At 40.2% G+C, this 72,089-nt stretch overlaps 1 long non-coding RNA gene and 1 pseudogene across 1 annotated transcript in view; one reads left to right on the top strand and one right to left on the bottom strand.

The window, feature by feature from the left end:
* Positions 1–12,084: 12,084 nt before the first annotated feature.
* On the bottom strand, positions 12,085–67,687 carry LOC101421098 (histo-blood group ABO system transferase pseudogene; annotated as a pseudogene).
* A 3,188-nt stretch (positions 67,688–70,875) lies between these two features.
* LOC131274158 (uncharacterized) overlaps positions 70,876–72,089 on the top strand; it is a 15,706-nt gene continuing 14,492 nt past the window's right edge. The window contains exon 1 of the long non-coding RNA XR_011646426.1: positions 70,876–70,995. This is a non-coding gene — a long non-coding RNA (uncharacterized lncRNA). The remainder of the gene's footprint in view (positions 70,996–72,089) is intronic.

Genomic DNA, 72,089 nt, shown 5'->3' with positions numbered 1-72,089 from the left:
TGGAATAAGGCCTGTGGCTGCCATTTTGACTCTGCCCACAGCCTGAGGGGAAGTCAGGCTGACCAAATATCACAGTGACAGTAGGAACTGGTTTCTTTCACCCAGATCAGCCTGCAACCCTAGCCTAGGCTTCAGTCTAACCTCTGGCAGCACCAGTCTATCCAGGTAACTGAGAGTACCTTTGGTTGGCACAAACTGAATAATTAAAAGTCTACTGGGGCAACTGTGGTCATCTTGGACCTGCACTGCATAGATTGCTGCCCAGACCTGCAGCTCCATCCATGCCCCAGGCAGGGGAGAAAGGGGCATGAAGCTTCTTCAGTGTCTCTGGGCAACTACAGTCTAGGCCCGCATGACTTGGATTATTCCATACAACTGTGACTCTGTCCCTACCTCTGGGAAAGGAGAAAGTTGGGAGAAGCTTCATCCATCCCTGGGGCAATGAGGGTAGCTTGAGTGTTCACAGTTTATAGCACCAATTACATGCTTGGCTCCTACTGCACAACCAGCAAGGGAGAAATGGCAGGAAGCCCTAAACTAAAGAGAAAAACTGCACCCAGAATAAATACTCTAGTAATCCAGATGCCAAGACACCAACCAAAAATTACAATCCAACCAAGAAACAGGAAGCTATGGCCCATTAAAGGAACAAGATAAGCCTCTACATGACATAAAGGAGTTGCAACAACTAATCATAGATGTTCAAACATATCTCCTTAATAAATTCAATGAGATGGCTAAAGAGATTAGGATATTAAGAAGGCACTGGATGAGCACAAAGAAGAATTTGAAAGCATGCATAGAAAAATAGCAGATCTTATGGGTATGAAAAGTGCAATAAATGAAACTAAAAGAACATTATAATCATATAATAGCAGATTTGAGGAGGCAGAAGAAAGGATTGGTGAGCTTGAAAAAATGTCTTCTGAAAGTGAGCATACAAAAGAACAGATGAAGAAAATGGAAGAAATTGAACAAGGTCTCATGGAACTAAACGACAGCCAGAGGTGTACAAACATACATGTCATGGGTGTCCCAGAAGGAAAAGAGAAGGGAAAGGGGGCAGGAGGAATATTTAAAGAAAAAAGGTTAGAAAATTTCCCAACCCTATTGAAGGACATAGGTATCCATGTCCAAGAAGCATAATGTACTCCCATTTGAAAAAATCCAAATAGACCAACTCTGAGACACACACTCATCAGAATGTCAAATGCCAAAGACAAAGAGAATTCTGAGAACAGCAAGAGAAAAGCAATGTATAACATATAAGGGATACCCAATAAGATTAAGTGTTGATTTCTCACCAGAAACCATGGAGGCAAAGAAGACAGTGGTCTGATATATTTAAGATACTATGAGAGAAAAACTTCTACCCAAGAATTTTATATACAGCAAGACTGTCTTTCAAAAATGAGATGAAATTAGAATATTCACAAGTAAACAGAAACAGAGAATTTCTAAGCAAGAGACCAGATTTTCAGGAAATTCTAAAGGGTGTGTTAGAGCCTGAAAAGAAAAGACAGGAGAGAGAGGCCTGAAAGAGAGTCTAGAAATGAAGATTAGATCAGTAAAAGTAACTAAAATTGTTAAAAGGGTGGTGAAAATAAAATATGTAGATAAAACCCAAGTAGTCAGTAATAAACATTTTTAAATATTTATTTATTTATTTCTCTCCCCTTCCCCCCCACCCCAGTTGTCTGTTCTCTGTGTCTATTTGCTGCATCTTCTTTGTCTGCTTCTGTTGTTGTCAGAGGCACAGGAATCTGTATTTCGTTTTGTTGTGTCATATTGTTGTGTCAGCTCTCTGCGTGTGTGGCACCATTCCTGGGCAGGCTGCACTTTCTTTCTCACTGGGTGGCTCTCCTTATGGGGTGCACTCCTTGCGCATGGGGCTCCCCTATGTGGGGGACCCCCCTGCATGGCACGGCACTCCTTGCGCGTATCAGCACTGAGCATGGACCAGCTACATATGCATCAAGGAGGCCTGGGGTTTGAACCGTGGACCTCCCATGTGGTAGACAGATACCCTAGCCACTGGGCCGAGTCCGCCGCCTCAGTAATAAACTTAAACAATGATGTAAAGCACTTGTATTCAGACAACAGCAACCCAATGCTAAAAGAAATCAACTTTCTTCCTTCCTAAACTGGAAGAACATTCCATGCTCATGGATTGCAAGACTAAATATCATTAAGAAGTCAACTCTACTCAAATTGATATACAGATTCAATGCAACCCTGATAAAAATTCCACCAGCATTTTTTAAAAAATTTGAAAACACAATTAGCATATTTATTTGGTAGGGCAAATGGTCCTGAATAGCCAGAAACAACATAAAAGGAAAAGCAAACCCTCATCTCCAGGCTTTAAATCACACTACCAAGCTATAGTGGTAAAAACAATGTGGTACAGGCATAAAGTCAGATACATAGACCAATGGAACCAAATTGATGGCTCAGAAACAGACCCTCATATGTCTGGTCAAGTGATTATTGACTAGCCTCTCAAATCCACACAGCTCATGCAGAACAGTTCATTCAGCAAAATATTGCTGAAAGAATTGGATATCTATAGCCAAAAGAAGGAAAGAGGACCTCTATCTCACACCTTATCTAAAAATTAACTCAAAATGGATAAAAACCCTAAAAATAAGAGCAAGAACAATAAAACTTCTGGAAGAAATTGTAGGAAAATATCTTCAAGACCTGGTGGTGGGTGGTGGATTCTTAATGGAGACTAGTGAAGGACTGAGATGGACTACTGATGTTTAATGTATGTAGAAGTTTTAATTAGCTTTACTGTAAAAGTGTGGAAATGATAGAATGGATGATAAAAATAGTAATAGCTGGTTTAGAAATGGGGATGTGGCTGAAAATGGTAGTCTAGGGATGTAAATGCCAATTGACAGAATGCTAGAGAATAATCTAGGAACTGAATAGCACAGCAAACCAAGAGGTGGATGAGAATTGTGGTTGATGGTACAGATGCAAGAGTGTCCTTTGTGAGCTAGAGCAAATATATATCACTACTGCAGGGTGTTGGGAACACATGGAAAAAATACAACTGGAATGACCTATGGACTATAGTTAGCAGTAATAATATAATATTCCTGTATCTGTGCCAAAGATAGACTGTGTTGATTTTGGGGCAGTATAGAAAATGTGAGCCAAATGTATATTATGAACATGGTAACAATCAGATGATATTATCTTATCTGTAACAAATGTTCCACCGCAGTGTGGTGTGTTGATGGAGGGGTGTTGCTTGGGAATTCTGCACATGTGCATGATTGTTTTATAAGTTTACAACTTCTGTCATAAAAAAATATATTTAAAAAATAATAATAAGGTGTGTTGGGGGAAAAACACACCAAATATAAGATAAGAACTATAATTAGCAGTAAGATTTTGAAAATATTCTTTTGTAATTTGTAATAAACATCTATGATAATGCAAGGTGTTGGTTGAGGGTTGATATATGGGACCCCTATATGATATTATGCATGTTTGCTTTGTAAGTTCACCACTTTACTATACACTTAATTGTTTATGTATGTTCATATATAAATGGCATAAAGATAATAATAATAGGGAGGCTTTGGGGAAAATGCTTTGGTTAGCTGTAATATTTTGACAATGCTCTTTAATTATTAGTTAAAAGGTTTAACAAGAATGTAAGATGTTGATGGTGATGGTAGGGTGAGTTACGAGAGTCCTGTATGATGTTATATACATTTGTTTTGTAAGTTCACAACTATTACTATACACTTACTGTTTATGTATGTTTGTGTGTGGGTAATATATTTCAATAAATTAATTTTTTAAAAATGAAAAATATCATAAAATGTTTTTGACATTTTGCCTTTCATCCCTTTAATAGGTGTTTCCCTGTATGTACAGTGGCAAGGCAATTTTTTCATTCCTTCCTCAGTGTCTACCTCCTTTTTATTTTTATTTTTAATTTTGTCTTCAAAAAAGTTTTAGATCACAGTAAAGTCACCTATATAATATAGGGGACTCCCATATATTCAACACCAAACCCTTTTCCCCCTTCCACAGCAGTTGATCTTCGCCCCCTACTTGTGGCTTTTTGCGAGCTGTCTGCTCTCTGTGTCCGTTCCCTGTGCTTCTTCTGTGTCTATATTTATTTATTTTTATCCCCACCCCCTTTGTGGCTTGTTTGCTGTCTGCTCTCTGTGTCCATTCGTTGCATGCTCTTCTGTATTTTTTGCTTGTCTTTTTTTTTTTTTTCCCACCTTGCTGAGTCAGCTCTCCGTGGTGCTTGCAGGCTGGGTGGCACTCTGTGGCACCTGTGGGCCAGGCACCACTCTGTGTCACTTGTGGGCTGGGGAGCTCTCTGCAGTATGTGGGCTAGCCTGCCTTCACAAGGAGGCCCTGGGACCAAACCCAGGGCCTCGCATATGGTAGATGGGAGCCCAGCTGATGGAGCCACAGCCGCTTCCCAGCAATGATCTTTTCATGTGTTCATGTTATATTTGCTGCAGGTGATGTACACATATTGAAACATAGCTACCAAACATGGTTCCATTTTGGTTTACATTATGGTTTATATTTTAGACTGTACAATTTTCTAAATTTCAGTTACATTATGGTTTACATTATGGTTACATTTTAGCCTATAGTCTTTTTTATATTTTTGGTGAAATTTAATATGTCCTATATCCATTATTGCATGATCTTGTGGAACACTTCCATTGCCCCCCAGTTACCCTGCTTCCATTTATTCTATTCCTCTCTCCCCCAACCCTCAGGGCCCACAGTGACAACCAAGCTTCACTGATTGACGGACCAAATTCACAGATACTTGCAACAAAGCTGAGGGCTTGTTGGACAAGAGAGTTCTCTCCGGTTCTCTCGAGAGACATGATTCCCTATGTTTGAGAACATCAGGCCTCCCCAGGACAGTTACACACCTTCCCACTCATTGCATGGGTCTCCACTGAATGATATAAGACACTATGACAAGATGAGCACCCACACACTCCCGAGAAGCCTGTCCCTGTGCCAGATACCCTCCTTTAAGCACCTTAGATAGGTAACCCTCCCTTATTATATTTTCTAAAGAGTTTTCTCAACATTATAGTTTCAACCACATACCCAACAATCTCCCATGTTCATCTGTTCCCCCCAATACTTTCAGGGATCATTTCTATAGTTGGTAACATTTGATTCTAACAAGATTCTCTTAGGTAAATTAACCTGGTAATTAATTGTAAATAGAAAACATTCAATTTCTGCATAAGAATGAAGGATTAATTTTTTTCTGCCACTGTCTTGCCTACTGACTCCCCCCCCATAATATATAAGGAGCTCATGCTAATTTAAAAATTTAACAAATTACAGAAAAGTGAAAAAGAAAAATTATCCATGATCCCACTACCAGGAATAACCCCATAGTCGTTTTTCATCTATTTTCTTTACCTCTCAATACATATGTATTCCTATTGTTTTAAATTTACAATAATAGGAAAAGTTTCATAACCTCTTTTTAATTCTATATTTCTTTTTACATGAACATGTTTAACACCTTGTTATGCTCTTCAGACATTATTTTCAAATACCACAATTATTTTCTACCATTCAATTTGTTTCATTTTGTGAGTTTTTCCTGTTTATTTTCATAGTATTATTTATGAAATAATTTTTGAAATTATATATTTATGAAAGAACAACATGAAGTAAAACATTTCTTAAAGTTTTGGATATATATTTTATCTTTCAGAGAGATTTTCCCAATTTTCATCCACATAAAAGTATAAGAAAGTTTCTGGCTGTCTATAATCTTGTTTGTGAAATTCTGTACCCATCATATATTTTTTATTCTTGATTTTCCAATTTGACAGGTGAAAATTCTATCACTTTTTTCTTTAATATTTATTACAGTTCTTAGCAGGTGCTAAATATGTTTTTATTGTCCACTTTTGCCTTTCTCACATTTCTAACTACCTCTCCTTCTCAGCCATACAAACTTGCATTTCATCCCAATGTCAATTGCAAATGCTAAATTTTATTGGTTATTTCAAGCATTTATTCTTTTTGGATGAACTTTGGCTTGATCATATTTGAAATGCAGATTAATTTAGATTGAGCTGGGAATAGCTGACATCTACATTGCTCAGCTGACACATATAAGAGCATAATTCACCCCTTCACCTGTTTACATTTTATTTTGTGCTTTTCAATGAAATTTTATATGTCAATATGATCTGCACACTTAAGAGTCACCTATGCCTAGCACATGGTACATGAAATGTTGAGGTTTTAGAATGAGCAAGTAACATAAAATATGTTTACCCAGCAGGTGAGAGGAGAGCCAGGACTCCAGCCCCAGACTCTTAGACCCATGTCCCACATTCAGCTCTCTTGTTTGGGGCCTTCTTGTGCCAGGTTGACCCAGAAAAGTAGATGTTTCCCTGGGTTTCCCACATATATGGTGGGCCACTCTTAATGGAGCCCTGTATTGCTCTTGTCTCTAAGAAAGTGAAGGTAAACCTAGTCTTTCCCTGAGTGTTAGCTTCAGAACCAGCCCCCTGGTAGCTACAGTGACCCCATGGCTCTTTTGGAAACAGGCTCAGATGGGTCATGTCACATGTCTCAGGTGGCACATCTTGCCCTTACAATTTCAGGCCTGAGCTTTACCATGACCCCAACATTCCCTCAGGGTGAGCATCTGCCATCCACTCTATTTCTCCCTTCATCCTAGAGCAAGACTGAGTCAGGGTCCTGGTTCTAGAGTAGAGAGTGAGGACACCCTGAGCTGTCTCCTCAGATCCATGTAGAAAGGGCCTCCTGGGGAAGAGGACAGCAAGGGACAATCATCAGGGAGAGACTGTGAAGGCCTGTGATGAGCTCACCCAGCTCACCTGCAGAGCTGTCCATCAATCACTGCAGTGGCCTCCAGAGCTAGAGGCCTGTGACCACCACAAAGACCAGAGCCAGAGAGAGGCTGTTGTGGCCACTGGCACAGTTTTTAATCTGCTGGGCTGGTGATGCCTGGGGTTATATATATGTTAATAATTTAATCCTCAAACAACTCCCATTTCACACAGGAGCAAACACCCTTAGACAGGTAAAATTGCTTGCCCATGATCCTGTGCAAGGCTGGCTCCCTCCCAGTTCTGCCTGACACCAGTTCCTGTGCTCTTGATGACCACACACACTCCTTCTTCCCGTCTCTCCAGAGCTCCTGCCAGGCCTCATGTGCTCTCTGAACAGTACAAAGAACCAGGGACACAGAGCTGAGTCAGAGTTCTTTTATTAGCATTAGCCTGAAAAGACTGAATCTAAGGGTTCAGTGCCTCCTGTCGAGACTGGAGAACAGAGTAGAAATATAGAGCTCAGGAAAGCAGAAAGTACATGAGTAGCAAAGCTTCTTCTCCCCAGCTTCAAAGGGCTTTCTTAACATGCAGCTTCGGCATGCACATTGTTGCCAGATTTCCTCTAGGTTCTTGGCTATGTTACATAAAAGAATTTAAGAACATGCTGTTTTACTTAGGCCCATAGTTTATTAAGGAAATGTGAGAAGAGAATAGAAAAGGGAGAAAATAACATATTATGGGTTTCCAGGTATACTTGCAGGCTGCTCCAAGCAGAGAAGGAGAAATAGGGTGGTTTTGCCTCTGTGCTTGCTTTTTTTGTTTTATTTTTACTTTTTATTAAAGTTAATAGATCACAAAGAATGTTATATTAAGAAAACATGAGGTTCCCATATAACTCACTCCCCACCCCACCACCCCATCATTTTTGTAAATTGTATTTTTTGAAGATATATACAAATCAAAAAATGTTACATTAAAAAACATAAGAGGTTTCCATATACCCCCCACCTCCCCACACCAGTCCTCCCATACCAACAACCTCCCCCATAGTTGTGGCACACTCATCACACTTGGTGAACACATTTTGGAGTGTTGCTGCACCTCATGGAAAATAGTTTATCCTGTAGTTCACACTCTCCCCCAGGACATTCAGTGAGTTACAGCAGAATATATAAAATCCACCATCTGACCCTGCAATATTATTTAGGACAACTCAAAGTCCCAAAAATGCCCCCATATCACATCTCTTCTTCCCTCTCCCTGCCCTCAGCAACTACTATGGCCACTTTCTCCTCCTCAATGCTACAATTTCTTCTATTACTAGTCACAATAGTTTTATAGTAGAATATCATTAAGTCCACTCTAATCCATATTTTATTCCTCCATTCTGTGGTGATGTCCACTCCACCTCTAGATCAAGAGGGGACTTAGATTCCACATGGATGATGGATACAATTCTTCTGTTTGCAATTGTAGGCATTCTTGATTCCCTGGTGTGGTGGTTGGCCATCTTCACCTCCCTGTTAGCTGACCTGGGTAAGTCCAACGAACTAGAGAGTAGGAGTTGCAATTCTGCTGAGGCTCAGGGCCCAGCCCAGAGATTCAAGTCCCCGAAGTATACATCATCCCTACTGCCAACCACAGGTTCAGTAAAAGTGACAGAAGAGGCATGTGTAGAAAGATCACATCTGAGTCCAACTTCATACTCAGGAGCACAAATTTCAAAGTAGGGCCCTCTGGCATGGTAGAGAACTCCAAATCCATCTGCCATGACCATATACTCTGTGGGTCTCTGTAGGCTTCAGGAGAACCAGTACCTAGGGTTGTATCTACTTTGCCTTTTTCTGGGGTCCTGCTGAGGCATGCATAAGCGTGACCCTTCTGATGACCTCTTGACTTTTTTGAAGACTCTTAGCCATATAAACTCTGTTGTCTTTGTCATTTCTCCCCTTTATTCAAGGTCAAAACTCAGTTTTTAACATGCTCCTACATGTAGGCTGAGATATTCTGCTGGTCTGAGTTGACCCTTTTATTCAAAGTCTCTTTCTAGCTACCTCACCAGCTAGTGATTGTTAGTAATCCCTCAGCACTGGGGAGGCTCATCCTCAGAAGTCATGTCCCATGCTGGGGGGAAGGTAATAGATTTACATGCTGAGTTTGACTTAGAGAGTAGCCACATTTGAGCAACATGGAGGCTCTCATGAGGTAACTCTAAGGCACCCTGCAGCTCTAGGCCTAGTGTGTATTTCAGGCACACAGGCTCATAAACATAGTCATCAATACCAAGGGAGGGGGCAGCGGACTTAGCCCAGTGGTTAGGGCGTCTGTCTACCTCATGGGAGGTCTGCGGTTCAAACCCCCAGGCCTCCTTGACCCATGTGGAGCTGGCCCATGCGCAGTGCTGATATGCGCCAAGGAGTGCCATGCCATGCAGGGGTGTCCCTCACGTAGGAGAACCCCACATGCAAGGAGTGCGCCCCATAAGGAGAGCCGCCCAGTGAGAAAGAAAGTGCAGTCTGCCCAGGAATGGTGCCACACACGCGGAGAGCTGACACAACAAGATGACGCAACAAAAAGAAACACAGATTCCTGTGCCGCTGACAACAACAGAAGCGGACAAAGAAGACGCAGCAAATAGACACAGAGAACAGACAACTGGGGTGGGGGGAGAGAAGGGAGAGAAATAATAATTTTTTAAAAAGGGAGGTTCAACTGTGGCAGGGGAGGAACACTGGTGTGGGGTGTTATTGATGGGGGGGCACATGGGTGGGAGGGAGTTCTCCAGGGCATGTATATAGGGGACATAAAAGTGTTCTGATATGTGTTGGGTATTTTCATAGTAGTTACAATTACAAACATCAGCTGAAGGAGTGCTGAGTTCCTACCCAGGGGAGCTCTGTCACATTCCTCAATGGAACAGCGATAATCCCCCAAGTCCAACAGCAAAGACCAATAAGGAGGGATGGTCCAATAATGAGCCCTTGATACTGATGACTATGTGCTTGCTTTTTAAACCATTAATTATTCCTCCTACTTACTAATGTTTGTGGGAGTGGTACCTGCTGTTTGCTGTTTGGATTGATTACACCACCTGTCAGTTTCCCAGGGGGGGTGGGCGTTGATAAGGCCCATTGAGAACATCCAGGACTTTTCCTTGAGCCTAGATGAAATCCCATTCTAAATGGAGGATTCTTGCAGGGTTCTTCCAGCAGCCTTCTTGTGGGGTTCTTCCCCTCAGTGGGGTTCCAAGTAGGGTTCCAGGGTGAATTCCATGGTCATGTGTTTCACGGCCATGTTTTTCTGCCAGGTCCCAGTTTTGTCTTCTTAATCCCTAAACTAGCCTGCTTCGTCATGGCTTGGAGGATGCATTTCTTGCTGTTGGAGATGGTGTCTTGGGAGCAGGTGAGGTAGGGGCTGGAGGACCCTCAGGGGCAGGTTCTGCACCCACAGCAGGATTTCCAAATCTCCCCAGAAGAGAAACCAAATCTCCCTAATCTCCTGTTCCTTGAGATTTTTTTTTTTTTTGAATAAGGAAAGTTTAATATAAAGAATTATGAACAATAATGAGGAATAATTGGCATGCCTCCCCAAAGCCTCACTATAATGGCAGTACATGTGCAGTGTCTTTCAAATTTTTTTTTTTTATTTTTTATTTTTTTAATTTTTTTATTTTTTATTGACTTTGTAATAATATTACATTAAAAATATATATGTGAGGTCCCATTCAACCCCACCCCCCCACCCCCGTTCCTTGAGATTTTAACATGACTTTAGTATCATAGAACAATGTCAAATGTAAACAGAATATTTGATCTATATTCTTCAAAAATCAAAACAGCCCCATTAGAAGAACACTGAAGCAGACTTCTGGCAGAGCCAAAAGTTTAAACACATTAGACAGCTCATACGGACTCTCAAAGGGACATATATCTGAACTGAGCTAAGTGTATGACACTCCAAATTCCACCCCAGAAATGTTGTGTATATAAACCAATTTGGAAAACCAAGAACAATGCAGATAGCACTCATGTTACTTGGCACCTGAGTTGAGGGGTCAGAAAAGACTGTGAAGCCTCTGGCAAGACTGAAAAGTTATAAATATCTCTTAACTCTGAAGCAATGGCCATGGAGAAAAGCATGGGATGGGAGGGGAAGACCTGGACTCCAGGGCCTGTTGTGCTGCCATAGCTGGCAGTTGGCCTCTCTGAGTCCCATCAGCATAATTTTATTTTGAATTAGGAGAAAACATTTTTCTTGAATTGTTCTTCTACAAAAACTTTTGCTCAGTATTGACAGAAAAAAATATACAATTTAAAATAGGAATCTTTTATAGCTGGAAAGATCCCTAAAATTATGAAAATTTACCAACCACAGAAGGGAAAAAAAAAAGTTTGCTAAGTATCCCTCCCTCTCTGTTTTTCATATGGGGGTGGAGAAGCAGGGTAAATAAATTGCAGGATATCAAGCCACCTAAAAAGGGCTTTGCTGAAGGATTAATCATTGTTAAGTAAAAGACACATGCTTTTCATGACAATTAAGAACTTCCTGTTATCATGTATAATTTTTTTTTCAGTCTAGAGGGACTAGGGACTCACAAAAAAATTGAAAATGGACTGGAAGCAACCATAGTGAGGAAGGGAACTTTGCTCTCAGGGGCTGCTGGGAATGCTTTGTGTTGGTCAAGAAGCCAATTGCCAGGCAAGAAGGTCCTGAATTGGCATCTGGTTATTCTCCTGCCTGCATGCTAAAGGGACCTATCAACCTGTACAAGGAATCTGAAAGGAAGAAATATTTTGGATTAAAGCTGATGATATGCAAGCATGTACTTGGCTAAGAGCTAAATTTATCACAGGAGGCTCTTCCTTCCATGTCCTGGAAAAGATTTAATCCCTGATCCCTTGTTTTTCAGGACAGGTTGAGACACCTGCCTCAACAATCTTGTGGACTCTTAGGAGCACAAAGAAATGAAAGGAGGTGACAACTGAAGAAACCTGTGAGTGAGCCAATGAAACAGCCCTCCCTAATGTAGGGGCAGAGGGATATGACAGGCCTGCTTTAATTTGGGGAGTGTGGAGGGGAACACTAGGCCTGCAGATTCTGGGGGATGGGAGGCAGTGCTATGACTCAGCAGTTTTTTCAAACAGACTGGAAAAGGAAATGAAGTTATGCCCTTTCAGTCAAAACTGGTTTTCATTTTTGATAGCAAACCAGGAGGAATACTGTGACCTGACTGACCTTCAACCCTTTCTCAACACATCCTGGAAGCCTTGTTGCAGCTAGATTGCCTGGTGATTCTTTTGCAGAGCCACATATTCATGTTTTGTGGAGCCTCCTCTTTGCCGGTGAAATAGATCAGCTGCTTATCCCAAAGGTACTTGGGGGAGGGGACCTTGGTGGGTTTGTGGTAAAAGAGGTACTTGTTCAAGTGGCACTCATCGTGCAAAATGGCCTCAATGTGATTAGCTTGGTCAACCATCATCCCCTGGTGACAAGCTTTGGTGAGCCTGTAAACCTCCTGAACTGTCCCACCAAAAAGATCCGGTATGTAATAAAAGTCCCCTCCATCCTTGGGAATATGGGCTTGTGACTGACTGGCGTTCATAGCTGAAGAAACTCTGATTGAGCCCAAAGAAGCCAGTATGGATTGTACCAAACAAGGACAAGAGGATTACCACACTCACATGATCTTTGAACTTCATGTCCCCATCTGCATACACAAGGTAATCCACCTCGTAGAGGAAGCGCTGCTCACAGAAATTACTGATTACCTCCATGTAGTGCATGGAGAAGTCATACAAGCGGGAGCAATTCTGGACCTGGAAGACCACAATCTGCCTGCCTCTTTGGAGGGTGAGGTGTGGAACAGAGTCTGGTTTGTCTGTGAATATGTAGTATTTCACCCTATGTCCCACCATGAAGTTCTTCTCTGCTGTCTCCAGGAAAAGTCTTAGGAAAGCCACGTATTATTTTTATGGCAAACACAGTTAATCCAATGGTGACATTATGGGACAGGAAGTGTTCATTCAGGATGCCAATGTCAAAGGTTCCTTCCCAAATGACGGGAGCCAGCCAAGGGGTCAGAGCAATGACATCACTCCTACATGGGAAGAACAGGTTTGGCTGTAAAGATTCCACTGTTAGGTTTATAACTTCCTGGTTGTCTAGTTCTCTAACGACCATGCTTGTCCCTGACACCATGGTTTCTGGCTTCTGGCTTTTCAGGTTCAGAAAACAATAACCAAAGAAGGCCAAGGCCAGAGTTAGTAGGAGAAGAAAGTATACACAAAGAAGCAAATAGTATTTTTCTTTCCTGGTAAGAGTTTGTAGCAGCTCAGCATGGCTCCACCTCCTATACCTTCTGCTTCAGGTCTCCACACTGCAAGGGCACATGTTCTTCCAGGACTGTCTGCCTCCAACTGCTTGGGGAGTATGAGAAGGCTGGGTGAGGCTTAACTCATGAGCCTCAAGGTGTCCCTTCTCCCATAAGGCCTACGCTTCCTTCAGCCTGGATTCCCTGTGACCTGGCCCTTGAGGAGCAGTCAGAGGGAGCAGGTGGCTGCTCCAGAGCAACCCTGTGGAGGAAGACTTAGGGTTCTGTCAGGTCCAATAGATTCAGTTTGGGTTTGAGGTGCTGTCAAAGTAACCAAGTGGCAGGAGTAGGTCAACAGGCAACTAGAAGTTCAGCCCACCTGTAGGAGAGAAGTCAGGGCTCGGGGAACACCCCAGGAGACTGGCTCCAGGGAGGCCACTGAACAGGTCAAGGACAGAGATTGTGATAAAACCAGGGCAGGTAGGAACCACCAGAGAGCCTGAGCTGGAGGTCAAAGGGTGTGTACTCTGGCCTTTCTGACTATACCTGGATGTGAGAATTTACCCAAGCGCTGAGTTTCCTGAAAAATCCATGAAGTTGAGGCCAGAGTGTCTTCAAAGACCATCCAGGTGTGATAAGCTGGCATGGATCTCTGTTCATGGGACCTGATCTGAGAGTCATGGGGAAGAGGACAGAAGGCTTATAGATGAATGTTCAATTTCTTTATACCCTCTAATAATAATTAAAATCCAATTAGTATTTGAAATGTGCAGTGTTCCTCTTTAGAATGATGGAGGTGTTTTGGTGGAGAATGTGGTGATGGTAGGACAGCACTGTGAATGGTATATATGACAGTGTGATTGAGGAGGGCAGTGCTAGGTTGTATATATGATAACAATTTTTTTTTTAAATCCATGGAACTGCACTACACAAACTGTGAAGCCTACATTGAACCCTAGATTATGGTTAATGGGACAATTATAAAGACGTGCTTTCATCAATTATAGAAAATGTTCCACACCAATCCAAGGTGTTAATAATGGGAGATTCTGTGCTTTATGTATGATTGTTCTGTAAACCCACTTTTTTAATGAAGAAAAAAGTTAAAGAAAATAACCACGCATTGACTTTATGGGCACTGGGCCTTACACTTTAGTGAGGATTAGTCTGCTAAGGTTTGATGTGGTTCCCTTGTTCAGTCTCACTATAAGCCTGGGAGATGGATACTACATTATCCTCCTTGTTCAATGAAGCACAGGCTCAGAGAGTGGACTAACTTGCCTGTGAGCCCTGCTCACTGGTAAGTACTGAAGCTGGCTCACTGGTTGTTCTTCAGAGTTTCCTTGTTCTGGTCCCTTTCCTGACCAGGGTATTTGATTCTCTCTATTAGTAGTCTAATGCATCAGAAAGGACCCACAAGTGGAAAGAGAGGCTGAACAGGTGAATTACATTTATCGAATCAAGGGGTTATCATATGGACAACACATAGACGTACAACCCCTGCAGTCCTAGACAGATCCAAGCATGTGCTTCATGGAAAACAAAGATGCAGACACAGGTCCCTCCTGCTCCACTGGGGACAAACAGCGGTATAAAAGTGCCTTCAGTGTGTAGAGAGCATCTGCTACCTGCACCATGAAGGTGCCTGGGGCTCTTGCACTGCTCTGGCCGAAATTTTCCTGACCTTCCTGAGAAGTGGGTACCTAGAGACCCTTCCAGGAGTTCTGAATCCTTTTCAAAGAAGTTCTAAGAATGATATTTGGGGAAGAGGTGAGTGGGTTCTGATGAGTGCCTCTTTTTTTTTTTTTTTATTGACTTTGTAATAATATTACATTAAAATATATATATATATATGAGGTCCCATTCAACCCCACCACCCCCACCCCACCTCTCCCCCCCCCCCCCCCCCAGCAACACTCATTCCCATCATCATGACACATCCATTGCATTTGGTTAGTACATCTTTGGGCACCTCTGCACCTCATGGTCAATGGTCCACATCATGGCCCATACTCTCCCCCATTCCATCCAGTGGGCCCTGTGAGGATTTACAATGTCCGGTGATTGCCCCTGAAGCACCATCCAGGGCAGCTCCATGTCCCAAAGATGCCTCCACCTCTCATCTCTTCCTGCCTTTCCCCATACCCATCAGCCACCATGTCCACTTTTCCCAATCCAATGCCACCTTTTCTATGTGGACATTGGATTGGTTGTGTCCATTGCACCTCTATGTCAAGAGGAGGCTCAGATTCCACATGGATGCTGGATGCAATCCTCCCACTTTCAGTTGTAGTCACTCTAGGCTCCATGGTGTGGTGGTTGTCCTTCTTCAATTCCATCTTAGCTGAGTGTGGTGAGTCCAATGAATCAGATTGTAGGTCCTGGAGTCTGTTGAGGCTCAGGACCTGGTTATCACATTGTCAGTCCAGAGATTCAAATCCCCTAAATATATCTTAAACCCCAACACTAACTGCACCTCCAGCACATTAGCATGAAAGTCTTATGAAGAGAGATCCCATCTGAGTCCAGATTCATCACACATAAACACCATTTCCAAAGAGGGGCCATCTGACCTGGTAGTTAACCCCATCGGCCATGACCATAACTCCCATGGGTCTCTTTAGCCCTGATGAGTGCCTCTTAAGAGACAGTCACCTTGCCTTTGACTTCCAGATTGTAGGGCCAGTCAAATGGTGACAAACTCCCTCAGCTTTTGCTCATTAGGTAATATATTAATCTCTCCCTCATTTTTGAAAGACTTTTTGCTGGATACTGATTTCTCAGGTGGCAATATTTTGCTTTCAGCACTTTATATAAACCATCCCAATTGCCTTCTTGCCTCCATAGTTTCTAATGAGAAATCAGCATTTAGTCCTATTGAGGTTTCTTTGTCTCTTATGTGTCAAATATCTCTTGTGGCTTTCAGAATCCTCTTTATCTTTGGCAGTCACTGTTTGTTTGTAATATGTTCCAGTGTGTGTCTCTTTAGTTTTATCCTGTTTGGAGTTCATTTACCATCTTGGATCTGTACATTCCTTTTTTGTTAAATTTGAAAAATTTACATCCATTATTTCTTTGAATAGTTTCTATCCCTTTCTCCTCCTTCTGGGACTCCCACAATTTGTATATTGGTATGCTTGTTGCTGTACCACAGGTTCCTTAGGTTCTGTTCACTTGTCTTCATTCTTTCTTCCTTATACTCTTCAGACTGAATGATTTCAATTGTCTTATCTTCAAGTTCACTGATCCTTTCTTCTGCTGGCTCCTATCTGCTCTTCAAGCCCTCTTTGGAATTTCAAATTTTTGTTAATATGTTCTTCATCTCTGTTAAGTTCCTTTTCATATTTTTCATCTCTCTATTGATATCCTTTTGTGGCCATCTATCATTTTCCTGATTTCTTTTTAGTTGTTACTCCATATTTTCCTTCAGCTCTTTGAGCATATTAAGGACCGTTTTTTTAAAAAGTATTTGTTATGTCCCATGTCTGGTCCTCCTTGATGCTGGTTTCTAATCTTATAATCTTCTCCTTTGCCTGGGCCATTGCTTCTTCTTTCTTTGTATGTATTGTAATCTTTTGTTGAAACCTGGATATTTTGATATTTTATTGTGTTATCACTGGAATTTAGACTCTGAGTCATTTGTTCCTTAAGTTTGTGTCCAGCTGGCATTTTGATGGTGTTTTCCTTGAATTCCAATAACTCACAACAACAACAAAAAAGAAGTTTTAAAAAATTTAACAGCTTTCCCATCTTTACAGATTGACCGTATGAGTACTTTCTTTCAGGACTTATCTATATGATGAATTTAGAGAATAGCTGCATGATAAAACCTAGGGGCCTCCCTGATCCTTTCTGTGTAAGCACCTCCTCTTCAGCATGCACATATGGCCCTAGCAATTCCCATATTTTCACAGATAGGAATGCCCCCTCTTCCCTAGGGAAACATTTCCTCATGGTGCTGGGCATTTTACAACGTATAGCCACAACCTTAACTGCTCTCCCACAGCTTTCTGAAGGAGAGTCTGTGAGCCCCTCCTACCTGCAGTGCAAATTCTTAGACACTAAGCTTAGGACAAAAGCTTGGTTCACTTCCTCAGGCCACCACTAGACAGATTGGGCTAGACTTAAATGCTCTTGGTATGTGAAATAGGTTACTTTGCTCTTTCTGGTACTGGGGCCAGGGATCCACACTTGGTATGCAATCCAGTGCCATACCAAGCTAGTGAGGGGATGAGGAGGGGTAAGTCATGGTGCTGTGTGATCTTACTGCCTTTAAGAAGATTTTGTCTTGATTCAGCACTTACTCAGTTGTTGCAATCCTTTAGCTGTTTTTCTGGAGCTTTTAGAAAGATGTTTCTGCAGTTCTTGCTGGATGTTCAAAACTTCTATGGAGAGATGCAACAAGAAATCACTTACTCTGCCACCTTGATCAGGGTTGAGCCCTCTTCATTGCTTTTAAAGTAGTTTATCAGGATCATATGTATACCCAAATTATTTATTGTTTAATTTTATCTATTTTTCACTCTTAAACAAAGAGAAGCCTACTCTACATGTTCACCTGCATCCTTATTCCTTTTCTTGAGTTATGTTTTACTATGCAACTAAATGAAGGTGTGAACTTACAATTCAGTCATTTTCAGTTCTGGATAGTTTTTTCATATTCAGTAGTTAGTTATTGCATTTTGTCCAAGTTTTTGATAATATGAGCATAGCTCCTAGCCAGATACACTCAGTTTATCTAGGGCACCTTCTTTTAGGAATTAAATTGCCAGGTTAAATGATAAGGACATATTAATTTATCAAGTAGTGCCACACAGCTTATTATCTAACTTTTAAATTTTTGACAATTTGATGGATACAAACTGGTAACTCATTGTGGTTTTAATTTATATGACTGTGATTAATAATTAGATTATGCATCTTTTATTGTTTATTGGCAATTTTAGTTTCCCTTTCTGAAAAATGCCTAGTAGTTTGTTTTCCCATATTTCTGTTCTCTTTATTATTGATATGCTAACGTTATTTACATTAATCTTTTCAGATATATTAGATGCAAATATCTTCTTCCACGTAGTGTATATCTTTTCTTTCTCTTGATGACACCTTTGATAAACAGAATCCTTAAATTTTATTATCTGTTTATTACTTTATGGTGTATTCTTTCTGGTTTGTGTTTTAAAATCCTTCCTTACCTAGAGTTCATAAAATAGCTTTCTTTCTTTTCTTCTAAAAGTTTTAAAGTTTAAAATTTCATAGTTAACTACTTCACCCATTTGCAATTGAATTTTGAGTATGACTTGAAATAGGGATTAATGTTCATTTTTTCTGTATGTGCAATAATTAGCCAAAGGGGTGCTGATGAAAAGTACCAGAAATCTGTTGGCTTTTATAAAGGATATTTATTTGGGATAAAAGCTTACAGCTTCACAGCCCTAAAGAGGCCAACTCAAGGTTACTTCCTTTTCAAACTCTGTTGCCACATATTGAGGCAAGATGGTAGGTGACATCTGCAGAGGTTCAGTTTTCCTCTCCCCTCTTAAGGCTTCATGGATCCAATTTCTTCCTATCTCAGCTGTAGTCTGGCATAGGGCTCATCTCTCTTCCCAGAACTTATTTCTTTCCAGGCTCAACTGCTCTGTTCACTTCACAAGGTCAGCTATCAACTTATCAGGTCAGAATGACTCATTTCTCTTCCTGGGGCCTCAGACATGTCTAAGGAACTGTCTCTTTTCCTCAGTGAATTTTCTCTGTGTACCTACTTCTGTGTTCTCCTTGAATGAATGTCCATTTATATAGCCCATGAAGGAGCAGTGACTCACTCAACCCTGCACACACTAATGATGTGGTCAAATCAAAGTCCTAATCTTGATTTAATTGAGTAAGAATAAAGCCTTTGAATTTAAATCAATCAAAGGATATCATGCATAGAGGAACAGACCAGAGATTTACAATATCTCTTTTTGGAATTCATAGATAATATCAAACTGCCACAATATGATAACCAATTGTTCAAGCTGACTTTGATTAGTCTAGCTTTTCTCAACTGATTTGCATCTCCCCCTGTGTCATATATCAGATTTCCTTATATGCATGTGTAATCATATCCCCTTCTTTCAATTAACTCCCTCTGGAGCTCTAAGATGCAGGTTGGACTTTGTCTATCCTACGTGTTTTTTAACCTTAATCTCTTAACTTCCAAATTCTAGCCTTGTTAAAACAATTTATTTTGTATTTTATCTAATAATTCAAGTATCTTTGGCCTTAACTGCTCATATGGACTGTGTGTGTGCTTGTGTTTTTTTGTTTTGTTTTGTTTTTGTTTTTGTTTGCTATATCTCAGTCATGATGGATCATTTCTTCATGCATTTTCTGATTTATTTTTATTCTGAGATCATTATCCCTGGAACTTTGTAAAATTTTTTGAGGTTTGAGTTTAAAGTAGTTTCTCCCATAATAATTGGTTTTGCATTTGCCAGGGATCTAGTCTAACCTCTTCCTAACATTTGTAATGACCAGGCAAGAGTACAAGTGAAGAGCCACATACCATAAGTCAAAAATTTTTAAAGTAACAAATTAAGCTAAACCACTGTTAAGTGCAATGTGCTCTATCCTTCAACCCTGGTGAATATACCTTTGTAATGCCAAAATTGATGTGTTTGCAAACCTAGAGCTCTTTAGGACTAAAATAATAAAAAAAATAAAACAGCGAATTTTATTATTTGTATGTATGTCTGCTGTTCCTTGAGGGATGCTGAGTTTTGGATTGCTTATGAAATACTCATTTTGTTAGTGTATAATTACTCTATAAAAGTTATATTGCTTGCCTTTTTTTAACAAAATTACTAAATAGAATGAGGATTTTTGCACATAATTTGCTCTACTGCCAGTAACAATCTAAAACAAAAGATGAAAACAAAGGTAATTATATTAAAAATAAAAATGTTTCTATATTTTTCATCAAGAATTTAAACTTAAATAAATGTAAACCTGAAAATTAAAATGACTTCTAAGTGTTTAAGAAGTTGCGTTTCTTTTAAAATATTCAAAATGCTACTACTTAAAGTTTGAAGGCAAAGTGCTAATTACACTGTGAATACAATGTTTTCTTTTTTAAAGATTTATTTTATTTATTTCTTTCCCCTTCCCGCCCCCCACATTGTCTGCTCTCTGTGTCCATTTGCTGTGTGTTCTGTGTCTTCTTGCCTTCTCGTAGCACCAGGAAATTGCATCTCTTTTTTGTTGCATCATCTTGCATTGTTGGAAATTTGGGCCCAAAGGGTATCAGGATTGAGACAAAGAGAAAGAGAGAATGAAACAAAGAGAGAAAGAGAGATGGGATCAGGGAGTCTGGGAGTAGAGACTCCTCAGACAACTTTATTATCTACAAGAGGCTCTATATATACTCAAGCTATTGTGATAACAAGCAATGTTGCTACACATTAACAATACTCATAAATTAAAGAACTTATCTCAGACTACAAAGAATTAGTATTCCTTTCAAATTGCAAAGTGAGTTTGCTCATATTTCTCCCTGCCCTGGACAATTTCATCCTGTTGACCTGAAAGGCTTAATTGCTGCATTCCTATGTTAAAAGCATAGCCATGGAAACAGCACATCTCTTCCTGCAAGACCACCATACCTTTGTTTCCAACACTGCATCAGCTCTCCTTGTTGCCGCACCACTCCTGGGTGGGCTGCGCTTTTTTTCATGCAGGGGCTGGTGACTCTCTTTGCAGTGCTCACTCCTTGCATGTAGGGTTCCCCTACGTGGGGGTGCCCATGCATGGCACAGCACTCCTTGTGCATGTCACCACTGGGTGTGGGCCAGCTTACCACATGGGTCAGGAGGTCCTAGGTATGGAACCCTGGACCCTCCATATGGTAGATGGGTGCTCTATCAGTTGAGCCATGTCTGCTTCCTGTAAATAAAATATTTTAAATACAAATTATTTTAACTTAGGAGGAGCAAGAAAATAGATACAGGGCACTGAGGAGAAGTAATAATTCCTTGTGCAAAAGCTATTTCATTTATGCTGAGAAAGGATTTGATAAAATAATTAGTGCTTACTCTTACCTAAAAACTACTGATTCTCAAATCCTCCCTGTACTCTAAATTAGAGTCCTTCCCTAACATGAGAAATGGCAAAATCCATGACCTTTCTGGAACTTGGATACAATTAGTTGCCTTTTGTTTCCAGACATAACATACAACAGAGATATGGATAAATATTTCCCTGTTTACCAAGTGTGGTTAAACAGGACCACAGGTGTTTAGGGATACAAGTTGCTCCTTGTTCACACAAAGCATCAGATCCTGAGTAACAGAGTACCCTTTAATAAAACTTTTCTATTTGCATATGTGATATGAGGGACACTACCAAACCAGGACCAGAACACTTTAAACAAAATGATTGACTTGTAGATTTTTGGTTAGCGTCATGTCCAGCTTTAAGGCTATAGAGGTAAGAGCTTTGGTTAAGAATTCTCAGGAGGGAAATTTCTTTCTTTTTCCTTTCTACCCAGAATCAAGTCTTCCACAGGCATGTATCTTTATCATTATGGCCTGGTTGGTTTTTTACCCTGATTTACTCAAAAGATGTGTCATCTTTTGGAAATCTTGGCTTTATGTGGGAATTTCCAAGCTTCAGCACACATGCCCTGTTAAAAATGAGGTACGGAGCCTGTAGGGAGAGACAAATATTCTTGGGCAAACTGCATATTCAGGTCTCAGTCCAGAAGATGTGTGCTTTCTTGACATTTCTATATTCTGAGAAATTCCTTTACCTTACTACCAGTTCAGTCATACATCAAAATGTTTTCTAGACATATATTAGCCAGCATTTTTAGGTATATTATAAATGGAGGAGTATCTGATCTACCATGTTAGCTGAAAATATGCCTAAAAAATTTCTTCACTTAGGCAGCTTTGTAATTTCTAATGCCTTCCCTGAGACCCAATGGAGCTGATTTTCTATTAATCTAATTTTAGAAGTTTACTCTTTGTGCTTGGTTCTCTGATGGATATTAACCAGAGCTTTTCAATTATGCTTACAGGGATAAGATAGTTTCTCAAAGAAAAACCAGAATGGTGTCAGGAGCACTTTATAACCTTCTCAAAGAACCAGCTTTTGGTTTTCTTGATTCTCTCTATTGTTTTGTTGCTGTTGTTCACAATTTCATTTATTTCTGTGCTAATCTTTGGTATTTCTTTCCTTCTGCTTGCTTTGAGATTGCTCTTCTTTTTTAGTTTCACCAGGTGTTCAGTTAGGTCTTTGATTTAGCTTTTTCTTCTTTTTCATACCGGCATTTAGGTCTACAAATGTCCTTCTCAGCACTGCCTTCACTGTGTTCCATAAGGTTTTTTTAAATTCAAATAAAGAATTCTGTTTACTAAAATATATCACAATGAAAGTGATATAATATTAAAAAACTGAGAAGAGATATTTGCAAAATCCAAAATACCAATAAGAAAATGCAAAATCCCCAAGAGAAAAAAAAGAACAAATTCCTGAAAAGGAGTGCCATAGGTGAGCAAATAAGAAAAATCATCACTTAAAAGAATCTATCTGAACTCTTAAGTAATCAGTGAAGTGCAGATGAAAACCATAGTGAGAAATCGAATGACTAGATTGACAAAGATTTTAAACTCTCAGATTCCAGAAATTACTGAATGGATAGAACAATATAGCCAGTAAGCATGAAAAGACTGCACAACAGTGGTTGTAGTGAAGTCAGCCTTAGTAATGGGAAGTCTGTGTTGCTGAGGCCATGTATAACCTCTATCCTTATCTCCATGACCATTTTGTTCATGAGCCAACAGGGCAATGACAGGAGTGGCTGGGGAAAGAGGCTAAGCATTAGCCACAGAGTGGGTCATCTTATCCACTTATTAAAATCTTCCTCTGTTGAAGTTACCCTTTGGTGAGCATTCACAGGGGACACAAAAATTTTTATGTTTTTTGCCCACTCAGAAAGGTCAGTCCACATACCTCTTCCCCATAGCTCTTTGTCATCAATTTTCCAGTCGTGTTCCTTCCAAGTCTCCAGCCATCCAGCGAAACTATTGGCAACAGCCCATAAATCAGTGTACAAATGCACCTCTGGTCAATACTTCTTCCAAGCAAAATGAACAACCAGATGCACTGCTCAAAGTTCTGATCACTGGGAGGATTTGCCCTCACCACTGTCCTTCAGGGATGTCCCAGAAAGGGGCTGCAGTGCTGCAACTGTCCACTTTCAGGTGGTACCTGCATATCATGCAGAACCATCTGTAAACCAGGTCCGAGTTTTCTCTTTCTCAGTCAACTGATTGTAAGGCACTACCCAAAGGCCAAAGCTGTGAGCTGGGAATGAGAAGATAACATGGCAGATGTGGTGACCATGGACATTTGGGCTACTTCCTCATGTAACTTACTTGTGCCTCCAGGACCTGCTTGAGCCCTATCTCATATGTACCACTTCCACTTTATTATGGAGTGCTGCTGTGCACACCCAACTTTATGGTTTGAGGGGTCAGACAATACCCAGCTCATGTTAGGCAATTCAAGTCTCATGGTAACTTGATGGCCCATGGTTAAGCATTCAGTCTCTACTAAGGCCCAGTAACAAGCCAAAAGCTGTTTCTCAAAAGGGGAGTAGTTATCTGCAGAGGATGGCAGGGTTTTGCTCCAAAATCCTAAAGGTCTGCGTTGTGATTCTCCTAATGGGGGCCTGCCAGAGGCTCCAGACAGCATCTCTATTTGCCACTGAAAGTTCCAGCAACATTGGATCTGCTGGATCATATGGCTCAAGTCGTAATGCAGCTTGCACAGCAGCCTGGACCTGATGCAGAGCCTCTTCTTGTTCCAGTCCCCAATCAAAACTAGCAGGTTTTCTGGTCACCCGGTAAATGGACCAGAGTAGTACATCCAAATAGCAATGGTTGCTCAAAATCCAAAGAAACCAACTAAATGTTGTGCCTCCTTTTTGGTCATAGGAAGAGCCAGATGCAACAGCTAATCCTTCACTTTAGAAGGAATATCACCACATGCCCCACACCACTGGACACCTAGAAATTTCACTGAGGTGGAAAGACCTTGTATTTTAGTTGGATTTAGCTCCCATCCTCTGTCACACAAATATATTACTAGTAAGTCTAGAGTCTTTGCTACTTCTTGCTCACTAGGTCCTATCAACATGATATTATCAATATAATGGACCAGTGTGATGGCTTGTGGGAAACAGAGACAATCAAGATCCCTGTGGTCAATATTATCACATAGGGCTAGAGAGTTGATATACCCCTGAGACAAGACACTGAATATATACTGTTGGCCTTGCCAACAGAAAGCAAACTGTTTCTGATGGTTCTTACCAATAGCAATTGAGAAAAAAGCATTTGCCAAATCAAAAGCTGCATACCAGGTACTAGGGGACATGTTGGTTTGCTCAAACAATGATAACACATCTGGGACGGCAGCTGCAATTGAAGTCACCACCTGGTTAAGTTTATGATAATCTACTGTCATCCTCCAAGATCCATCTGTTTTCTGTACAGGCCAGATAGGAGAGTTGAATGGGGATGTGCTGGCAATCACCACCCCTGCATCCTTCAAATCCTTGATGGTGGTCCTAATTTCTGCAATCTCTTCAGGAATCTGGTATTGCTCTTGGTTTACTATTTTGCTAGGTAGGGGCAGTTCTACTGGCTTCCACTTGGTCTTTCTAAGCATATTAGCCCTCATTCCATAAGTCAGGGATCCAATGTGGGGATTCTGCCAGTTACTGAGTATGTCTGTTCCCTGCTCCCACCCTGCTTTTCACTTCCTTATACTTCACCCGCCTGTTCTTCATAACCTCTCTGTATTATGGCCCTTCTCGGCAGCCACTTATGCTGCTGCCTCCCTCCACCCCTCCTCCCAGCCGTTGTTATCTCCCCCTTACAGCCGTTGCTGTTCTTCCCGCCAGTCCCGCCCACACTGCCAACATATAATCTGCCCCCTTCCTTAGCCACTGCCTACCTCATAGCCATCCGCCCACTCCCATCTATCCACTATCACCCCGTAGCCAGCCCGCCCTAGCTCCAACCCCTCCCTCTGCCCAGCCCTATATAACTAAGTGCACTTCCTCAATAAAGCAGACCTGCGCATAGACCTCGTCTCCGTGGTTTCTTCCATCTAACTGCGCGTCCCCACCAAGCCTTGAGCCGCCCGCTGCCGCCCTGGTCCAGCCGTGAGCTCGGCCCGACCCCCGGCAGTGACCCGCCCGCGGTACCGCAGCGGCAGCCACATATGTCTATTCCAATTATGCATTCTGGAACTGGGGAAATAACCACAAAATGGGTCCAGGGACCCACTGGACCAACTATGAAATGGACCTGAGCTAAAACTCCATTAATCACCTGACCTTCATAAGCCCCTACTCTGACTAGCAGACCACAGTCAAGGTTTGGATTTCCTGGAATTAATGTCACTTCTGAGCCGGTGTCTAATAATCCCTGAAATGTCTGATCATTTCCTTTCTCCCAATGCACAAATACTCTGGTTAAAGGCCGTAGATCTCCTTGGGGAAAAACGGGAGATTAACAGTATAAATTTTGGGCAGTTTAACAGGATCCTTCCCCAAGGAGACCTGGTCTCCTCCTCATTCAAGGGACTCTGAGTCTGTAAACTCTCTCAAGTCAGGGAATTGATTAAGGGGCCATGATTCTCTATGTCTGTAATTTGAGTTAGGGTTTCATTCACTTGACCCAGAACTCTTCTGTTTATACAGATCCTGGAGAAATTTAGTAGACAACCCATCTATTTCACTGCTAGGTTCCCCATGGTGTATTAGCCAACGCCATAACTCTACATGACACAGACTATTTTGAGTGCTTTTTTGAATATGGCTTTCATTGTGGTAGCCACGCCCACATTGACTTTGGCGATTAACTACTGATACTTGACTTATACTAGACCAACATCCAATCATCCCCATAATGTTTAAGGATTCTAATTGCATCACAGCCCTCCTTACAGTAATATTTGGACTAAAGAGAAGAGCAACCACAGAGCTCTTCAGGGAAGATGGAGTTAGTCTTACAAATTTATTCCTCACAGTCCTGGTTAAAGGTGTGTCCTCTGGACATTCCTGGAGTAGATGAGCAGCTCTCAAATGGTAAATCCATTCTAGCATTCCAATCTCCCTAAGCCTTTGAATTCCCTCTTTTACTGTGTACCAGAGCAAATCTGGCATCTCAACCTCAGACATACTAGGCCATCTTTGACCCATGTTTCAATCTGTCACCCAAACAAACTGTTAGAGCCATTTCTAACCCCTCAGGTAACAGTATTGAATCCAGAATTTCTGCTTAGTGGGCCCATATCAATAAATTCAGCCTGATCCAACTTTTTATTCCTTCCATTATCCCATACCCATAGTATCCATTCCCATACATATTCCCCTGATTTCTGTCTATATAAGTTGGAAAATTCATGCATTTCTTTCTGAGTATACCTTACTTCCCCATGGGTCACACTTTGTATTCACTTATAGAATTCTTGGCTGGCAGTTTTTCTCTTTCATTACATTAAATACATCATACATTTTAGTCTCGCCTCCATGGTTTCTAATGAGAGGTTGGCAATTAATCTGATTGAGGCTCCCTTGTATGTGATGATTTGCTTTTCTCTTGCTGCTTTCAGATTCCTCTTTTTATTTCTGATATTTGTTGTTCTGAATAGTATGTAACTTTAGAGAAGGCCTATCCAGATTTAGTGTTTTCAGGGTGAGTTGTTCTTCTTGGATATTGATATTCATGTCTTTCAAAATGATTGGCAAGTTTTTGGTCATTATTTTCTCCAATATTCTTTCTGCCTTTTTTCCATTTTCCAATCCTTCTTGGACACTGATAACACATATGTTTGTGATTTTTTAATTGTCATTCAACACCCTGAGACCCTGGTCCATTTTTTCCATTTTTTTCCTCTTTCTGTTCTCATGTCTTTTAAAGTCTGGATGTTCTATACTCATAATCATTAATTCTGACTTTGAGCAATTCAAATCTGCTTTTGTGTATCTCTAATATTTTTAATCTCATCCATCATGTCTTTCATTCCCATAAGCTCTGTTACTTTTCTTTGCAGGTTTTCAAATTGTTCTTTATGCTCACTTAAAGTCTTCTTTATATCCTTTACCTCTTTAGTCATATTTTTCTTCAATTCTTTGAATTGATTTAGATTTGTGTCATTATCATTGATTATTTGTCTTAAATTCTGTATCTCATCAGCATATTTGCTTTGTTCCTTTGGCTGGGCTCTCTCTTCCTGATTCCTAATGTTGCTTATAATATTTTGCTGATTTCTAGGCAAATGAATAGGTTGGTGAAATTTACTCTGATGGTCAATTTCTCTCTTGCCAAGTGGTATTTTTTTCATAGCTCTTGTTGGATATTTGCTCCATCTTATTCCGAGTCTTTAAAATTGCCCAGCTTAAATTGTCAAAATTGGGCCAGGACCTCACTAATGAGGTGTAGATTTTCTCCCATAGATTGGATAAAGCAGTTTTTCTCCTTGCAGTTTCATGGTTGGCCAGTAGATGATGCTCATCAGCATACCTTTCCACATAAGTGTTTATTTCAATCTCTGCTTTCCCATATTTCTGGTCTAGCCAGAGCCCAGACTCAAAGTGTACTCTGCTGGCCAAATTCATTGAAGAGAAGCCCTGTGAATCACCCTCCCTCTTCCCTTGTAATAGCTGACAGGGATGAAGATGTCTGTTCCACTCTCAGTTGGCTGCAGTAAGCCAGGGGTTATCCTTCAACAGTGGGGGATGGAAGCCCTTCCCAGCTGCCATGGGGGTTTAGGATCTCATGTTTGTTGTTTGGGTTCTTTGTCTTTCTGTCTCTTGCCCTTCTGGGAGTTGTGCAGCACTGTTCTTGTTTCCTGACCCCCACAGTAGGTCCTTTGGACAACTTTTAGCTCTTTCTCCATTGTTTCTTTGAGAAAATCGAGCCCTGCCTGCCTGCTCTGTTGCCATCTTCCTAGAACTCTTCCCATAAGTATTTTTAAAGTCGTGTTCTCATTTTTCATTCATTTTTATATACTTATTAATTTCTCTTGCAATTTCTTCTTTGACCCACTGATTGTTTAAGAGTTTGTGGTTTAGAGTATATCATTCTTACATGAAAATGCATAAACACTAAAGGCATAGTAAAATTTGTGAATTAAAAAAGAAACTCATACATATTATCATACAAGGTTCCCAAACATCTCCCCACCACCACCATGTTGCATTGTTTTAAAATATTTTTGACAAATTATGAAAGAACATCATCAAAATATTACCACAAACTATAGCCAATATCTTAACTTTAGTGTATTTTCCCACCTTGGTATAGTGTTTAACAAATGACAATTAAGAAAAGATAGGGAAGCGGACTTGGCCCAGTGGTTAGGGTGTCCGCCTACCACATGGGAGGTCCACGGTTCAAACCTCGGGCCTCCTTGACCCATGTGGAGCTGGCCCATGCACAATGCTGATGCACCGAAGGAGTGCCGTGCCACGCAGGGGTGTCCCCTCTGCGTAGGGGAGCCCCATGCACAAGGAGCGCACCCCATAAGGAGAGCCACCCAGCGCAAAAGAAAGTTCAGCCTGCCTAAGAATGGCACCGCCCACAGGGAGAGCTGACACAACAGATGACACAACAAAAAGAAACACAGATTCCCGTGCCACTGACAACAGAAGTGGACAGAGGAGAAGATGCAGCAAATAGACACAGAGAACAGACAACCGGGGGGGCGGGGAATAAATAAATAAATCTTAAAATAAAAAAATTTAAAAAATTTAAAAATAATAATAAAATAAAAAATAATAAATAATAAAAATAATGAAAAATAAATAAATAAAAATAAATAAAAATAAAAATATATTAAAAATTAAAAAAAGAAAAGATAATAAATCTTCTCTGATCTTGCTTGGTTTTTTTAAATTTGTTCTCATAATTACTTGAAAGGGGTGTTAAAATCTCTAACTATGATTCTAACTTTTTATGACTTTAGTGTCATCAGTTTCTGCCTTGTGTATTTTGAAGTTCTGCTATTAATTGCATACACATACAAGATATTTATATCTTTCTAATGAATTGAACTTTTTTATCATTAGATCATATCTCTCTTTATAGCCAGTAATAATCCATGTCTTTAAGTTTAACATGACTGACTTTAATTTAGCCAAATATTTGTTATTAATAGTATGACCAGCACCTCAGTTACCAGGCACTGTCTTTCTTTTAATATTGAAGTTTGCATCCTGGTAAAACTTCTCAGGGTCAAGCAAAATGTGAAGGGTGTTCACCTGACTTATGTGAGAATTTGCATGGTGTATCTTTTTCCATCATTTTAAGTCTTTATATTTGATGAGAGCCACATTTAAATTTCATATATTTGGGTCTTAATTTTCATCAATAAGCCTCTGACTTTTAAGTGGCTTGTTCAGCCCAATTTTATTTAATGTTGTTATTTATTTGATTGGGTTGAAATCTACCAATTGTGTAGTGTAGAAGAGTTCCAGGTATTCTACATCCCTGTATGCCAAGCAAATTCTTCTTTGCTTTCATTGTGTAGGTACAGTCTTATTTTTCCTTGATAGTCAGGTTTAATCACCCCAGTCAGTACAGTAATTCCCTCTTTGCTGATTGATTCAGAAGCGCAAATAGCCCAAAGTGGCCAGGTGGCAATCTTAACTTCTAGTTCAATGGAATTGTTGTGCTTCCTAATGGAAACACTACTCCTTTTGGAACTAAGATCTGTAGATCAGTAGAGCTTAAGGTTGCAGTAATAGGAAGCAAAATTTTCCTCTTGAATAATTAGGGGTAATAGTGAGTGATTCTGTTAGGCCCCAAAGCAGGACCTTTATGGATAACCAGAGATGGTAAGAAGAAAACTTCAACCCAAGAGTTAGGCAAACTCACATTACATCTACAGAGGTAGGAGCCAAGGTCAGTTTAAAGAGACTCAGATCCGAGCTCCTGTGCTGCAGTTTTACTCTTGCTTGAATACCTAAGTTACTACTTAGCATTCACTTTGATTATGCATTAGCTTTTATGCATATGGATGAACAAACATAGCTAGTTATATAATTGTATGACTAGCATGTTCAGGAAATCACGCACATACATTGCACAATCAAAAAAAGGGTGGATAACTCCACCCTTGGGTGGGAATTTTATTATGTTAATTAAGCAAGGACAGTCAGGGGATTCTTCTGCACAGGTGTGGCCAATTGGTTAAAGCTGGCTTTCATACATTATTGCTTTAACAGGATATTCTTGACCACAAGAAATGGAATTTGACACCAAGAAAGGGTTGCATCTCATTACCTTCTAATTTACATATAATTCTTTCCTTTGTATCCTAGAAACAGGGAGAGAAACAAGCTACTTTCAGGTATTCATTCATCCTACATCCATCATTTCCAGTCCCATTTCCACCCCTTTATTCCTGGACCCATTAATCCTGGCTATGGGAGAAACAGCACCTTAGAGTGGATGCTGATTTAGAGCCTATACTGCCTCCTGGAAAACATTGCTCCAGCCCTGCAAGGTATTTCTACCTAGTTGGTGCCATAATTGAATCTTCAAAAGGCCATTCCACTGTTCTATCAATCCAGCAGCTTCGGGATGACTGGGAACATGGAAAGACCAGTGGATTCCATTAGCATATGCCCATTCTCATGCATTTGCTGTGAAGTGGGTTCCTTGGTCAGAAGCAATACTGTGTGGAGTACTGCGACGGTGGATAAAGCATACTGTAATCCACAGATGGTAGTTTTGGAAGAATCATTGCATGCAGGGAAGGCAAATCCACATCAGAAGTACATGTCTATTCTAGTAAGAACAATTCACTGACACTTCCATTATGAATGTGGCCCAATGTAATCAATCTGTCACCAGGTAGTAGGCTGACCACCTTAGGGAATGGTGCCATATGAGGAACTGAGTGTGGATCTCTGAAGCTGGCAGATTGGGCACTCACTCATCAGTGGCTGTAGCCAGGTCAGCCTTGGTAAGGGGAAGTTCAGGTTGCTGAGCCTATGCATAACTTTAATCCCTATCACCATGGTGACTGTGTTCATGAGTCCATTGGGCAATGACAGGAGTGGTTGGGGAAAAAGGCTGTTTGGTATCCATGGAATGGGTCATCTTATCCACTTGTTTATTAAAATCTTCCTCTGATGATGTCACCCTCTGGTGAGCATTCACCTGGGAAACAAATATCTTCATGTTTTTGTCCTCTCAGAAACATCTGTCCACATACCTGTTTCCTAGATTTGTAACAGATTTTCCAATCATGTTCCTTCCAAGTCTGACCATGCAGTCAAACCACTGGTGATAGCCCATATATCAGTGTACAAATGCACCTCTGGTTATTTCTCCTTCCAAGGAAAATCAAGAACCAGGTGCATTGCTTAAAGTTCCATGCACTGGCAGAACTTCCTCTCACCACTTTCCTTCAGGAATGTCCCAGAAAGGGGATGTGATGCTGTAGCTGTCCACTTTTGGGTGATGCCTGCATTTTGTGCAGAACTGTTGGTAAATGAGGCACAGTTTCCTCAGTTCAGCAGACAACCAGACGTTTGATGAGAGTGGAACCGAGAAAATAGCCACTGTGCAAGACCTTGGAAGGGGTGGGGGGTCCCACCCCATGAGGCCCTAAGGAGAAGAAACCATAGTTCTATAGACTGAAATATAATGGAGTCTGCCCAACAGGTTTTCGTTACTATTTGGGACCTGTGACCCTTGTTTTCCCTTCAGTTTCTTCCTGTGGTAATGGAAATGTTTATCCTGTGATTGTCCCTCCTTTGAAAATTGGAAGCAGATAATTTGTTTTCTAAGTTTCATAGGACTACTGCCAAAGGATAATTTTGCCCAAAGACAGACTGCATGCCTATCCCTGATTTTGATGAGATTTTTTACTTTGCATTGTTACTGAAATGATTTAAGGCTTTTTGAAATATTGCTATGGAATGAATGTGTTTTCCATATGGAAAAAACATGCCTTTTTGGGATCCAGGAGGTGGAGTGTGACAGTTTAAAGCTTTTTGTGAATCCAAGGAAAGACCATGTTCTTAAAGCTAATGCATTCCTGTGGGTGTGGGACCCTTTGATTAGATTGAATTCAGTTGGGGGGACTTTGATTGACTTGTTTCAGTGAGGCATAACTCAGGAACCATCTCGTTCCTCTTGCTGGAGTCCTTTATAAACGGAGGACTGAAAGCAGCAGGCACACTGAGAAAAAGCCACAAAAGTGGAAAGAAGGAAGCCAGGAGCTCGGACAAGCTGATAGAGAGGTCCTAGAAGACAGAGGTTGGAAATAGTGACACAGTCATGGAAAGAGGCCTCCTAGATGCTGAATGAGGTGCGGCCTGTAAGAGAGGGGAAAGGCAAGTCCTATGTCCAAACGGGGAAGAAGTAAGCCTGGGGGTGGGGGGCAGAGACCCAGAATGGCAGAACCACCATTGTGTCTTCTATTTTTTTTAGTTATGCCGGTAATTTATTAAGGAATGGTAAGAAGAGAAATGGAAGAAAATAACAGATCATGGGTCCCAGGCTGAAAGAAAGGGGGCTGAAAAGTGATAAAGAGGTCCAATTTACAGATTATAACTCCCCATTACAGATTATAAATGCCCAGGTTTTACTTGTAAATTAATCCATGCATAGGGCAAAGAAGGCCAGAACAGGGAGCAGAAGGCAAGAACAGGGGTGAAAAGGCAAGAACAAGCTTTTTAAAGGGCGAGAGCAGATATTATGTCTTGTCATGCAGCAGGAGTCCAGGATCACTATTAGCAGTTAAACTTTGGTGAGACAGCATCTCTAGAAGTTTGATATTATTGATGAATTCCAAAAAGAAATATGGGATTATGTTTTTAAACTGGTCTTTTCCTCTGGGCATATGAGATTATATTGGATTCAGAGGAAATTCTTGTGTCAGTAGAGCATCAAGCACTCACCCCTTGGTGAGTGGGGACTCACAGATAAAAGACATGACAAAAGACAGGGTTGAGAGTTTTTTATGTCGGACTTTTGATGTTCAAGTTTGATGCTGATGCTGGAGCCCTGGGAAGTAAGAAACCCTGAACCCAGAGAGAAGCAAGACATTGGAAGGAACCCAGGAAGCCTGAATCCTCACAGACATCGGTAGCCATCTTGCTTAAACATGTGAAAATAGACTTTGGTGAGGAAAGTAACTTATGCTTAATGGCCTTGTATCTGTAAGCTCTTACCCCAAATAAATACCCTTTACAAAAGCCAACCAATTTCTGGTATTTTGCATCAGCACCCCTTTGGCTGACTAATACAGAGGGTGAGGTGAGGAACAGACTTCAGCTGGTCAGTGAAGATGTAGCAGTTCACCCTATGTCCCACCATGAAGTTCTTCTTTGCTGTCTCCAGGATCAGTTTTAGGAAATCCACATATATATATTTTTTATGGCAAACACAGTTAACCCAATGGTGACATTATGGAGCAGGAACTGTTCATTCAAGATGTCAGTGTTAAAGGTCACTTCCCAAATGATGGGAGCTAGCCAAGGGGTCAGGACAAGAACATCTCCCTCACAGGGGCTTAGCAGGTTTGGCTTGAAATATACCACCCTTGATAAATTTACAAATTTTATGATTGTATCTTGGCCATGTTTGGCCATGCTTGGTCAAGATAACATGGTTTCCAGCTTCTGGCTTTTCAGGTTCAAGTATCTTGGCCATGTTTGGCCATGCTTGGTCAAGATAACATGGTTTCCAGCTTCTGGCTTTTCAGGTTCAAGAAATGATAACCAGAGAAGGTCAAGTAATTAGGAGAAGAAAGGACACACGAAGAAGCAAATAGCATTTTAGTTCCCTGGCCAGGGCCTGCAGCAGCTCAGCCATCACTCCAACTCAAATAACTTCTACTTTAGGTCTCCTCCACACTATGAGGGCACCTCTTCTTCCAGGACTATCCAACCCCAACTGCTTCAAGCATGAAAGAGGACTAGGTGAGTCTCAAGCCATGGGTCTCAAGGTGTCCCTTCTCCCACAAGGCCTACTCTTCCATCAGCCTGGATTCCCCAAGACCTGACCCTTGAGGAGGGGCCAGAAGTGACACAGAGCTGATCCAGATATATATATCCCCCATATATTTTTTCTTTTCATTTTTTTATTTTTAAAAGATACTTAGATATTACAGAGAATATATGCAGGATTCCCATATGCCCTGCTCCCCACACATGCCACATTTTCCCACATTAGCAACATCTTTCATTAGTGTGATACATTCATTGCAATCAATAGACATACTTTGGAGCATTGCCACTAAGAACACATTATAGCTTACATTGCATTTTATACTCTTTCCCACTCAATTCTGTGGATTATGGCAAGATATATAATGTCCCATATCTGTCATGGTAATGTCTTTCAGGACGATTCCAAAGTCCCAAAAATGCCCCCATATTATATGTGTTTTTCCCTCTCTCTACCCTCAGAACCTCCAGCGGCCACTGCCTCCACATCATGTTATTTCTTCCATTGCTAGAATCACAATAAATCTATAGTAGAATACTAGTAAGTTTACTTTAGTCCATAGTTCATTCCCCAATCCTGAGGATTCTGGGATGGTAAGGCCCACTTCACTTTTAGTTGAGGGGGTGCTTCAGTCCCATAAGGCCAATGAATGGGACTCTCTTGCTTGCAATTGTAGACCTTCTCGGTTCCTTTTATCTTGGTTATCCATCATCTCCTCCTTGTTAGTTGTCCTAAGTGAATCCAATGAACTGGAGAGAATGTGTTGCAACTGTTGAGATTCAGGGCCCAGCTGGCACATGGATGACCCAAAGATTTAAGTTTCTTGGATGTATACCTACAAACTTTAGTAACAATTATAAGTTCAAGTAGAAGGACAAAAGAGCAGAAGAGCCATGTGTAGGGAAACCACAACTGAGTCCAACTCTGTCACACTGTAGAGTATAAATTCCAAATAGGGCCCACTGGCAAGGGACCAAACTTCAGAGCTATTTGCCCTGACTATAGTGTCTGGATGTTTCCAGAGCCCTCAGGAGCCCCACTATTTGAGGTAGTATCTACTTTGACTGTCAATGAGATCCTGCTGAGACATGCATAAGCATTACCTGTGGAATAACCTCCCATCTCACTCTGAAGCCTTTTAGCCATGAAAATTCATTTATCTTTACCTTTTCCCCTTTTTGGTCAAGTTCTGTTGTTGTTATTCCAATTGCATTGCTTATTGGTTCTTGGAAGCAATCCCTCGCTGCCAGGTACACTTATCCCCAGGAGTCATGTCCCACACTGGGGGGAAGTTATTGCATTTATATGCTGAGTTTGGCTTAGACAGAGGCCACATTTGCATAACAAAGTAGGTAACTCTTGGGCATCCTATAACCCTGGGCTAAGCTTCAACTTCAAGAGCAAAGGCACATAAGCATAGTCATCAATATTAAGGGTCCATCAATAGACCATCCTCCTTCACTAGTCATTGTCCCTGCACTTGGGAGATTGTTGATGTTCATTAGAGAATGTGGCAGAGCTCCCCAGTATGGGAATTTGATATTTTTTTGGTTATTGTGTGAATCCCCACCCAGTGTGGCAATACCCCATGAATATTTAAACACATTTATATGCCCTATATGTATACCCATGTGAACTTTCTCCCATGTATCCCCCATCACTGACATCACACATCAAATGTCCTCCCCTGGCACAGCTGTAACCTTTCTGTGATCCAAAACTTATTAAAAAATGAAGCCAATAAAATAGCCAAATACAATTAATAATAAAGTGACATAATAATGATAGTTTTAAACATAAGAAATAAAACAGAATTTTTAAAAAAACTAAAATTAAAGTTTAAAAATTGGGATACTAAAAATAATGAAAAATTTTAAAAAATTTTTTTGACATTTTGTCTTTCATCCCTGTAAAATCTGTTGTCCTGTGTGTACAGTGACATTTTCTTTTATTTATTCCCCCAGTGTCTTATTTTTTTTCATTTTGTCTTCAGGGAAGTTTTAGGTCACAATAAAGACACATACAGAATACAGGGGACTCCCATTTACCCAGGATTCTTCTCCTTATTCCCCTTCCCATATTAATAACCTTTTTAAATGTAGGTGATATACTTGTTACAACTGATGTACAAATATTGAAACATAGCAACAAACCATGTTCAGTGGTTTATATTATGGTTTACATTTTGGACTGTGCACTCTTCCTCATTGCAAAATCATGTAGAACACTTCCATCACCCCTAAAATACACTCTGATCCATCTATTCTATTACTCCCTCCCCCTCCTTTTGGGACCATGGTGACCACCAGGCTTTAATCCTTGAAGGACAAGATTCATAATTACTTGCAACAACACTGAAGGCTTGACACACTGGTCTGTCCCCCCTATTAGGAACTGTCCATGCTCTCGAGACACTCCTGTTCCTCTGTTTGAGAACATAGCAGGCCTCCCCAGGATTGGAGTCTAAGTCTTTCCTGCTTATTATGTGGGTCTCCACACACTGACAGATACATCACACTATGACAAAATATCACTTGCACACTCTCTAGAAATCTACTTCAGATCTGCCTTGTTGTGAATGACCCCCATTGAACACCCTAGACCAATAATTCTTCCTTGTCATATTTCCAAAAGAGCTTTCCCAACATTGCAATTTCAACCATGTATCCGCCCATACCCAGTGTTTACCTGCTCCCTTCCACAACCCTCCCCTAGTTCTATGGACCTCCCACCCCTACAACCCTGTCAAATCTGCAACACCCAAAGCCCAATATTATCACTATGCACCTGTCATATCCCTTCACTGCACAACTACACAATTCCACCTTATCATAAATTTTGCCCATATGGGTGTTGGCTCACAACCTTCTTCTTCCTTTTGAGTTCCTGTAAACCTATCTTCTAGACTCTAGCTCTGTGAATCTACTTAATTTGCTTAAGTCATATCTGAGAGGTTATGTAATATTTGTCCTTCAATGCCTGGCTTGCTTCACTCAACATAAAAATCCTCAAGTTTCATCCATGTTGTCCCACGAGTTAATACTATATTCCTTCTTACAGCTGAGTAATATTCCATTGTAGGTATGGAGCCACATTTTGTTTACCCATTCATTTGTTGAAGGGCATTTGGGATGATTTCAACTTTTGAAAATAATGAATAATGCCACTATGAACATTGGTATGTATATAACTGTTCATGTCCTTGCTTTCAATTTTTCCAGGTATATGTCCAGCAGTGGAATTAATGTGTCATATGGCAGATCTATAGTTGGCTTTTATTGAGAAACAGCCAAACTGTCCTCCACAATGGCTGCACCATCCTACATTCTCACCAGCAGAGGATGAGGGTTCCTGTTCTTCCACATCCTCTCCAACACTTGTAGCCCTATGTTTTTTTCATAGCCATGAGTCTAATGGGTGTAGGATGATATCTCATTGTAGTTTTGATTTGCATTTCCCTAATAGCTAGTGATGTTGACCACCTTTTCATGTGTTTTTTATCCGTTTGTATTTCTTCTTTGGAGAGGTATCTATTCAGATCACTTGAACATTTTTAAAATCGTTATTTGTCTCTTTATTTATGAGATGTAGGATTTCATTATTTGTGCTGGATATTAGGCTCCTATCAGATATATAGTTACTAAATATTTTCTCCCATTGGGTAAGCTGCCTTTTACTTTCTAGGCAAATTCCTTTGAGGTGCAAAAGATTTAAATTTTCAGGAGGTGCAATTTATCTATTTTTTCCTTCCACTGTTCATGCTTTAGGTGTGAAGTTCATGAAACCATTTCCTATTACAAGATCTTGTAGATGCTTCCCTACATTATCTTTCAAGGTCTTTTTGATCTTGTCTCTTATATTTAGATCTTTGATCCACCTTGAGTCAATTTCTATTTAAGGCTTGAGATGGTGTTCCTCTCATTCTTTTGAATATGGATATCCAGTTCTCCAAGCACCATTTGTTGAAGAGGTAATTCTCTCCCAGTTGAGTGGACTTAATGGCCTTGTTGAATATCAGGTGACTATATATGCAAAGATCTATATCAGAACTCTCAATTCAGTTCCATTTGTAATATGCCTATCCTTGTGCCAATACCATGCAGTTATGACCACTGTAGCTTTGTAGTATGTCTTAAAGTCAGGTAGTGTGATTCCTCAAAATTCATTTTTCTTTTTCAATATAACTTTGGCTGTTCTGGACCTTTTGCCCTTCCAAATAAATTTCATAATTAGTTTTTCCAATTCAGTAAAAAATGCTGTGATAATTTTTATTGGGATTGCATTAAGTCTGTAGATCAGTTTGAGTAGGATAGACATCTTAATGATATTTAGTCTTCCTATCCATGAACAGGGAATATTCTTCCATTTATTTAAGTCTTCTTTGCTTTCCTTTAACAGTGTTGTGTAGTTTTCTGAGTACAAGTCCTTTATATCTTTATCTAAATTTATTCCTAGGTATTTGATTCATTTAGTTGCTATTGTAAATGGAATTTTTTTCTAGATTTCCTCCACAGATTGCTCATTATTGGTGTACAGAAGTACTACTGACTTTTCCACATTGATCTTATAACTGTGACTTTACTGAACTCATTTATAAGCTCTAGAAGCTTTGTTGTAGATATCTCAAGGCTTTCTATGTAGAAGATCATGTCATCTGCAAACAGTGAAATTTTTACTTCTTCCTTTCCAATTTGGATGCCTTTTATATCTTTTTCTTGCCTAAGTGCTTGAACAAGTACTTCTAACACAATGTTAAATAAGAGTGGTAATAGTAGTCATCCTTGTCTCATCCTGATCTTAGAGGGAAAACTTTGTGGATTTTACCATTGTATATGCTTTTAACTGTGGGTTTTTCATATATACCCTTCATCATGCTGAAGAAGTTTCCATTTATCCCTATCTTTTGCAGGGTTTTTAACATGAAATCTTGCTGTATTTTATTGAATGCTTTTTCTGCATCCATAGAAATGATCATGTGATTTTTTTCTTTCAATCTGTTTATGTTGTGTATAACTTTGATTACCTTATGTTGAACCATCCTTGCATACCAGGGATTAAACCCACTTGGTCATGGTGTATAATTTTTTTGACATGTTGTTGTAAATGATTAGCAAGTATTTTGTTGCAGATTCTAGCATCTAGGTTCATTAGACATTGGCTTTGGTATTAGGGTAATGTTGGCATCATAGAATGATTTATGCAATGCTCCTTCTACTTCTATTTTTTTTTTTTTAAGAGTTTAAGCAATATTTATTAGTTCTTTCAAGAATGTTTGGTAGAATTCAACTGTGAAAAACCATCTGGTCCTGGAATTTTCTTAGTTGGGAGGTTTTTGATCACTGATTCTATCTTGTTATTGTGATTGGTCTGTTGAGTTCATTAATTTCTTCTTTTAACAATGAGGGTTGCTCATGTGTTTCTAGGAATTTGTCCATTACCTCTTAATTATCCATCTTGTTGGCATGCAATTTTTCAAAGTATTCTCTGATACTTTTTATTTCTGTGGGGCCAGTGGTGATATCCCCTTCCTCATTTATTATTTTCTGTATTTTAGTCTTCTCTCTTTTTTCTTTATTAGTCTAGCTAAGGGTTTGTTAATTTTATTGATCTTCTCAAAGAACCAGCTTTGGTTTTGTTTATTTTTCCTAGTGTATTCTTTTTATTTCATTTAGTTCTGCTCTAAATCTTTGTTATTTCTTTATTTGTACTTCCTTTGGGATTAGTTTGTTTTTCTTTTTCTAATTCCTCCAGGTGTGATGTTAGATCTTTGATTTTAGCTCTTTCTTCTTTTTCGATATATGCATTTATGGCTATGAATTTCCCTCTCAATACAGCTCTTGCTGTATCCCATAGCTTTTGATATGTTGTGCTGTCATTTTCATTCATTTCAAAGTAGTTTCTGATTTCTTTTGAGATTTCCTCCTTGACTCATTGTTTGTCTAGGAGTGTACTGTTTAACTTTCATATCTTTGTACCTAATCTGGTCCTCTGCACTTATTGATTTCCACTTCATTCCATTGTGGTCAGAGAAATTACTTTGTGTAATTTCAATCTTTCTGAATTCATTGAGAGTTGTTCTGCGGCCTAGTCTGTTCTCTACTTTGGAAAGTGTTCCATGTGTACTCAAGAAGTATGTATATCCTACTGTATTTAGTTGTAGTGTTCCATGAATGTCTATTAGATCCAGATCCTCTAATGTATTATTCAAAGTATTTGTTTCTTTATTGATTCTCTGTTGAGATGTTCTTTTTAATGGTGATAATGGTGTATTAATGTCCCCACTATAATTGTAGAGACATCTCTTTCTCCACTTAGTTTTTCATTGTTTGCCTCATGTGTTTTGAGGCACCCAAGTTGGGTACATAAGTGTTTATGATTGTTCTTTCTTCTTGAAAGATTACCACTTTTATTAATATATACTGTTCAACTTTGTCTCTTACAATAGTCTTGCATTTGAAGCCTATTTTGTCCAATATTAGTATTGCTACTTCTGCCCTTTTTTGCTTATTGCTTGCTTGTAAAATTGCTTTCCAACCATTCACTTTCATCCTCCTTACATTCCTGGGTCTAAGGTGGGTTTCTTGCAGACAGCATATAAATGGGTCATATTTCTGTATCCATTCTGCCAATCTGTGTCTCTTGACTAGTATTTAATCCATCAAATTCAATGTTATTATTGTCAAGGAATTACTTCCATTAGCCATATTTTCTTTGGGTTTATGTATGTCATAGGTGGTTTATATTTCTCTTTTTGTCTTTTTTAGTTATTCTTACACTCCTCTCCAACTCTCTCTCCTGTTTTTCCTTTTGACCTGCAGAACTCCTTTTATTATTTCTTGAAGTGCAGGTTTCTTATTGACATAATCTCTTGATTTCTGTCTATCCATGAATATTTTGAACTCTCCCTTATTTTTGAAGGTCGGCTTTTCTGGACAAAGAATTCTTGGTTAGGAGTTTTTGTTCTAGCACCTTAACTATGTCGTACCACTGTCTTCTTGCCACCATGGTTTCAGATAAGAAATCAGTACTTAATCTTATTGAGCTTCCCTTGTATGTGATGGTTCTCTTCTCTTGCTGCTTTCAGTATCCTCTCCTTGTCTTGAGCACTAGATAACACCTGATATTACATGTAGGCTGAGATAGTCTGCTGGTCTGAGTTGAACCTTTCATTCAAGGTCTTTTTCTAGTTACATCATCAGCCGGTGCTTGGTAGTAATCCCTCAGTACCAGGGAGGCTTGTCCCTGGGAGCCATGTCCCATGCTGGGGGTAAAGTAATGCATTTACATGCTAAGTTTGGCTTAGAGTGTGGCCACATTTGAGCAACATGGAGGCTCTCAGGAGGTAACACTTATGCACCCCGCAGCTCTAGGCCCAGTTCATATTTCAGGCACACAGACCCATAATTGTAGCCATCAGTATCAATGGCTCATTGTTGGACAATCCATCTTTATTGGTCTTTGCCATTGCACTTGGGGGATTGATGCTGTTCCATTGGGGAATGTGATAGAGCTCCCCTATCTAGGAATTCAGCACTCCCTCACTTGTCATTTTTAACTGAAACCACTATGAAAATATCTGAATATTTTTATGTACCCTGTATACATGCCCTGGAGAACTCCCTCCTAACCATGTGCCCCTTATCAATAGTACCCCACACCAGTGTTCCTCCCCTGCCATAGTTGAACCACTCTGTAGTCCAAAACTTCTTTAAAAAATGAAGCCTAATACATTGCCAGGTTCCAATAATAGTAAAATGGAATATAGTAATGGGTTTAAAGGATAGATAGAGAATACATACTAATTTAGAAAAATTAAATAAAGTAAAAATTAAATTGGGATATCAAAAAATGAAAAAATGAAAAAGATTTGTTTTTGACATTTTTCTTTTCATCAGTGCTATAGGTGTTGCCCTGTATGTCCAGTAACAAGGCAATTTCTTCCATTTCTTCCTCAGTGTCTACATCCTTTCTTTTTTTCCTAATTATTAAGTTTGTCTTCACATAAGTTTTAGATCACAGTAATTCACATATACAATATACAGTATTCCCACATGTCCAACATCAAACCCTTTGTTCCTTCCCCAGCAATGATCTTTTTATGTGTTCATATTATATTTGCTGCAGCTGATGTACAGATATTGAGACATAGCTTTCAAATATGGTTCCATTTGGTTTACATTATGGTTTACATTTTAGACTATACAATTTTCTAAATTTTTAGTTATCTTGTTTCACATTTTAGCCTACAGATTTTATACATTTTTTGTGTAATTTAACATGTCCTATATCCATCATTGCATGATCTTGTGAAACACTTCCACTGGCCCAGTTACACTGATTCCATTTATTCAATACCTCTTTCCCTCTCCCCTCAGGGCCCACATGACAATTAATCTTCATTACTTGAAGGACCATATTCAGGGATACTTGCAACAATGTCAAGGGCTTGACATACTCGACTGCCCTAACCCATTGGGAACCATCAGTTCTCTCGAGAGATATAATTCCCTCTGTTTGAAAACATCAGTCCTCCCCAGGATGTGGGTATACCTTCACTCTCATTGTATGGGTCTCCACCCAATGATATAACCCACTATGACAAAATGAGCACTTACACACTCCCTAGAAGGTTTCCCTGTGTCAGATGCCACCCCTTAAGCATGTTAAACAGGTAACCTTCCTTATTATATTTTCTGAAGGGTTTTCTCTGCATTATAATTTCAACCACATACCTGACAATCTCCTATCTTCAAATGTTCCCTCCACCCTACCCCCAATTTTTGGGGTCATCTGACCAATCCTCCCATCCATAATCCCCCTCAAGCCCACAAAGCCCCGCCCAAAGGTATCCCTATGCCCCCATTGTATCCCTTCCCTGTACAAATACTTACATCCAGTTTATCATATATTTCACCCATGTAGGTGTCGGCTTGCAGCCTTCCTCTAACCCCCAACTTTCTTTAAGCCTATCTTTCAATCTCTAGCTCTCTGAGACAGCTTGGTTTCCTTGTTTCATATCAGAGAGGTCATATAGTATTTGTCCTTCAGTGCCTGGGTTGCTTCATTCAACATAAGGTTCTAAAGATTCATACATGTTATCACATATGTTTGTACTGTATTTGTTCTTATAGCTGAGTAGTATTCCATTGTATGTATATACCACATTTTTTTAATCCATTCATCTGTTGATGGGCATTTGGGTTGATTCAAACTTTTGGCAATAGTGAATAGTGCTGCTATGAACTTTGGTGTGCATATATCGGTTTGTGTCCTTGTTTTCAGTTCTACTGGGTATATACCCAGCAGTGGAATTGCTGGGTCATATGCAAATCTATAGCTAACTTTTTGAGAAACGGCCAAACTGTCCTCCAGAATGGCTGGATCCTTCTGCATTCCCACCAGCAGTGGATGAGTGTTCCCATTCCTCCACATCCTCCCCAGCACTTGTAGTCGTCTTTTTTTTTCATAGCTGCCAATCTTATGGGAGTAAGATGGTATCTCATTGTTTTGATTTGCATTTCCCTAATAGCTAGTGACTTTGAGCTTTTTTTCATGTGCTTTTTAGCCATTTGTATATCATCTTTGGAGAAGTGTCTGTTCAAATCTTTTTCCCATTTTTTAAATGGGCTGTTTGTCTTTTTATTTTCAAGATACAGGAGTTCTTTATATATGAAGGACATAAGTCTCCTATAAGGTATATGGTTACCAAATATTTTCTCCAATTGGGTAGGCTGTTTTTTCACTTTCTTGACAAACTCCTTTGACATGCAGAAGGCTTTAATTTTGAGGAAGTCCTATTTATCTATTTGTTCTTTTGCTGCTCGTGCTTTTGGTGTGAAGTTCATGCAGCTGTTTCCTATTACAAGGTCCTGTAGATGCTTCCCTACATTGCTTTCCAAGGTCTTTATGGTCTTGGCTCTTATATTTAGGTCTTTCATTCATCTCGAGTTGATTTTTGTATAAGGTATGAGTTGGTAGTCCTCTTTCATTCTTCTACAAATGGATATCCAGTTATCCAGGCACCATTTGTTGAAGAGGCCATTCTCTCCAAGTTGAGAGGGTTTGGTGTCCTTGTAGAATACCATATGGTTGTATATATGAGGATCTATATCAGAACTCTCAATTCGGTTCCACTGGTCAGTGTGTCTATCCTTGTGCTAATACCATGCCATTTTCACTACTGTAGCTTTGTAGTATGTTTTGAAGTCAGGTAGTGTGATTTCCCCAATTTCATTTTTCTTTTTCAATAATATATCTTGGCTGTTTGGGGCCTCTTTCCTTTCCAAATACATTTCATAGTTTCTCTAGTTCATTAAAGAATGTGTTGATTTTTATTGGGATTGCATTGAATCTGTAGATCAGTCTTGGTAGGATAGACATCTTAATAATATTTAGTCTTCCTATCCATGAACAGGGAACATTATTCCATTTATTTTGGTCTTCTTTGATTTCCTTGAACAGTGTTGTGTAGTTCTCTGTGTATAAGTCTTTAACATCTTTAGTTAGATTTATTCCTAGGTATTTGATTTTTTTATTTACTATTGTAAATGATATTTGTTTCTTGATTTCCTACTCAGATTGCTCATTATTGGTGTACAGAAATGCCACTGATTTTTGCACATTGATCTTGTCACCTGCAACTTTACTGAACTCATTTATAAGTTCTAGAAGCTTTGTTGTAGACTTCTCAGGATTTTCTATGTATAGGATCATATCATATGCAAATAATGAAATTTTGACTTCTTCCTTTCCAATTTAGATGCCTTTTATGTCAAGTTCTTGCCTCAGTGCTCAAGCAAATACTTCTAAGACTATGTTAAATAGAAGGGGTGATAGTGGACATCCTTCTCTTGCTCCTGATCTCAGAGGGAAAGATTTTAGGATTTCACCATTGTAAATGATGTTAGCTGTGGGTTTTTCATATATACTCTTTATCACATTCAGAAAGTTTCCTTCTATTCTGATCATTTGCAATGTTTTTATCAAGAAAGAGTGCTGTATTTTGTCAAATGCTTTTTCTGCATCTATAGATATGATCATGTGATTTTTTTCCTTCAATCTGTTTATGTGGTGTATTACATTAATTGATTTTCTTATGTTGAACCATCTTTGCATATCAGGAATGAATCCCACTTGGTCATGGTGTATAATTTGTTTAATGTGTTGTTGAATATGTTTAGCAAGTATTTTGTTGAGGATTTTCACATCTAGGTTCATTAGAGAGATTGGTCTGTAATTTTCCTTTCTTGTGGTGTCTTTCGCTTTGGTACTAGAGTAATGTTGGCATCATGGAATGAGTTAGGCAATGTTCCTTCTGTTTTGATTTTTTGGAAGAGTTTAAGCAAGATTGGTGTTAGTTCTTTCCAGAATGTTTTGTAGAATTCACCTGTGAAGCCATCTGGCCCAGGGCTCTTCTTAGTTGGGAGGTTTTTAATGACTGATTCTATCTCTTTACTTGTCATTGGCTTGTCGAGATCATCAATTTCTTCTTTTGTCAATGTAGGCTGGTTATGTGTTTCTAGAAATTTGTCCATTTCCTTTAAATTGTCATTTTTGTTGGAATATAGTTTTTCAAAGTATTCTCTTATGATAGTCTTTATTTCTGTGGGGTCAATGGTAATATCTCCTTTCTCATTTCTTATTTTGGGTATTTGCATCTTCTCTCTTTTCTTTGTTAGTCTTGCTAAGGGTTTGTCAGTTTTATTGATCTTCTCAAAGAACCAGCTCTTGCTTTTGTTTATTTTTTCAAGTGCTTTCTTATTTTCTATTTCATTTAGTTCTGCTCTTATCGTTGTTATTTCTTTCTTTCTTCTTCCTTGAGGGTTAGTTTTTGTTTGTTTGTTTTTTTTTTTTTTTACTAATTCCTCCAAGTATGCACTTCGGTCTTCAATTTTAGCTCTTTCTTCTTTTTTGATGTAATAATTTGTGGCTATAAATTTCCCTCTCAGTACTGCTTTTGCTGTATCCTATAAGTTTGGATATGTTGTGTTATCATTTTCATTAGTTTCAAGGTAGTTCTTAATTTCTTTTGAGATTTCCTCTTTGACCCACTGTTTTCCTAAGAGTGTGTTGTTTAAGTTCCATATGTTGGTGCCAAATCTGGGTCTCTGGCCCTTGTAAACTTCCCGCTTCATTGCACTGTGGTCAGAGAAATTATTTTGTATGAATTCAATCTTTCTGAATTCATTGAGACTTTCTTTGTGGTCTAGCATGTGGTCTGTCTTGGAGAATGATCCATGTGCACTTGAAAGGTGTAGGAAAAAAAAGGCATATTGTTTCCTTAAAGTAAGTTACTTCTTTGGCCACTGAGATATGCTGTTTCCATGGCTTCACATGCAGGTCACAATTTTAGCAGGAAGAAGTGTACTTGCAGGTGGAATGGAGCAACTTGGGCAACAAGATTTATAAGCATGTTTTCTTGACAATATAATAGATAAATGAGATTATGTATGTACTCTTGAATTATAATCATGTAGTTCCAGTACACTAAGATTTATCTATTAATTATTATAGAAACTGAGGTAATGGGTATAGCTAACTAGGATAATTGCTTGCTCTCACGATCGCTTGGGGTATAAAGGAAAGCCCCTGAGACCAATGAACTTGCCTGATGAGTCTCTCAGAACCCCTGATTCCATCTTTCTCTTTGTCTTTCATTCCTGATATCCTTCAAGTCAAAGATTCCAACAGAAAAGAATATATATCCTGCTGTATTTGGGTGTAATGTTCTGTATATATCTATTAGGTCCAGCTCCTGTAATATATTGTTAAAAGTCTTTGTTTCTTTATTGATTCTCTTTTGAGATGTTCTGTCCAAAGTTAATAGTGTTGTATTAAAGTCCCCCAGTATAAATGTAGAGGTATCTATTCCTTCACTTAGTTTTTCCAGTGTTTGCCTCACATATTTGGAGGCACCCTTGTTAGGAGAATAAATATTTATGATTGTTCTTCCTTCTTGAAAGATTATCCCTTTCACTAATATGTAGTGTCCATCTTAGTCTCAAAATTATTTTGCATTTAAAGTCTATTTTGTCTGATATTGACATAGCTACTCCTGCCCTTTTTTGGTTATTGCTTTCTTGTAAGATTGTTTTCCAGCCATTCCCTTTCAACCTCCATGAGTCCCTGGGTCTAAGATGTGTTTTTGTAGACAACGTATAGATGAGTCATATTTCCTTATCCAATCTTCCAGTCTGAGTCTCTTGACAGGTGAGTTTAATCCATTGACATTCAGTGTTATTACTTTCAAGAAATTACTTATATTAGTCATATTTTCTTTGGATTTGTGTTTATCATATTTTGTTTGATTTTTTTTCTGTTTTTGTCTTTTTAGTTGCTCTTACACTCTCCTCCAACTCTGTCTTTCTTGATTTTTTCTTTCTTCCTGCAGAACTCCCTTTAGTATTTCTTGAAGGGAAGGATTCTTTTTGCCATACTCTCTTAGTTTCTGTTTACTTGTGAATATTTTGAACTCTCCATCATTTTTGAATGCTAGCTTTGCTGGATAGAGTATTCTTGGTTAGAATTTTTTTTTCTTTTAGTACCTTGACTATGTCATACCACTTCCTTCTTGCCTCCATGGTTTCAGATGAGAAATCAGCACTTAATCTTATGGAGCCTCCTTTGTATGTGATGTTTCCCTTTTCATTGCTGCTTTTAGTATTTTTTCTTTGTCTTGAGCATCAGATAATTTGACAAGTATGTCTTAGGGTAGGCCTGTTGGAATTTATGCTGTTTGGGGTGCATTTTGCTTCCTGAACATGTCATCCATCTCCCTTAGCAGATTTGGGAAGTTTTCAGCCATTATTTCCTCCAACACCCCTTCTGTCCCCTTTCCCTTCTCTTCTCCTTCTGGGATGCCTATAATGTGTATTTTTATGCATTTCACATTGTTATTCAGGACCCTAAGTCCCTGCTGGATTTTTTCTATCTTTTTATTTTCAGGTCTACTATCTGTTTTATTTCAGATGTACTGTCTTCCACATCACTAATTCTTTCCTCTGCCTCTTCGAGTCTGCTGTTATTTGAGTGTGTATTTTTGATTTCTTGAATTATACTGTTCATCACCATCATATCCATTATCTTTTTGTGTATGATTGCAATTTCTTCTGTATTCTCTCCAAATGTTTTCTTCATATTCTTAATCTCTCTTTTTTTAAAAAAGATTATTTATTTCTCTCCCCTTCCCCCCCACCCTGGTTGTCTGTTCTCTGAGTCTATTTGCTGTGTCTTCTTTGTCTGCTTCTGTTGTTGTCAGCGGCATGGGAATCTGTTTCTTTTTGTTGTGTCATCTTGTTGTGTCAGCTCTCTGTGTGTGGGGCACCATTCCTGGGCATGCTGCACTTTCTTTCACGCTGGGCGGCTCTCCTTACAGGGTGCACTCCTTGCACATGGGGTTCCCCTATGCGGGGGACACCCCTGTGTGGCATGGCACTCTTTGTGCGCATCAGCACTGCACATGGGCCAGCTCCACACAGGTCAAGGAGGCCCGGGGTTTGAACCGTGGACCTCCCATGTGGTAGATGGATGCCCTAACCACTCGGCCAAGTCTGCCGCCCATATTCTTAATCTCTCCCTTCCCTTCATCAAATTAGTCCCTAAATATGTTTTGAGAGTTTTAATTATTTGTTTGATATTCTGCTCCTCTTCCTGGTTTTTAGTTTGTTCGTTGGATTGGGGCATGTTTTCCTGATTATTGGTTTGGTTTGTAGTTTTTTGTTGCTGTCTGGTCATCAATTTATCTTGATGGGTTTAATCAGTTGCTTAGCTTCTTTGTCTAGTTTGGAGTTTAATTAGTTGTTGTTTTTGCATGCAGGTTAAGTCTTCTCTTTGTCACTTTGTTCTTCTTATTCTATTTCCTTGTTGTTGGCTAAGTTCACCTGATGGAAAATTTTAGGGCCAGAGAAAGCAAAAGGAGTAAGAAAAGAAAATGAATAATAGTAGTACTGTTAGTAAGTATTAACAGGGGAACCATGTAAGATCTAAGAGAATGGATATTTGGCTCATGTAAGCTATGTAGGGTTATACCAGTAAGAAAAATAGAGTACATACAATGAGACACTAAACTGAATATGGGGAGGAATATAGTTTGAATTAAAAGACCGGTCTGTCCAGGAGAGTGGGAAAGAGAAAAGAAAGGACAATAATATAAAGAGTAAATATAAGACAGAAAACAGAACAAAACTATTAGAAATAAAAAGTCAGAAAAATTGGGGGCCAAACAAAGAGAGGTGTAATGTAAGAGAAACAATAAATGATGAAGGATAGAAAGATGTAGAGGAAAGGGGATAGTGTTGGTGGCCAAAATCAATACACAGAGAAAAGAGGAAACGGAGGATGAGGAAATACAGCAAATGTGAAGTGCTCCCTGCAGCACCTAATTTTAAAAAATTAAAGAAAAGAGAAAGAAAGAAAAAAGGGGGGAGCAAAGGGAGGGAAGCAAGCAAGAAAATAAATAATAGGGGAAAAAAAGAAACAAAAAAGGGCCCTGGGGGTGATAAAGAGGAAGGAAAAATAAGAAGACAAACCAACAAAATACCAAAGATTCAAGCAAGGAATCCTTTTTGCAGTTAAATAAAATGCTTAGGAATCTGACGTTCCCCCTTTCTCCCTTCCTCTCTTCCCTCTCTCCCATGGCAGCAGGAAAGCTGCCTGAGAGGTCCAGTAGGAGATTCAAGTGGGTCCTTGTTGAACCAGCTCAGCACAGAAAAGAGCGACTCTTAATTTCCAGAGAGAGCACACCCACACCTCACCCGGAAACCCAAGCTTGGAGAGCACCTCCTACAGTCCCTCTCCCTTAGGTGTGCTACAGGAGGGCTAGCTGATTTTCTGACTCCATCTTCTCCCAGACCAAGTTTCCTATCCCAGGGTGTTTAGGTAAATTGGGCTTTCTCAGCAGGTTCACCACTCCTTTTTTCCCAGGCTCTCTCCAAGCCAGCTGGTATGCTCCTCCAAGTGCAAAAAAAAAAAAAAAAGAGGAGGGGACCACAAAATTGAACCCGCACTCATTTGGCCACTCTGCACCGCCCACCGAATCCCTCCCACTCACGGAGTCAGTCCAAAACCGGAGGGCTAGGGTAATTCCAGACCTCTGGGAGCACTGGATTTGGGAAAGGGAAGTCTGGGATATTGCAGACTCAAGGTATGTAGGTCTGTGGAAGGTGGGCTATGCGGACTTAGGGGACACGGACCTCGGTACCACGCGTCTGGGGAAAACAGGGCTTGGGAATGCCACCGCACAACCTACAGTTTTCAGGGAATACTAAGGCCGCCAGCCCTAGGGGGAAGGGTCGCACCTCCCCACAGTTTCTGACCTCTGTGCTTGTAATCCGCAATTCTACATTTAGCAAGCACTACTTCTGTCACAGTCTCTCCAAATCTACATCCATACACCTCCTGCCTTGCAAGTCCTGGAAACAGCCCGTTCTAGCAAGATTCCAATCCTATTCGGCCACTTCTTTGCAGGAGAGATTGTGAGGTGCACTCACTCAGATGACATCCGGCCCCACCTCTCCCCCAAGATGAAATTGAACACCAGTGCCACTGTGCTGTACTTATCTGACAATTGCGTCCTGAAGAAGCCTTGGTGCTTCATTGGTGTGAATAACAGTCTCCACAAAGGCCCACAGATGCCAGTAACAAGTCCCAGTATTGCTGGCAGATGATCCAGTCACTGCCTGCAGCCTTCAATGACCATATTGCAAAGCACAGGTTCTGAATCCAACAGTCTTGGAATGAATCCTAGCTCTCCAGATTTCATTCCAGCTTTCTCACATCAGCAGTGTGACTTTGGAAAACTTTCTGAACCTCTCTGTCCTAAAGTTTTCAACATGTGTATTATAATATTGTCTAATTCATATAGTTATAGGGACTAAAAAAGAAAATACACATAAGAGACCAATGCCTCAAACACAGCCGACATTACTTAAGTGGCAACCATTAATCTTATTCATGAACCTGGTTACTAAGCCATGGAAAAAAAGAGTGATCAGAGACAGTGTTTGGATCAAGAAACTGCAGGAAATCTTGAAGAATTGTTATCACCATTACACTAGTAATTATCATTATCATCATTATTATATATCTTATATTATATATCTTATAATATAAGATGTATAGAGACCCAATGTGTATGTGAGCACCACTTACACAAAAACTAACTCAAACTGGATTATAGACTTAAATATATGCAAAACTATAAAAATTTTAGAAAAAACATAGGTAGAAATCCTTAGGATGTAGGCTATGAAGAATTCTTAACTTGACACCAGAAGCATAATCACTACAAATAAACATGAAAAATTGAACTGCATGAAAATTAAGAAGTTTTTCCAAGATAGCCAAGGTGAAAAGAATGAAAGTATAAGTTACAGACTGTGAGAAAATATGTGCCAACAATATGTCTGAAAAAAACTAGTATCTAAAATATATAAACATTTTTATATATGGAGCAAAAATCGACATAAGTAGGGAAAATAGATATTCAACAGTATTAGTTGAAGAGTTAAATTATCCACTTTCAATAATGGACAAAACAGCTACACAGAAGATCAATAAGGATACACAGGACTTTAATAGTAACATAAATCAACTATTCTTAAAACACTCCACCCAAGAACAGTATACAGCACATTGTTCTCAAGAGCATATAGAGCAGTCTCTGGTATGTTAGGCCACAAAAGAAGTCCCAATCAATTTCAAAAGAGTGAAATTCTACAAAGTATCTTCTCCTACCACAATGGAATGAAACTAGAAATTAATAATGGAGGAAAGTTGAAAAATTTACACGTATATGTAAATAAAACAACACGCTTTAAAACCTAATGAATCAAAGGAGAAATCAAAGGAAAAATTAGAAAATACTTTGAGACTAATGAAAACAAAAACACAACACAACAAATCTTATGGGATACAGTGAAATTTATAACTAAGTGCCTACTTCAAATATATATATATATGAAGTCAATAGTCTAATGATATACCTTAGGAACTAGAAAATATAACAAAGTGAACCCAAATCCAGTAGGAGGAGGAAACTAAAAAAGATTAGAAGGGAGATAAATGAATAGAGCCTAGGAAAAATAATAGAGTCAATGAGACCCAAAGCTGGTTCTTTGAAAACAACAAAATTGACAAGCCTTTAAATGGGAAGTCTAAGTAAAAAAGAGACAAGATGGAAAAAAACTAAAATCAGAAATGAAAAAGAAAACATTACCTCAGGCCTTACACAAATTAAAAGGATTATAAGAGAATACCATAAAGAATTGTACACTAACAAATTAGATAACCTAGATGAAATGGACAATTGCTTAGAAACATACAAACTACCAAAACCGACTCAGGAAGAAATAGAAAATGTCAAACAATAAGAGACTGACTCAGCAAACAGAAGTCTTCTAATAAAGAAAAAAAAAATGTGGGGAAATAAATGCTTATCCTTCCAAATTCTTCCCAAAAATTGAAGAGGGGGTCACACTCCCTAATTCATTCTGTGAGGCCAGCATTACTCTGATACTAAAGCCACACATGAAGACACCACAAGAACAGAATATTACAGATCAATATCCCTTAAGTATTAACATCAAAAATTCTCAACAAATTGCTAGCGAACTAAAGCCAACAGAATACTAAAATGATTATATACAATAACCAAGTAAGATTTACCCCAGAAATGGTGGTTTAACATATGAAAATCAATCAATGATGAATGACCACATTAATAGAACTACACCTACACACACAGAAGCATCTCAATTGACAAAGAAAAACCATCTGATAAAAATCCAATATTATTTCATGATTTTAAAAAACTTAGAAATAGAAATAGAAGGAAGCTTCCTCTACATGAGATATAGAACATTTATGGATAGATAACATCATGCTCAATGGTGAAAGATAGAAAGCTTTTGACCTAAGATCAGGATCAAGACAAGGAAGCCCACTTTCAACACTGCTATTTAACATGGTACTAGAAATTTTAGAGCAATTAGGCAAGAAAAAGAAATAAAAGGCATTCAAATTGGAAAAGAGGAAGTAAAACTCTTTTTGTAAATAACATGATACTCATATAGAGAAAATTTCAAAGAATCCACAATAAAACTAGTAGAGCTAATAAATTCAATAAAGTTACAGGGATTAAGACCCTTACACAGAAGATGGTTGGACTTCTACACACCACCCACCTCACCCGAAGCCTACAGTTGTTCACAAATGGTAAGCAAGCTGACCATCCCCACTACCTTCAAACCACAGTCACGTCATCTTTTTGCCCACTTTCGCTTAAACTAACATTCCCGTGGAAACTCTATTAACCTCCATCCCTGGACCACAATAAAGGCACAAGCCCACAGGTCGCTGTCACTCTGCTTGTGTGCTCCCCGCCTGCTGGTTGAGCCACCTGACCAGATCATACTTCCTGTCAGCCTCTCATGGCACCGCTTTCTCTGAGACCTGTGAGTAGCAAACTATCTTCTCATGCATTATTGTGTTGGTTTCCCATTGTTTAGTGCCTTTCCTCCACCCAGATCCAAATTTAAAGTTCAACTTAATTAATTCAAAACAAAAATTTAAGGGTAAATCTTCATGATCTTGGATTTGGCAATGGATGCTTAGATATGACACCAAAATCATGAGCAACAAAAGAAAACAAAAACATATAAATTATGTTTCCCATCAAAATAAAAAATGTTTGTGCATCAAAGCACATTATCAAGAAAGTGAAAAAACCTATAGAATAAAAAAAATAAAAATTAAAAATTAAAAAAACCTATAGAATAGAAGAAAATATTTACAAATCATATATCTGATAAGGTTGTAGTAGAGAATATATGAAAAATTGTTATAATTCAACAACAAAATTACAACCCAATTAAAATATGGGCAAAGGTGAAGGGACATTTCTCCAAAGAAGATATACAAATGGCCAATAGTATATGAAAAGATGCTCTGCATCATTACTTATTAGGAAATGCAAATCAAAACCACAATGAAAGTAACAAGAGGGAAAAAAAGACAAGAAAACAAAAACATGAAAAAAAATTAAATTAAAAATTAAAAAACCACAATGATATGCCACTTCACATCCACTGAGATGGTTATAATCAAAAGAGCAGAAAATAACAAATATTGGCAAAGATGTAGAGAAATTGAAACTTGTATACAATGCTAGTGGGAATGTAAAATGATGCAGCTGCAGTGGAAAACAATTTGGTGATCTCTCAATAAGGTACACATAGAATTACCATATGACCAAGCAATTCCACTCCCAGGTGGAATATAATAAATGAAAACAGATATCCAAACAAAAATTTGTGCATGAGTGTTCATAGCAGCACTATTCACAATAGCTGAAAGGTAGAATCTCCCCAAATATCAATTACTTATGAATGGATGATCAAAAGGTGGTATATTCATGCAATGGAATACTATTCAGCCATAAAAAGGAATGAAATATTGATGTGTTACCACATGGCTCAACCCTGAAAAGATCAGTCTAAGGTGAAAGAAGCTAAGCACAAAAGCCACATACTATAGGATTCCATTTGTATAAAATATTCAGAATAGATATATCTATAAAGAACAAAGAGCAGATTTGCCAGGAACTGGGGGTGAGGGTAGGTTTGGAGGAAATGGGGAGTGAGTACTTACTGAGTTTCCTTTCAGGAGATGAAAATACTGTAGAACTAAAAAATGGTAGTGAAGGTTAAGTTCATGTGTCAACTTGGATAGGTTCTGGTGTCTAGTTTTGGTCAAACAAGTACTAGGCTAATTGTTACTGTGGGGTATTCCATGGATTTAAATCATTAGCCAGTTGATTTTATCTCTGGCTGATTACAATCAAGAAAGGAAATTGCCTTCAACTATGAGAGACATCTCATCCAATTAATTGAAGGCCTTTAAAGGAGAACTGATTTCAGCAGTCAGAAAGAATTTCTATTTTTACTTCAGCTACCCAGCTTCTCCTGAGGAATTCATTACAGCCTTCATTGGATTTCCCAACTTGTAGCCTGCTCTGTAGAATTCAGACTTGCTAATCCCTACAGTCACATGAATTGACTGATACCAATTAATTGTTAACAATTCAATGTGATGCCAGCATAGTCCTCTGGTATCAAAAATCACAATTAAGGTAACTGAATCAAACAGGAGTGTTTACACAGTTTATTTGTTGAAAAGAAATTAAATATTTGCTCCCTTTTGATCTAAAGCAACGGCAACTTCATACGGTTCAACCTAAAATAAAGTTTGTGAAAAAGTGGAAAGCTATACTCTATACTATTATTTCATTAAAGTGTGATTTTATATAAATTTTTGAAGAAAAGCAAGATGGAAAATGGCAAAACAGCGATGTCTGACATTTAGTTCAGTTTTAGATGGACAATTTCTTTTAAAAAAATTCAGTGTTCCTTTTGTATATAGTATTTTCCATCAAAAAAGATGCATTTACAAACTAATTGGTATTATATTTGGAAAAATATTAACATACCAATTTGAAATGAGGTCAGAGAACAGAGACCACAGCTGAGAATGTAATAAAGTGGATAACTGGGAACCAAACTGATGGATTGTGCTGGAAACTGGCTACGTGTTCAACAAGCCCATTTTCTCTTTTTGGATGCTCAGGAGGACACATGTCTAGCTCCTCTTACAATTAATTTGGGACCATGTGAATGAGTTGAGGTAAACAGAACACGGACAGACATGATTGTGAAATTATATCTTCATTATGTTTTATTTGTGCTCTTCTTGGGGTTGCCTTCTTCATCTCAGTGATTTCAGTTTTCAAACTTTCTGGTGATGAAATGTGCCCTTGGGGTCTTTAGTTTCAGGTCAAGGATTGATAGTGTCTTGAAGAGGATGGGACCTGGTGACTTTGAGCAACTAGGCATGTTGTCTGGGAGTATCATAGTTACACATTTGTACCTGGGTCTGCCTGTCCATTAATCCAGAGAAAAGGCAGGAGCAAGAGTAAAGCCCTGGTTCCTGAGAATTAAAGGTAAAGGCATGTCAGCATCTCTTATAAATTTGCAACATATCAACTCCACTGTTCACTAAGATGTGAAGGCAGTTTTGTTTTGTTTTGTTTGGAGGGGGTTCTTCTTAAAAGGACCCTCCCGACTTTATGTAGCCACGTATTCCTGCTTCACTTCCTTAGGAAGTCACTTGGGGAGTGGTGGTTCCCTTTACCCTTCCTGTGGAGAACTGAGTGCTGGGTGGTGTCCCCTTCTCAGGGCCCTTGGGACCCAGCAAGGAGTGTGAGGATGCCTCTGCCTTTGTATGACATGGTGAAAACCCTGTAATGCAGGTGTACTCAACAAGGGGACCGTGGGCTTGAACCATAATTCTTAGGGGACCTGTTGGTGCGGGTGTGATGTTTATCAAAATAATACACAGTTACAGTGTGGACTTAGTAAGGGGCCCAACTGGCAAAGAGGTCTGTGGAGCAAAAGAGTTTGAGAACCCCTGACATAATGGAAGTATTGGCTAGGGCCATGCTCAAGGACCTCCATACCGCCCTCCTTGCAGCACCGGTGGTGTCCCCAGAGCACGTGCATATTTTGCACTGAGTCTTGGTGTGCTACCCTCAACCCCAGGTCACACTTGGCTGGACTCTCCCTGGTCGCATGTCTCTTCCAGCTTCCCTTGGCAACAAGGGAGCTGATGGAGGAGGCTCAGGTGCATATAGAGTCAGTCTCCCAGCCCCTCACTTCCTTAGATTCCCAAGCACGTGGTACTGGCTCCCGATACAGGGGATGAGGGTATCCTGCGACTCTGCCTTCCCTGCTCCCAACCCTTAGGTCTTGTGGGCCTTGGATGGGATCGTTTTCATTCCATGGTCCAGCATTAAGGCCACATAGCTCTGGCATGGTTCTAGTTTTGGATAACCAACGAGTTGCAGATTCTTCAAGCAGGCACAGGAACCAGAATGTGCAAATAGTAGAAAGTGAGACAGAGTTAGGAGTTCAGGATATCATTCAACCATTCACCAACTGCATTGCAGTTGGGTTGTTTCCAGTATTTTTCTATAATGAACAAAATATTTTATTGCCCAAGAGTTTTATTTTTATGAATTGTATTTTTAAGGACTTTATGATGTGTATTTAGGTAAAACATTTATATAACAATGAAATAAGAGCAACAAAATAAGATACATTTAGGAGTCTAGTTTTCATTCTGTTTCCTGCACCCTGTTCCCATCTTCCCTACAAGTACTATTTTTGTTATTTATTCATTTATTTTTAAAAACAAAAATATATAAACACATAAATATATTAATTTTCTTCCCTAAGAAAAAATGCTAATTGTATATGATATTTTACACTTTATTTTTTCATATAAGAATATGACCTGAAAGTGTAGTAGCAGAGAGAACTTACTCAACACATCCACAACTGCCTAATGCTCCAGCATGAAGATGAACTATGACTCATTGAATCAGTCTCCCATAGATTGACATTGGGTTAATTCGAATATTTGTTATTATAAACCTGCTGCAAACAATACTTTTGTACTTATAAATGGAAAGACCTGCTCTTACAATTCATATTAATTTGATTCAAATAAAATCAGCCTCCAAACTCCCCTCTAATGAAATTATCTCTATTAACTTAAATCTGAGCATTATCTTCTTCTTTGCTCAGATTGAAGCTGGGATCCTTGGAAATTCCTCACTCCTTTATCTTTATAATGATTTTGCTAACTAGGCATACATTAAGAACCACAGATTTGACTCTCTTCAGTTGATCTTAGCTAAAAATGTGTTAGATTTTTCTTTTTATTCTCACTAAAGAGATGACTCAGACCATGGTAGATTTGAATTGAAATAATTCCTCAGTGGTACTGGATGTAAACTTGTCTTTACACTGAGAGTGCTTTCCATTTCCATTACCTTGCTCCTGAGTGGCTTTCAGGTGCTTAAGCTTTGCACCAGGACTTCTAGGTGGATGGAGCTCAGAATTAGATCTCTGAAGTGCATTGACCTCTGCTCTTCTCTCTCCTGGGTCCTGAATCTCTTGGTAAATATTTTCATTCCATGAGAATGGCTAACTCATTGAAGAGCAGAAACATACGTATGAAAAAATATGCATTCTGTTCATTGGGATATTCAAGACAGATTGAGAGGCTGAGGAAATAAAGTCATCTTTGTTACCGATGTTAGGTGTTTAGGCCTCATGGCTCCTTGTTCTTTGTCCTACCTTTTCCCCAGTCCTTCCCCTGAGGTCAGAGCCATAAGCACCATGCTGATCCTGAGAGCATCTTTGTCTCCTTTACTCTCTCCTGCTTTGTCTTTTTAGATAACCCTGATTGCCAACCCAAACTATTGGCTGAAAAACACCTCCACACGTGTCAGGCTTCCCGACATTCAGCCCCATTGTGCAGTGACACACACAGTTCTCAGTTCTGCTTTCCTTTCTGGCCAAGGAAAGCATTTTTTCCAAGTATAGAATCTGAACACTAAGTTGCCTCCCAACATTCAATCATTTATTTAATAACATTTTATTTTACAGTACCAGTGAATCTGCCAGAAATTTGGGATTCAGTATTGAATAAAAGTGATCATAACCCTGACTTAATGCTGCTTACTGTGTATACAAAAACAAACATGTATAAATAATTACTCAACATTATGTTCTAAACATGTATAGTGTTATTTGATATAAAAATCAGGCAAATTGTATAGTTAACAATAATAGTTTCACACCCTAACATCAAACAGGCCAATAAGCCTAGCCCTCTATCTTAAGTCTTGCACTTATAAACCTTAGTCCTGTAACAATGAAATTAAGCCTAAGTTTAATTAATGCTGAAGAGTTGCCTCCTGAAAACCTCATGTGACCTCTCTCTAAGTCAAACTCTGAAAATAAACTCACTACCATCCCCCCAATGTGGGACATCCCCCCAATGAGCCTCCTTGGCACTGAGGGACTTTTTTTTTCAAACTTCTTTCAAATTCAAAATTAAAAAAACAAACAAACAGGAAACAGCAACTCTACAAGTTATGGAAGGATTAGTCCTAAAAAGTTAAGTCCAAGCACTTTGATCTCATCTAATTCCAACTACTAACTCAATTGTTACTCTAGTGTTTAAAAAGACACACAGACAAATAGAGTAGCTAAATGGCCTTATCAAGGTCTCCTTATTAATGAAAAAAAAAGTTTAATCATATTCATATCTCATAAAACAAACTCCGTATTCCCTTTTTACCTTTAGCATTAATATATTACCAAATTTGCTTTTGCTACCAAAAAAAATGACAATATTGTTAACTATAATCTATAAATTACATTAGTTATATTTTTCCCATGTATCACCACATTCTTAACACCTTGTAGTAGGACATTCCTGTATTTATAGTATTAACTATAATCCTCATCTACCGCCAAATTCATAGTTCTATGGTCCCTATATTATACTCCAGCTGTCCTCCAACTAGCATTACTCTCTCTAGACTACTCCTTTCCAGCACAATCACATCCATAAATCAACAGTGTTTATTACATTCATAAAATGTGCTACCATCAAGTCCATCCATTAGCACATATTTACATTTGACCTTATTAATCATTCTACATGCATCCAGCATTGTCTTCCCCTTCTCATTCCACATTCCATCTCCCACTAGCCTACACTTCATAGTCCAGTTCCATAAGTCTACTCATTGTATTTAGCTCATATCAGTGAGACCATATACTACCCATCCTTTTGTGCCTGCCTTATTTCACACAACATACTATCCTCAAATTTCCTCCATGTTGTCATGTTCTTCTCCAATTGATTTCTTCTTACTGCTGAATAATATTCCATTGTATGAATATACCACATCTTGTTTATCCATTCATCAATTGACAGACATTTAGGTTATTTCCATCTTGCGACAATTGTGAATGATGTTGCTATGAGCATCAATGTGCAAATAGCTGTTCAAGTCCTTGTTTTCAGTTCTTCTGAATACATTCCTAGTAGTGGGATTGCTGGATCATATTGTTGGTGGGATGCTCTGCAGTCTGGGCTTCTAGGTTCTAGGCTATGTCACATGAAGGTATTTAAGGACACGCCATAGGGTAGGCAAGGGAGTAAAGAGTTTATTAAGAAACAAGAAAAGTATAACTACACAATCTGAGACATGGACTATGAGCATGGAACAGGACGAATCATACACGTGGGGCCCTGGTTAGGCCTTTTTTTTTTTTTAAAGATTTATTATTTATTTATTTATTTTCCCCACCTTGTGGCTTGCTTGCTGTCTGCTCTTTGTGTTCACTCACTACGCATTCTTCTGTGTCTGCTTGTCTCCCTTTGTTGCATCATCTTGCTGCACCAGCTCTCTGTAGGCGCAGGCCATCAGCTCTCCATGGTTGTGGGCCAGCTTGCCTTCACAAGGAGGCCCTTGGATGTGAACCCAGGGCCTCCATATGGTAGATGGGAGCCCAATCAATTGAGCGACAGCCACTTCCCCCTGGGTTAGGTCTTTTAAGACTTTTCCTCCTCCCCTTTCCTATCATTGGGGAAAGGCCCCAGTTGTTTGCTGTTCTGATTGGTTGCCCCATCTATTACCTCTCAGGGGCCCACTGGAGAGGCCTTTTGTTTGAAAGTATCCAGGGCTTTCCTTTGACCCCAGAAAGTGTTCCAAATGGGACCTCATGGCCAGGGTCTAGGTGCGGTCTTTCCAGCTTTCTGATTAGTAGGATGGGGTCTCACGGCCATGTTCTCTGTTGGCCACATTCTCTGCCAGGTCCCAGCCACCTTTCCTCTTTCCCTATAATAACCTGCCTCAATATGGCAGTTTTATATTTAGTTTCATGAGAAACTGCCAAATGCAGCACCATTTTACACTCCCACCAACAGTGAAAGAATGTTCCTATTTCTCTATATCTTTGCCAGCACTTGTAGCTTGCTGTTTTTAAATAATGTCATTCTGTATAGCGTGAGATGATATTTCATTGTAGTTTTGATCTGCATCCCTAATAACTATGATGTTGAACATCTTTTCATGTGTGTTTTGGCCATTTGTATTTCCACTTTGGAAAAAAATGTCTATTCAGTCCTTTTGCCCATTTTTTAATTGGGTTTTTGGGTCATTGTGTGATATCTATATGTAACAAGGAAATCAATCCCAAATTGATTCATTTCCAAAGATTTTTTCCCCCATTGAGTTGGCTGTCTATTCACCTTAACAAAAACAAATACAAATAGAAAATGTGTTTAATTTTGAGGCAGTGCCATTTATCTATGTTTTTCTTTTGCTGCTCATGTTTTGGGTGTAAGGTCCAAGACACCACCACCAACCACAAGATCTTAATGTTTCCCTACATTTTCTTCTAGTTTTATCATTCTTAGAAGTTTTATATTTAGGTCTTTGATCCATTTTGAATTAATTTTTGTATAAGGTATGAGATAGGATCCTCTTTCTTTCTTTTGGTTATGGATATCCAGTTTTCCAAGCACCATTTGTTGAATAGGTTGTTCTGACCCAGCTGAGTGGGTTTGACAGCCTTGTCGAAAATCATTGACCATACATGTGATAGTCTATTTCAGATTCTCAATTTGATTCCATTGCTCAGTCTGTCTATCTTTATGCAGTACCATATTGTTTTTACCACTGCAGCTAAGTAACAGGCTTTAAAGTTAGGAAGTGGGAGTCCTCCAAATTCATTCATTCTTCTTTCTTTCTTTTTTTTTTTTTTTTTTTTTTTGAGGTACCGGGCCCTGGGGATTGAACCCAGGACATTATGTGGGAAGCTGGCGCTCAACCACTGAGTCACATTGGCTTCCCTGAGGTGTCTTTTTTTGTTTGTTTTGCTTGTTGTTTGTTTTTGTTTTTTCAGGAGGAACCAGGAACCAAACCCAGGGCCTCCCCATGTGGCAGGCATTTACTCTTAACCACTTGAGCCATACCTACTCACTGTTCGTCTTTATAATGCTATTTTTGGCTATCCAGGAATCTTTATCTTTCCAGATAAATTTGATAATTGGCTTTTCCAGTTCAACAAAAAGGATATTGGAATTTTATCAGGATGGTGTTAAATCTGTAGATCAGCTCAGGTAGAACTGACATCTTAATGATATTTAATATTCCAACCCATGAACATAGGCTATCCTTCCATTTATTTAGATTATCTTTGGTTTTTTTTAGCAATGCTTTATAGTTTTCTGAATACAGGTCCTTTATATCCTCACTTAAATTTATGCCAAAATATTTTATTCTTTTAGTTACTATTGTAAATGGAATTTTTCTGACTACCACCTCAGATTGCTCATTAGTAGTGTATAAAAACATTATTGATTTTTGTGCATTAATCTTGTATCCCATTACTTTGCTGAAATCATCTGCAAGTTCTAATAGTTTTGTTGTGGATTTTTCAGGATTTTCTAAGTACAGAATCATATCATCAGCAAATAGTGAAAGTTTTACTTCTTCCTTTCCTATGTGGGTGCCTTTTTTTTTTTTCCTTGCCTAATTACTTCAGTTAAAACTTCTGGCACCATAATGAATAACAGTGGAGAGGGTGGGCATCCTTGTCTTGTTTCTGATCTCAGTGGGAAAGCTTTCAGTCTTTCTCCAACACTGAGAGATTATTACCATGCATTAATTAGTGATGTGTTTGGAATGAGAACTTGATCAAAAGGGAAAAATACTAAGTAAAATAGAGTTTTTATGGCTAAGAGAGTTCAAAGTGAGTTGGGAAGTCATTCTGGACTTTACGCTTATGCGGGTCTCAGCCAGACTTTACAAACTGCCACAGTAAACAAAGCTTCAAACAAAAGTACTCCTGAGGGCCCTAGGGTCATCTGGACACCGTGAGCAAGCCTCAGGGCAGCCTTATGAAATTAACACCCTCTCACCCCTGGGCCTTATCTGGGAATATATGTAATTCTATTTCCCCGATATTACATGGGCTACTCACTTTTAAATTCCCTAATCATGATTCTTCTACTCCTTTTATATGAACCTATAATTTTTTATTTACCTGTTAATTATTGTTCTCAGAGACTAAAACACTTTGGATTGTTCCTATACCAGTTGAACCCTGAAACCTAGCAGATAATGCAGTCAAATCCTATGCTCCAGCTCTCCCAGTCTGCCCCAGAAAACCAACTAAACAGTAAGGATGGACCAACTCCACCCCCAAAACAAGGAATTTCTTCAACTGAAAGCAAGAGAATTCCATTCCTCTGCCCCATAATATCTATGTAACCACTGACCAAAGTAGATTGTTACTGTAGTTGTTAATTAAGTAGCTTGTGTAACATTGATACTACTTACAATTGTTTTTTAATTTTAAAAGAAAATGGGCAATTTGGTTTGGAAATTTATATTTAAGCCAACACCAGTTAGAAGGCAGAACTTTGCTCTAATTTTCTAAAGTGTAAACAAAGCTCCACCTTGAGTATTACATTTTGAAACTCTTAGAATCACTCTTCCCCCCCAAGTGTGGCTGTAGGCTCTATCTGTGAGGGAATAATGAGGTTGTGACTTCACACTATTGCCATAAACAACCATAAAATTGGACAAAAATATACAGAGCAACTTCTTTCTCGAGACTGAACACAGAGCAAGGCTGTGACACTTGCAGGTAGGACAGCACAGCAGGCGAGGTCCTGCCTCCCAGCTCCTGCCCAGAGCCCTGTCCACAACTGCAAGGAGGTTTGGAGCCCTGAGAGCTGAGGACAGCTGAGGCCGCTGGGATTCGAGTGTGGGCTTCTCAGCAAGTGGAATATTCGCAGAGGAGAAGCCCTAAAAATCTGCCTGTAGTCCCTCTAGGTGTTCAGTGCCGAAAACTAAGCTGAGTGCCTGCGAGGCCAGACGCCATCCGCAGCGCTAGAGAACCGTCGTAGGATCCCGAGCAGCCAGGCCTGGAGACGTCCAGGCCTCACGCCGTGTCGCGCATGCGCGCTCCGTCTCCGGAGGGGCTGAGGAAGCACGCGGGTGCAGGTGGCGAGGTCGGGAGGGACTGGGGATGGGAAGGATCCCCCGGGGCGCTGGCACAGTGGACCCCCGGGGACTCGACTACCCCGGGGGGTTGAAGAGCCGCGGGACCGAGTCTCGGACTGGCTCGAAAGTCGGTAGAAAGACTCCATAGTTTTGGAAGCGGGATCCGGCGCCCGGACTCCACGCGGGAGGGCGGAGGGGCACCTCTCTCAGCACACCCTCCCAAGGATCTCGGGGGACCCCGCCTGCGAGAGCGGGGCGCAGGCAGCACCGTGCGGCCTTGCCGCGGCCTGGGCGACTCCAGCCCGCAGGAACCCAGACGCGGCTGTGCTGAGGCCGGAAAGGAGCTGGCAGCCCGGCTTCCCACAGGTCTAGGCCAGGGCCCTCTCAGGTCGCGTTTCTCGTCCCTGGAAAGCCCCAAAACCACCGGGGCCGTCCACGAAATTTCCCATGACCTTGGAGGAGGGACCTTGCGAGGTCAAAGGGGTGATGGGGAGCCCTCCAGCAGGGCAGATCTCACCGGAACCTCCCAGCCAAGTACATGGAGAAAGCAACCCAGCCTTTAAACCCAGCCTTTAAAAGTGTCAACAAGATGTTATTGGGTATAAAATGAGTTAGCAGCTTTAGGTTGGCTCCCCAAGAAATAGTATCAGTGAGAAAAGCAAACCGTAGATCGGTATACCAAGTATGGACTTCATTTTTACTAAAAGAACTTGTATAAGAATATACTTGAGCTCACACCAAGGCACAAAGGACAATGCATACACATGCCAACATGATTCTAAAAGGACAATATGGTAAAGCAATCAATGTTTTTCTTCAGGAGGCAAAATAATCTGAGACTTCCGTTTATATTTTATAAATATATATAGTGCGGTACTCTTTTAATATACAATAGAAAACTTGATATTTTATACATTAAATCGTTTTAAGTATTAGGAAAATTATTGCACATTGACGTGTTTTTTTGCAACCTCTGTTCAAAAATCCTGGCACTTTAGAAAGGATTCCTAATGACGAGAAATACAATGTATCCTGTCCACAGGAATCACAACAGAAGGATGGAATGGTCTTGAATGTGCATCAGAATCACGGGGAGGGTTTGTTAAACATAGATTCTTGGACCTTAACCCCCGAATCTGATTCAGTAAGGTCCATGACTGGATACTGCACTAAAGCTGCTGGTCCAGGGATCATATTCATAGAACCAGTGTTCCAGAAAAGGGGATACTGCCTTGTTCCAGGCTCCAGTCCAAGGGACTGGAAATCTGCAGACACCAAGGGACAGAGCCCAAAGTTCTCACCAACATCCCTGAAGGTCTCCACAGTGAGCAAAGCAGAGGAATGGCCTTCTGGAAGTCACAAGCCCTCTGCTGCTGAGGGACTCTGAGGAAGCCCTGGGGTGCAGAGGCTTGCACAAGCCTGGACCAGGCGCCACCTAAAGAAGCCCCTGAGCTACTTGATTATTCTGCTTGGAATATAAAATAATAATAGTAATAATAAAAATAATAAAAGGGGTGCTGATGCAGAAAACAGAAATTGGTTGGTTTTCATAAAGGGTATTTATTTGGGGTAGGACCTTACAGATGCCAGGCCATAAAGCAGAAGTTGCTTCCCTCACCAAAGCCCGTTTTCACATGTTGGAGCAAGATGGCTGTCAACATTTGTGAGAGTTCAGACTTCCTGGATTCCTCCCTTCCAGGGTCTTGCTTCTCTCTGGTTTCAAGGTTTCTTTCTTCCTGGCGCTTGCTTCTCTTTCCTCTGAGAGCTTACTTCCCAGGGCTCCAGCTTAAGGCTTCAGCATCAAACTCCAACATCAAAACTCCAACAACAAAAACCTTCAAACTCTGTCTTTTGCCATGCCTTTTATCTGTGAGTCCCCACCTCCCTCAACACCCTAATGACATGGCCCAATCAAGCCCTAATCATAACTTAATTATGCCCAGATTACAAACATAATCCAGTATCTACTTTTGGAATTCATAACCCTATCAAACTGCTACAATAGATAATAATAATATGACCTCCATGGTTCAATCTTCACCTCCTTCAAGTATTTGCCAATTGCCCTCTTATCAAGCAGGCCTCCCTTACTGCACTATTTAACAATTCATCCCATCTTCCTACTTCTCAGCATACTCATTCATTTCTTTCCATTGTGCCTAGTACATTCTATTATGTAATTTAGTATTTCTTCTTACATGTTTCCTGTCGGTATCCCTTGAATAGAAGATAAGCTCCATGAGGGCAGAGGTTTTATCCTATCTTGGTTCCTGGTGTCTCCCATGCACCTACAGTAAATTTGAAACTCAGTAGGTGCATATTTAACTATGTTAGAGGAAAGAATAAACATGACACCACAGATCCCCTGTTCATTTTCACTATTCTGGCAACTGTAAACATCCTCTTAAATCTCCCTCCAAGCTGGTATTGTACAATGTTTTCAAGAATAAAAAGAGAATCACATTTGGAGACAAAACCCTCAGTGTGGCCAAGGTTTCAGCATAATCGCCTGCTCAGCTTAATGCTCTCTCTTCTTAGTCTTCTCAAATTCTACTGAGATCTTAACTTTTTTTACACGTCACTGGTGTTTCTCCAGTGTTATTTCTGCCACGATTTTAAAAAATAAATACATTAATAATTATAATACTTTCAGTATTTGATTTCACAACTGTTCTGCTGAGAAAATCATAACTCACCACACAGACTCTGTCCATGCAATTGCAGGTAAAATATTGGGTAATCACTTCCCAGCAAGTAGATGAGATCCTAATGTCCCAAACCTTTATCTCAGAGTTTATATGTCCCCTTTGCATATCTGCTTCAACCTTCAACACTGTAGCCACTGACCCATACCAAAATACCATTTGGGAAGTCACTCTTGGTTTGAGGTAGATGTCAGATACCTAAAAGGAATTAAATGCATCTCAGAATATGGAGTAAGAAATACTATCTGGATAAAACAATTGACTTAGAGGCAGGAAAAACATGTTCTGTGAGAACCAGATGCAGAGCACCACCCTCATCTATCTGCTTCAGAGCAACCCAACCTCTGCCATGGCTTTGCCTGGAGTCTTTTTGTCTCTTGTTCCCAACCAAACTTATTGAAATTCACAAAAGTGACTCAGACTACATGCATTTGAAGATCATGACAATGTTTATTAGTTCCCATCTACCAGTGAACACATTTTGGATCTGACTGACTATTTGAATGTATATAGACTTTGAGAGCATCAGAAATAATACTTTTTGTCTCTGGGAGCATTACAAGCTTGAAAGAATCTGAAATAATACATCTATAAAACACTTTGGTGTTGGGCTGTGGCCAACACTCCTCCAGAGATCTCTGCACACTTACTGCCCCTCTGAGCTGCAGCGGAGTCCTTGTGGTTAACTGCGAGCCTGAGGACATCTCAGGGAGGTGGTTATGGGGTCTTATTGGAAGCACACAGAGCCGCGAGAACCGTGTTACCCAGAATGCTCTGCGCTGAGCGGCAGGTTTGCCGATCCTATGAAGGAGCAGGAGAGAGGCAGTTCTGGGGTCGGCGTGAATTTAGGGGCGGGACTTCCGTTCTCACTTTGCGGCCGTCATCTTGACTGTTCTGGGGTCCATTCACCAGAAGAAGCTCCAGAGCACCAGGTCGGGCCTGAGGCAACAAGAGGTGAAAGATGTGAGAGGAGGCATTTTTCCCACTCCACAGAGGTGAGTCTGAGGCTTGGCCAGGATGACCGGAGCCAAGGAAGGGCTGGAAAGGTGATGCCCGAGGTTCCACTCTGGTCGCCTGCCTCCCCCGGCCTCCATGGCCTACAAGCTACGATAACGGTGCCTGCACTGATGAACCGAGGGCAAGTGGATGTGGCGTCTCTTGGGCCCTCACCTTCCCAGACCCCCACTTTCGAATCCTAACGCCAAATTAGAGCTTCTTGTTTAGGTCACTGCAACTTAGACCAGTGTCCAGCCCAAAGCTTGCGCTCATGGGTCGTGTCCCCGTCTCTGAAAATCGGTGTGATGAGGTGTGGGATAGTGTTACAGGCAGAGTGACCAACAAGTGTAAAGGCTTGGAGGGGCAACTGAGTTGGGAACATTCAGAAAACTGGGCACAGAACAGAGAGTATAGGGAGGAGTCATGCCAGCAATGGCAGGCTGAGGAGTTGTACTTTCATTCCCACAGCACTTGAAGTCATGGAGGTTTACAAACAGAAGAGGTCTGAATTCATATTTTAAAAGTTACCCAAAAGCTCCTCAGAGGAAGTACAGACTGGAAGTGGGGGTTACGAGGACTGTAAGGTACAGGAAGGTTGATTTCTTTGTTCAAGGACACAGAGCTGTTAAGAGACAGTACTGGGGTGCGGATGTGGCTCAAGCTATAGGGCACCCACGTCCCACATGGGAGGTCCCAGTTCTATTCCCAGTGCCTCCTAAAGAAAATAAGCAGACACTGCAACCAGCAGACAGCACAACCAGCAGGGAGCAGAAGTGGCTCAAGCAGTTGGGTACTCGCTTCCCACATGGGAGGTCCTAGGTTTGGTTCCTGGTGCCTCCTAAAGAAGATGAGCAGATGACCAGCAGACAGATGAAGGAGCCTTCTGGGGGAGGGGGGGATAAAAATAATAAACAAAAAAGGCAGTACTGCAAACTGAGGTAAAGGGGTTGTACAGTCTATACCAGGTTCCAGAGCTGAGTCTTTCATGGCCTCCCTCTTCCCACAGGTTCCCATGGCTGCAGGAATGCTTATGAACCCTACAAAGGTGAGTGGAGGGCATCCCAGACCCTTGCCAGCCCCTACCGCCCTACATGGTCTCCAGGATTGTGGTGTCTTGGACCTCTTAGCCTGCCTCTCTGAAACACTTAGGCCTCAGGACCCTGAAGAAACCCAAACACAGGGTCTTAAGTTCAGGCCAAGAGTTATATGGAATGGTTCCTATGTCTGGCTGCCAGTGGAATGAGATGTGGAAAATTATCCCAGATATGCGAATCAACATGTCCAAATGCTTGAAAGTGAGGATAAGCTCAGAGTATTCAGGGAATTGCAGGTAACCTTTCCTTTTGGTGGGAACAATGAGCAAAAGAGTAGGGATCAGACTGAATGGCAGCCTGAGAAGTTGGGCATTTTTCTGGATGGGTTGAGAGCAATAAGGAGATGTGACCCAGGTCTTAACAGGCTCCCTCTGTCTTCAGAGTGGAGAACAGGCAGGTGAGAGTAGCAGCAGGAAGATCAATGATGAGGCTGTTGCAATAGTCCAGGCGACTGTTGGTGGTAGCTGACTAGGCTTGTGTGGTGGCCATGGAAATGGAAGAAGTGGTTGGATTATGGATTTTTTTAAAGTAGGGCTGACTGGATTTTCTGATGTTAAAGGTGAGAGAGAAAAATGTAGGAGTCAGGGCTTACCCCCAAGGCCTTGATTTTAGCAGCTGGAAGAATGGAAGATGAACAGAAGAAAGGAGGAGTTGGCAGAAGGAATAATTTTCAGTGAGGATACCAATATTTTGTTTGACTCGGTTAAGAACCTGAGGTGTTTCAGAGAGCACTCAGTAAAGGCATCAAGTGGATAATTGTTCTGGAACTCTGGGAAGGGGTTTACGATAGAGACATCCAAAAGGTAGTGGCCAATTTTTGGACCAAAGTTGAGTAGTGGGATATAGGTAGACAAATCTTCAGGTCATGGTGGTAAGGTTATTAGCAGGCCAAGAAGGGGAGAATTGGTGCTGCAGACTATATCTCTTTTTTGGGATGGTGGACATCACAAACACAATTGAAAGAGAAAACTAGCCATGAATAGAGGAGTGGGTAAGGATGGTCTGACAGGTGGCTAAGGCTTCCAAGGGAAGAATGGATATGAGAAAGATGCACAGGCAAAGGAGAAATTGAGGTAAGATGGCACTGAGGTGGGAGTTAGTTCTTATTCACCACTCTATAGATTCACCAGGATTTTGTAGTGACCCTTGGTAGGGCTTGTGGTGTTTCAGTAAGGATTTGTGGGTTAGTTTTAGACAAATGTGTTCAGCTGGGGATGTGACAAGGGGTGGAGTGCTAGGGCTGAGATTTGAATGAGGATTTGGTGGCAAGAGGAAGGTTGTAACTGATAAGAGGATAGCAAATGCAACACCAAAGTGCTAGAAGGCCAGGTACATTTAAAGTCCACATGTGATTCTTGGTGACTAAGATTGAAGGAAGAAACAGGACCAGACAGGGGAACCTTCTTAGCAGAGTTTGGGGCTGCCCATGGCAGTAGGAGCCATCAGAGATCTGGGTAGTACTGGACCCTGTTTGAATTTGCCAAGCAGTCTCTTGATGCCACATGTCACATAATGTGAGGAAGCCAGGAAGATAGCTATGTGTAGGGTGAGCAGGTGGCGGTCTCTGGGGGGTCCAGAGATATGAAAGAGGTACAGGTTAAAGACTGATGTGTGCATGGAGAGGGTATATGAACTGATATTCCCAGGGTCCTGGTATGGGGGACTTAAGAGGGAAGGGTGGCCCAAGTTTGGTTATTTCTGGGAGACACCATCTGGGAGACTTTGGGGGAATTGCCTGACTGGGAGGATAGACCCTACTTGACAAGCCCAGACCTTAAGTGGCATCTACCTGCCTACCTGTCCGTTATTGCTGGGGGAAGGACACAGAGAACAGGCACCAATGACACCAAAGCCTGGCATCTCATCTGTTGTGGAGCTTGGGAGGAATATGAGCATGGGGTGGGTATGTGGGGTGATCAATTGGAGGTCCTTGGAAGAGAGGCTGTTCATGGTTTCTTTATGTCCTTCATGGCAGGGCAGTGTGACATTTGAGGATGTGACTGTTTACTTCTCCTTGGAGGAATGGGGTCTCCTTAATGAGGCTCAGAGACTCCTGTACTGTGATGTGATGCTGGAGAACTTTGCACTTATAGCTTCACTGGGTAAGGCCCTAATACCCACCACAGTGCTAGACTCTGCCTTTCCCCTTTTCCCAAGGGCAGCTCTGACCCTCTCTTGTCAGGACTGGGGCACTGCTTCTTTCTCTGGTTCCTTGAATAGGTCCTGTGTTAGGGTTGGGCTGTTTGCACTCCCTCTCCTCCCCTGCTCAGCCCCAACACCTACTACCCCAAAGTCTTGCAGGGAAGGAGTCAGGAGTCTTGGAGTCAGCCTTATGGGTTTCACCTTGCTTGCCCTCTTCCTGGTCATGTGACTATGTCCAGATCCATGAGAGCTCTATGCCCTTCCTCCAGCTGATATTTCCCCATACCGATGACAGAAGTTACAATTACTGACATGGTTACTACTTATGTAGGCCATGCACTGTTCTAGCAGGACCTTTCTCTGAGGTTCTTTTTGTAATATTTAGTTTTCTTTTCTCTGATATGTCTTGCACTGAATTCCTCTGGGCAGTGCTGGGTACTTGCCTGTCCAGGACTTCCATCATCCAGGTACTGTGTAGCTGCCCAACTTGGGGTTGGGGTGGTGAGGGATATGAGTGCTTCTCAGGGTGGACATGACTCTAGCCTCATAAGATGGGCACAGAGGGGCCCTGACCTTACTAGGTGGTAGATGAGAAGACATGACAGCAAGGCTATGTTCAAATCATATAAGGACATGTCCTCTTTCTACCACTGTTTTTCATGCCTATCCATGTCCACACCTCATGTCTACTTTTCCTTTCTCATTCTTGACAATTTACCAACTTGTCATTTCTGACTTCTGGCCCAGGGCTAATCCCCAACTCTCTGGACTTCACGTCTCACCCATTCTTTTCCACTGTTTCCTCTCATGGTGCTCTCCAATATTGGCCCACTATCTTGTGTTAGGAGATGTACACATATCCTTTGAACACAAGCTATTCTGTTGCAGTTGAATTTTCCTGGGCCTAGACACAACCTTTGGCATAGCACTCACATGTCTTCAGCAAATACTGTCCTGCTAAAAGCCGTTGGCAGAGGAGTGAGTGTAGATCCTGCCATTCCTCTTGGTGCTGTATCCCATCCTTGTATCCTTTGCCTGGTGAGGACTCCGCTGT

This window comes from Dasypus novemcinctus, chromosome 18 (genome assembly GCF_030445035.2).
Source record: "Dasypus novemcinctus isolate mDasNov1 chromosome 18, mDasNov1.1.hap2, whole genome shotgun sequence".
Lineage (NCBI taxonomy): Eukaryota > Metazoa > Chordata > Mammalia > Cingulata > Dasypodidae > Dasypus > Dasypus novemcinctus.
This window is presented reverse-complemented; position numbering and strand designations above follow the sequence as displayed.